This window comes from Perna viridis, chromosome 7 (genome assembly GCF_037379345.1).
Source record: "Perna viridis isolate PV_CMFRI_1.1 ecotype Kerala chromosome 7, ASM3737934v1, whole genome shotgun sequence".
Taxonomy (NCBI): domain Eukaryota; kingdom Metazoa; phylum Mollusca; class Bivalvia; order Mytilida; family Mytilidae; genus Perna; species Perna viridis.
Window position 1 is genome coordinate 5,252,883 of NC_142451.1, and position 66,222 is coordinate 5,319,104.

Sequence of the window (66,222 nt, forward strand, 5' to 3'; positions counted from 1 at the left end):
AACAGAAAGAGTAATCAAGGAACCATGATTCTAGCGGAAATTAAAAGAATGTAGTCCAGGGACAGAGACCATACATGGAAAACAGTCACACACAACAAAAAACATAAAATAACTAAAATAATACATACAAAGTAACAAAAGCAAATGACTCCACTTAAAATAAGGAGCGTAGACCAGGTACACCAATCGGGTAAGCGCCCTTTGTTTTCCTAGAAACACATGCCGTTGTCCTCATAAAAATCAAGTCTGGGGTAGGCGAAAGAGGAAATGAAAACTATGACACGTTGAACAAATCAGTTTTCTTGGTGTAGATTGATCCACGAGTTCACAATGACGACCACAAAACTTCTGTATTGATGACTTTATTCTTGTAGAAACATAACTCTGTTCCAAAAGCCTAACTGTAAGAAGTCTAGCGCGATACAAAAAGTATGAGTAGTTACGGCAAGCTCTAGCATAACATGTGAGTTGTGATATGAAAACTCCATACGCAAGTGATGCAGAGATGTTGCCACAGATGAAAGGAAAGCTGACAATTTTGAATAAAAAGTCATCACGTTTGTCGTAAAGTTTGGTCAAACGTTTCGTTCGATCTATTGTAGTTTTCAAGGTAAAAGGATGAAAACTGCTAAAATCATTATTTTTCGCCTTTCAAAGGCAATTACTCTAATAATGAGTCTTCCAACATGTTTGATTCCCAAAGACTATTGTAGTCCTTATCATAAGGGTAATTTCAGCAATTAAACGTTTCTTTCTATCTATCAGAGTTTTCAAAATATTGGCTGAAAGAGTAAAAAAAATGTCACCTTCAAGGGCAATACCTTTATCAAGGAGTTGTCTGACAACTTTGATCTAATGAAGACTTTTGTAGGCAATATCATAATGATCACTTGATGATTTTTGAATGCAATAAAGTTAAAAAAAAGCAAAAACAACCCCCCCCAAAAAAAACCAAAAAAAAAAAAAAAAAAAAAAAAAAAAAAAAAAAAACACAACAAGAGCTAGAATTCCAACAAGGCTTAATGATAATGAGTTTACACGAACATTTGACCACTGATAGTTCGCATCAAGCTAAGCATCTATGTATGATTTTGGTTACTTTATGTTCTTTGTTGTGTATGTCTGTTTTCCATGTCTGGTCTTTGTCCCTGGATTACATTCTTTGAAAAAAATACAAAGATTATATATTTATCGTGACATCATACTAGAAAAAAAAAAACTGTAAGCAATTCTTTCTAAATCTATACCCACACTGACCAAAAAATGACCAAATACACAGAAATACAAATTGTAGACTAAGTACAGAACCCCTCTTACCCCCAAAAAGTGTATTGGGGATTAAAAGAGTCAATCAAATTCTGCTATTTTTTTTTATCATTGTTGGGTCAATGTCTCTTTGACATACTATCAATATTCATTCTTGTTATGTTCAATAGTGCTATGCTTTTGAAATGTTTAAGGTTGAGTGAATATCCTCAGTGGCTTCATGGTTTATTGCTAATGATAGAAATATTGAATAAATTTAGTAAGATATTGTGCAAATCTGTAATCTGTATATAGAAATCTCTTAAAAGCTCAACTAATCACTGTATCTCCAAACATCTTATAATTTCTTGTAATGTGTGCGGTGAAATCTGAAAATTGACCAATACCGCATATTGAAAATGTTAAGAAGCTCAGAAAACAGGCAGTAGGTCACCTAGAAAGCTGGAAAGAGGAAAGGAGAGACACGGTCCAAGTCATCATGCTCAAGTCATACCCAAAAATCTATTTATTTTTTGTTATGGGTGCTGAGAAATCGATGGTAAAAAAATTCCTCATACCGGATATGTAAAACATCCAAGTCGCTCAGAAAACAGTAAGAATATGACCTAGAAAACAGGAACGACGATACACGGTACAAGTCATCATACTAAAAATCTAATCATTTCTTTTAATAGGTGCTGAGAAATCAGTGACGGAAAATTGTCCAATACATCACATGTAAAAACTCTAAGTCGCTCCGAAAACAGGAAGTATATGACCTAGAAAGCTGGAAAGGGATGACACGGTACAAGTCACCATGCCTAAACCATATACCAAATATCTAATCACCCCCGTCAGCCGAGAAATCTGTAATATTTATTAGGAATGGAATGACCGACGGACACCCACATCACTATCCAAACCCACTTTTCAAGTGGCTAGTATAAAATGATACTCGTATGTTAACATCATACAAAGCTTCAATTCTTAATTATTAACACAAGTTGAATCGATATTAATGATAACGCGTGACCATTATACACTTCAGTAATAATCGAATATTTACATGAATCGGTTTTATTCGGTTTTATTCATAATTGAGACTGAACTTTATATACATATCACAACATTAGTGAATTATCCTAAGATGAGGCCAAAAGTGATAACGAATGCATGATGCAGAGTTTGAAATCAGAAACTGTCTGACATATCAAATTGGAAACAAAGCCACGAAAAGGGTTTTGCATAATATGATAACATCGATACGCAATAAATATTTTATATTTTTATCATATGTTTTCTTAGTATTTGCTTCTAAACGAACAGATCTTACTGACAGTATCAATCTTTGAAACCAAGATTGTTATGTTAAAATTCCATTTGTAACTAACAACCTTTACTCGTTTTATAAATTCATAATCACATAATACTCAGTATGACATTCAAACGTTTGTTTATTTAATTCACCGATTAAGGATTATTTTTTACTGTAACATATTCTTGTTGTTCAAACTGGTTTATCATGATTAATTTGTGGTATATCTATAGTTATTTCCTTTGGCTCCATGGCCCATATTTGAGTTTCACCTCTAACAAAACAAGCAAATACAACCATTGCGAATACACTAACCGCAGAACACACGTAAAAAACATTCCTCCACTCAGCTGCAGTGTCCTATCGAACAGAAATATCATTGGTAATAAATCGAATATACATCATCTAGAATAATACTCCTTTGATCAATTAATTATCCAATTCATTGTGCTTATTGCTGTATATGCCGGTAGTGGAAAATTTGTAATGCTTATGGAATATGGTGAACTATGTACGTGTTGATATTGCAAATTTTCCTATTTAAAGAATTAAATTTAAGGCGGTAGCTACTAGTAAATTTCGACCATGAACAATTGTATGGAAGTATTTGTAACTTCAAAACATAAATGATAAAATGAGTACTGATTACATTGGGTGTCAGCATGCCACCCACAATAGGAGCTGCCATCCCTGATACTGTACCACAGGTATTCATCAGACCATATATGAAGCCTGCAAAGCTGTAGTTTAAAAGAAAGACAATCAAATTGAATTTATCAGCATCTACAACATTTGTTTGTGACACAATTTCTTCATAAGATCTCAATCTTCTCTTTTTTCGAATGAGACCTTTACCAAGTATTTTTACTTTTTTGTTTGCTTTTGTTGAAATAACTAAAAAAAAATTTTTAAGTTACAAAAACAAGCTTAAGAATAACTAATAACTACCTTTGTTTCATGAACATATTAATTTCATATTAAACATCAATTAAAAATTTACACAAATGTGATTAACATTCTATGACCGTAACATTCCTTGTATATGTAAAATTTAAAGATAATATTTGTGAGAAAATGTTACATGCGTATAAAGCGTGACATTTTATATACAAGTGGCGAGACGAATACATCGACATAAGTAAAAGCTCAGGAATACCACTTCTTAGTGTAAAACTGTTTTTCCTGTCTGGTCTTTGTTCCTGGATTATATTCTCTTGATTTCCATCAGAACCTTAGTTCCTTTGATCACTTTTTTGTAGACAAATTACAATAAATTGTTCGAGAAAAGTTAATTGATTGGTCACATTAAAAATGATTATCACTCAAGACAAATTGTCTATACGCAACCCAATATATAAAGACTTACTTAGAACCAAAATCAACATGACTGAGTGCATAACCAGCCATATGGAATCCAGAAAACATTATGGTTAATGATAAAAAGGCAACCGATATAGTCCTATGGTCACATGATATGAACCCAGTTCCTAGAATGAATGCTATCGAACCAAGAAAGCCTAAAAATACAAATTCAATTTAAAATTTATCTAATAGACAATATTATACATTTTAAATTATCGTGAATCTTACAATAAGAAGGAACTGTTAACCCTTCCGGGGCACACGCGTTTTTTTGGTTAGGTTCTGGCCAGTTCGTTGATGTTTGTATCTCAATTTCTGCCCATTGATGTCCCTCTTTAACGTTTCTTTTTCAAGCAAACTTTTTTTCCCGTTGTTTATATCATTATAGTGGATGTCCAAGAAAATGAAATAAGTTTTTCGTTCAAATGTCACAGTGACAAGAATCCATCATGACTTTCTAAGCGATGCATAAAAAAAAAACCCCATCCCATTGTTAAATGTTAAAGTAAATTTGCTACGTGCCAGATTTGGCTAATGTAAGTTAAAAAATGAAATGAAAAAAATATACAATAGAATAGGAACCTGATTGATACTAAATAACTGCTTTAAAAATCTGGTATAACCCATAAGACAACAGCTATACATACCAAGCGTAGAAAGTAACCGTCGAGTGCAAGCTGCTGTCAGATATTTTTTCTTCAAAATGTAGTCGGCTATTCGACTCAAAACAAACCCTGATATTGCCTTACTGGCAAAGGGCAAAGACGATAACGCACCATTCTGCAATAAATTGTTTGAGATGATACAATTACATAATATATACCACAGGACTATCACTGGGTAACAAAATGTACCAGGAGAATCGATATCACAAACTTCTAAAATCATTCAACAACTAATTTCTCCACAATAAAACTTCTATAGAAAGTAATAGCACTTGCAGTTTCTTCATGTATTCAACGGGCCATAGTTTTCCTTTCCTCGTTTGTCTACTCCGGACTTGATTACTCTTTCATTAAAAATTGCATTGCTGACCCCGTTTTTTGTACGGAAATATAGTCTATAAAGCGTATTCTTCTAAAAAATCTTATGTTTTTCAACTTCTCTAACATATTATTCGTAAAAGATATGATTTAAAATTTATGTCTGTCTAACTTTCCCAATTAATCAATCTTTACTACTAATTGCATACCGAATAAAAATTGAAGTAATTTTTGCACTGCATCGAATCTTGTTATTTAGTTTTAAACGTTACTACTCCAAATCGGCCACTGGGCTTGTAGTGATCGACTCATAATGTTGAAAATTTTAAAGGTATTGTCATTCTTAAATATGCTCTAAACCTTGATTCAGTAGCTGCGAGCAATTATAAAGTGGAAATCTCACTAAGTTAACTTAGTTATCAACCCTACAAAAATATATAAATATGCAGGATTACCAACATAATCTTTTTAGTTTTTTTTTTAACAAAGTAACGAAAGTAAATATGAGCAACTCGAACTTCACAGAAAAATGTGAACATGGACCAAGTGCAACGGTAGGGTAAGCGTCCTCTGCTTTTCTAGTAACAAAAGTTACTCATAAAAATATACTTCGTGTCCAATTTAACGAGATTAAGTCAACAAAATGTATTTACTTTAAAGATTTTTCAAAGTAATCATTAAAAAATCAGACTTCGAACAGAAATGTTTTATCAAAATCATCAATTAAACTTTTTTGGGAGTTTGATCGACAAATGTTCGATTAACAAAAATAATCAATCGATCATCATTAGATTTGTGACCGATAATTGATTGATGATTAGTTTGTTCGATTAATTATGTCGGGTTTTGAGCAGTCGCCTTCGATACCTGTTAGCTGATACGATACATGTTTACCATTTATGATCTAACCATGCGTTTCTTAGCATAATACATTTGTTTACAATATGTTGTTACTTGATCAATTTTCGAAAAAAAAACTCTTTTTGACATAAAAATGCATGTTTCTTATTACAATTAAGTGTGTAACACATTTATAAGCGGATGCAAAGAGGGCGGGCCATATTCCCCCTTATGTGATTCCTCCCCTGACATAATATGGTTATCCAACACTATATTCCAACTTGTTGAATTTCTTATCATTACATTTTTTGATTCTTTTTTTGCACCAATTATTTTTTAGGAGTTACTGTTCTTTATTTCTAGTGACATCTTACTAAAACCGTAAGCTCCACTCCATGGATAAAATTGCTTTGATTTGCGGAGCACTACAACTTTTACAAATGAGAGATGCATTTCTTCTGTCTAAACACGAGGTTGTGTTATTACTGTGGAGCGTTAGTCACCGAGCAGCTCCGATTGTGCAAGTTGACCGACTTAATCATAATATCTAAAATACATTTTATAGCAATGCTTACACTTTTGATGTCGAATTTTAAGACTGTCCTCATGTAGGTTGGAATACTAGTTGATATAGTGTAATATGTCCAGTTGTAACCAAAATGTCCAATCATACACGCAATCACAGGTGGTGATCGAATAATCTCTGTCCATGGAATAGAAGTTGGCTGAGGGAAAAATCATATTGGCATTTTATAAAGTAAATGAGAAACTACATATATGTAAAAATCTAAGCTTTACAGTACAAGCTAAAAATATTTTACTCATTTGCAATGGTGTGTGACGCAACAGAAAATGGTTATCATTCCAAATCACCTGGTGCCACTCGCAGTATATTGTGGGAGTTCATAATGCAAATGCTTTAGTTCGTGTAATGTCTTGTCTCTTTATCTTCTGTTTTATATGAAATTGTGTTTTTAAAATACATTGTGTGTGGACTTTGGTCTCGCTCTTGGACTTTTAATCAATCGATAAATCTGAATTGTCCGTCTATTTTAGATTCGTAAGTATTGTTTGCTAATATTTACTAACGTATTTCATTTGGTTTGGAAATAATACCAATATGATAGATAACAATTAACAAGTACTAATTTAAAAAAAAGATAGCCGATAGCCTTACTTCTAACTTCCTACATTTCTTTCATAAAAATAATACTTGGCACGCAATTTTTTAGGTTCAGATAAAGTTTTTTTTTCGAACGCAATTCCAAATTTTCTATACAGATATTTCAAACGCCACTAAGTTATCAGTATTTGGCCAATCGGGAAAAAGAACTTCGATCAGGTGACTTGCGTTTCCATAGATCGAGTAATCAAAGGAATCAAGATTATAGCGGTAATCAAAGGAATGTAATCCAGGGACAAAGACCAGACATGGAAAACAGACATACACAACAAAGGACATAAAGTAACTAAATCATACATACAAAGTAAAAAAAAGCAAATGAGCAACTCGGACAAAATTGGGAGCATGGACCAGGTGCACCGGTAGGGTAAGCGTCCTCTGCTTTTCTAGAAACACCCGCCGAGTTGCTCATAAAAAGTCAAGTCCGGGGTAGACAAACGAGGAAAGGAAAACTATGACCCGTTGAATAAATCAGTTTTCATGGTGCAGATAGATACACCATATCGATCCACGAGTTCATGATGACGACCATAAAACTTCTGTAGTAATGACTTCAACCTTGTAGCAACATAACCCTGTTCCAGCTCGATACAAAAAGTCTGTGTAGTTTCAGCAAACTCTGGCATAACGTATGAGTTGTGATATGAACACTCCATACGCAGGTGCTGAAGGGATGTTGCCACAGATGAAAGGAAAGTTGACAATTTTGAATGAAAAGTCATTACGTTTGTCGTAAAGTTTGGTCAATAGTTTTCCTTTACCACCGATTTCTAAGTGTAGGTCAAGATATGAGGCTGACTTCACAGTGTCTGTAGTATCCTTTATCTCAAGTTCTTTGGGGTAGATGCGATGCATCAAATCCCCGAAATTAGGATTGTTTAAAGATAATACGTCATCTATATTGCGGACACTGAGATTAAAGGATCTAGACAAACGACATTTTTTCTTTCGGATCAGATCAGCTATAAAGTCAGCCACAAAAGAGTGAAGGAAAAGGTCAGCGAATAAAAAGAAGCACAATTTGTTCCCATTGGAATGTCGACCGTTTGTTGAAAAACGCGTCAACCACACTGGACAAATATGTTGTCGATTAAAAATTCCAGCATTTTGTAAACATCTTCCTCTGTATATTTGGAAGATGATTTGGAATTATTTCTTACAAAGTATGAGGAATCTCTACCAAGAACTATACATTTGTATCTAGGTGTACCATCTTTTTTTTTGAAAAACAACGATGTATAATGTTTTTAAGTCGGGATTTTAACTGAGTATGGGATATAGAAGTAAACAGTGTTGAAAAATCATAGGTTTTAATGCTATTATATTCAGATAATAGTCTTGAACTGATTGTCTCCAAAAGATCTTTCGAATTTTTCAGGATCCAAATTGAATTAATATCACTACGGGAGTAACAAGTATTGTGGTAGGACTGTAGACCCTCTTTGAAAGTTGTGAGTATAGAAGTTAAAAGTTTTGAAAGAGGTTTGGTGGTACATTTTGCAGATCCAGCTATGAAACGTGGTTTGTATGGATTTTTGTGGAGTTTAGGAATCTAGTACATAGACGGTAAATCATAACCATCGTCCTTGGTAGAGAGACAAAAAGAGGATAGCACAGATTTATGGTTTTCCACAATCTCTTCTTTGGAGAGTGTGGTAGCAGTAAAGGTCTTATCACTGCTATTATTTTCTACGTCTAACTCTGATAATAAACATTGGATGTAAATCGTTTTGCAGACAATAAAATGTTGTTTCGGGCTTTGTCTGCTGGTACGACGACATATTTGTCATGTATAGTAATGGAAGTAAAACGTTTTGCAGACAAACACAATGTTGTTTTGGGCTTTGTCTGCTGGTACGACAACATATTTGTCATGTATAGTAGACAATGTTTTTGCTACATCGGGTCTTTGAAAACCGATGTAGCCCTGGCACTCATTGTCCTACTTAAAACTTTCATTCGTTTCAAAATTACTGCCTTTAACCACTCTGACAGAGAATCAATGTCTTCTTGTTCTCGTTTTATCCATTTTCTTGCTTAGTCCTCGACGGCATCCATTAGAACTTTAAAGTTATAATTCCAATTTATGGAGCGTGGTTCACGGTACTTGGGACCTTTAGAATGGATATTACGCAGAGATTCGTTTTCGATAATGGTTAAATCTCCCGTAACGACGTGACCAGAAGGACCATATTTGAATGGAGAGTTTTTGCAAGAACAGTCAGGTGGTTTAGCCTTGAAGTCCTCAATCTCGAGGTTCTGCAATAGCCTTTTATGATTGAAAACTTTGGATGGAATGGGTGAAGTATAGGAATATGAAATCAATATGAAATAATTGGTATGGATTTGTCTTTGAAATATGGGTGAATTTTGTTGGTAACGTTTTTGTGATGGAGGATGTTAGCCAAATTAATTGCATCTATACCTTCGTTGACAAAGAGTAGTGGAAGAAATTGTCGTTTTTCTTCATCTTGACTTTTCACAAAAACTGGTTTAAAGAGTCTGTGGATGATGTTGGGTCAGAAACAGGAGTGTCAAGACTTGTTTTGTAAAGGGAGTGTAGTAAAGTGGGAGGTATAGAATAAAGTTTGTATCTAATGTGATGAAGTCCAAGCGGTTTTTGTATGAAAGGAAGATGACCATCTATGGAGACATCGTGTAACTTAGGTGACGTATAGAGGCGATGGCCATGACTCCTTACCCGTCTTGGACTTTTGTCAAATAAAGTCATTACATTTATGCTATTGTTACAAACTTTCATAGAGAGGATTGAATGATCTTGTTGATTAAAGTGTTGATAAACTATCAGTAATTTTGTGGTGTTAATTCCCGAACGATGACCGCACATTGTTTTGTTTAATCGTTCTTGCGTTTCTCCGACATGTACTAAAACACATAAGTTGCATTCTAATCCATATATTAAGTTTGTTGATTTGCAACCTAAGTCATGGTGACTTCTTTTATGGAAGGTTTTTTTGTAAGGGAACTGGAGAAGTAAGAGTCGGTTTTAAAAATGTTGCATGTTTTGCAATTTTTAATACCACATTTTGATATGGTACAATGTGGTTCGTTATCGTTGCAGTCAAATATATCATTTAAAGTGATGGAACATGGTTTGATAATTGTCAAATAGAATTTTTGTACTAGAATAGATGGTCTTCAGACTGAAAGTGTGATTGGGTACTTTTAGTTGAATTGGTCGGGGCACTTTCCATACCAGATGTGCGTGTGCTAAGATTCCCATCTGGGGACACCACATTCTTACATGACAACAGAGTTTCCGATCTTCTGTCAGATTCGGACTTTTATACTGGGCGACGTCCGAACCAGTTTTTCCTTCATTCCTCTTGTTAAAACCATTAATTAAAAAAAATGTATTACTGGGTTGATAATACCCTCGGGGACAACATTCACTATCTGAGATATCGACAGAGCGTCCTTATGGCCAAAGGGTAAAAAGCGAAGCTATACCTACTGCGTCGGAAAAAAATCCCCTTTTATCGTATTTTATTCAAATAAATGCTTAAGGGTACCGTTTGTTTTATATATATTAGATTTACCTTTATACGATTGTAGTATTTATTCATTTCTAACCAAATGATTGTTTGTAGAAATTATTTAATGAAAAATAGAAAACTTGAGTTAGTACTCTATCAGTTCAAAATAATTAAAACAAATTATCACAATAGTTAATTTGTTTATATAACTTCACTGTCACTTGTAAACCAATTATCAAATTTTAAACATAATATCTGTGTGGATGTCTATTATTGCGTGTGAATGAAATCCGAAGCTGATAATATGAGACTGCTAATGTGTTAACGTGTATAACAGCACATCCTACATGAATCATTAAATATAGCAGCAAAGCAACAGCGTTACGTCTTAGAATGAACTAAAGAGTGTGAGTAATTCACTTCCACAGAATAACCCACTTTCCAACCTAATGATCAAATGGTATAAACGAACGGTATACCTGTTTCAAGATTCTTTCTAGAAAAACAGAGGACGCTTACCTTACCGGTGCACCTGGTCCATGCTCCTAGTTTTTAGTGGAGTCCAAGTTGCTCATTTGCTTTTGTTACTTTGTATGTATGATTTTATGTTCTTTGTTGTGTATGTCTGTTTTCCATGTCGGGTCTTTGTCCCTGGATTGTATTCTTTTGATTACCGCTATAACCTTGGTTTCCTTGATAACTCATCCTAACAGAGCAATATAGTTACGTCTGAGAATGAACTAAAGAGTGTGATTAATTCTCCTCACAGAATACCCCCACTTCCCAACCTAGTGATCAAATGGTATAAACGAACAAGAATTTGAAGAACGGTATACCTGTTTCAAGTTTCTAACAAAATATTAATGTTCTTTATTTTCAATCATGCTTTTATGTTTTTTTTATATACTACAAACTTTTTATGGCAAATTATATATCAAATATCTGAGAGTTACGGAAAGGAGAAGGGGCGAATAAGGCTTTCCTTGGCCTAAAATACGCCAGAAAATTAATCATAAAGTGTTGAAATATGATTTTTTAGATTTTAATCAATCGCAAATAAGACATAAAGACTTTTGATAATTCTTGTATTAAAAGAACAAAAGATTTACTTGAAGTTTACTTGAACTCAGACATTCTGTCAAATCGTACTTTTGTTGTCACTTTTCAATACTTTTGGCAAAGGAAAGATGTCCACACCAAAGAAATAACTTCATACTAAGTGAATACATTCATTATTACATAGTCTTTTGTATAAAATTGTTTCTTTGGTCCTGTACGTAAATATGTGCAAAAAACTACATTTTTTCAATTAGCTGCAGTTTTTGTTAATGACATATAATTGTGGCACCATTGTGATGTCATTATGATGGAAATATTTTTTTTCTGTTGTTATTTTGTTACAACACGGTGCAAGTCTTCATGCAAAAGTAATAAAGCACACATTTTAGCATTGCCTCAAATGGAAGCTGGAAAATATATGTTACATGAACGTGTAACAGACGGACGGACAATGTGATTGAAATATAACCCCACTAAAATGAGCTTGGGTATAACTTGTTTTATAACAAAATAATGATTACGTGTATAATGCACTTTATTTTCAAGACAAAATTTAAAAATACGTCGGCCAAAATCAAAACACAGTATAACGTACCCTTTTGCTCGTATCGAAGTCAGTATTTTCAGAAATATACTTCAATTCTCTTTGGGTAATCCAAGGATGATCTGCAGGTGTATCACGTACAAGTAGGAACCAAATTACAACCCAAATCGCCGTGGCTCCCCCTAGGTTATAACAGTCAAAGTAATTATTCTAAGTACAAAAAAATACCCATCGTGTATATATTGCAAACTTGTGTATTTTGTACTCATATTTATACTGGGAATAACCCCTCATCAGCAGCATAACTTTCCAACGTTACAAAGACATTTTTAGTGCGTATTTTGTTTTAACTTGTATATCCTTTCAAATAACGACAAGTTATCGACAGTGTATGAAGTGACCTCTGGAGGAGGAACAGCATGAATGTTAACACTGAATAATAATAGTCTTGGCGGTATAGAAAAATATTCATTGCGATTATCGAACTGAGAATTAAATTCATTGCAATGCTGAATTTAATAAACGATAAAAAAACCCATATTCTCTTTCAGATTGTTTTTAGCTATCAGGAATGAGGATTTTTCTTCGATAAATATCGTAATTGTATAATTTGCCTCACAGAATTAACAAACTATTTCCTGGTTTTGGTCTTACCTGTCAAATAAAATATTGAAGCCCATCCATTATCAAAACCATGCTCACAGAGATAACCAGATGATGTAAATGATACAACTGTACCAACAACAGATCCTGAAATCGGGAATAAAAACTTGTTATAATTTCAAAACTAAGAAAAAGTTCAGAAGGTGTTTCAACAATTTATCTAGCATAAATGGACACCAGTAAACTGGTTACAAGTCATTCAGTATCATATATGACACAAGAAATGTATGTGATCGAACTCCCTGATATCGCCAATCTTAACTGTTGTGAACAACTCCCACAATAATAAGTAAATCACGTGCTATTAGTAGGATACATGCAATTAGTAAACTTTTTAAATTTATTCTTAGATATATAATTAAATTCATAAAATTAAAAGAAAGATTTCTCTTATATATGTTCATTATAGTGCAAATACTCAGATCTGTGAACCTTATAAATCCATTTGTAGTATTTACAAACAAAACATTTCAAACCAACCAAATTTGGCTAATTTATGATTAATAATACAAACAGTCGTTGTGTTACAGACAAGTGTTTATCTTGAAAGATTTAACATACAAACCAGTGAATGAAAGTGTAAATAAGCTGCTTCTTTCATATCTTGGTGCCCATCGTCCTAAAACAGACTGGAGGGAGGGAAAAGTCACGCCCTATACAAATTGTAAAGTTAAAAAAAAGATAAAAAAGACAAAAACAACCACTTTGCTTACGTTTCGTACTAATGAAAAAAATCAAGAAAAAATGACAATACCAACTTTATCATTAAAACGTTAAGATAGTCATGTTAAATGATCTATATCGTTTGACAGATAGACATTTGTATAAAACAAATCTCGTTGATTTATCAATCAAGAATAACACAAATATTGCTCATCATCAGATAACCAAAACCTGTTTTAAAAATTATTCTTCATCGTACTTACTGAAGCCATACCCAAGGCAACTCTAATAGCATATACTGCAATAACTGATGTTCTAGCACATAAAGGTGTAAAAAGTGTGCATAGACTGGAAATAGACATTGCGATACCAAAAACACGCCGCCCTCCAATTCTATCGGATAGCCAACCACCCAACACTTGGGTGCAAATGTAACCATAGAAAAAACATGCCAGGGCTACCGACTGTGTTCTTTTATCCCATTCAAATTCTGGTTGCTAGAAAATATAATGATTTGTTAAGATTATTCACAAGAATCTTTAGCGTTATTCTTATATTTTAATTTTTAACCAATAAAGAAATTAAGTAGTAAACACGTATTGGTAGATGATACCTATCATTAAATAGAGTACAGAAAATGTACGTTTGATTGGGTTTGCATTTTTCTATTGATTTTGTTAAAAAAATGTCTAGTATAAGTAGAGATCACCTTGGCAACAACGACGTAATCACTTAAGGTCAATAATCATTTCAATGCAAAAAATCTTTTTCATACAACGTAAATATGATGATCTATTGTAGTGCACACATCATTCTGCAATTATGTTGGATTTAAAATATGCATACATGTATTAGATTTATGGAAACCACTCTATATCAGCCAACTTATGGTGAAACTAAGGAAACTTTGTTGTATTTCCTAATACACAGTGATGTTGTACAAATATCGAGCAATATTTTATATTGCTTAGCTTGCCGCGTGGTATAAGGCGCTGGACTTTGCACGGTGTTGCCACTGCCGTACAAGTTCGAGTCCCGCGGAGGGAACAACCAAAAATTTGCTTTGCAAATTTGACAGTTCTAACATCAGACCCTAACATCCTTACGCTGTCTTCTCTGTCTTCTCTGTATCAGTTATGAATTGTTGGAGTAATGTAAAAAATAGACGTCACATTCTGAGATGAATGTATCACTCGGTTAATGAAAGCTGTGTTTTTATATAGCCTAGTAGGTTGAGTGGTCTAGAGCGTTGTAGTGCAGGCGGTGTTACTTTAGACGTCAGAGCTGAGAAGGGGTTCGAATCCCACTGTACGACCAAAATGTGAATAGCATTTTTGCATCCTTGCATCGATTTCAAGAGTTCGGATGTACCATAGACGTGTATACCTCTAAGAATGTGACGACTCTATTTTCTACACTGCTCCATCGGATCAAATTGATACAGGAAAGATAAGCCTAGAAGGATCTGAAAACTTCCCAACGATGTTAGAACTGTCAAATTTGCCAAGCAAATTTTTTATCGCTCCCTCCGCGGGAGTCGAACTCGTACCGCTGTGACATTTATTGCAAAATCGCCTGCAGAAAGTTCAGTGCCCTAGACCACTCGGCCAGCTGGTACGAGACCACAATTATCTGCCCTTAGCTTTTCGTTGTATACGAATATAGTTCCTATAATAATAGGGGATTTTTAAACAAAATTTTAGAAACACTTCCTTTCAGAATTTCTGATACTTTTTGTGCTCAAATGGAAGAGGAATAATGAAATTATTTTAGTAGATGTGTTGAAATGAGAAATTTGACATTTAGGTTCTGATTTGGTGAGGTAAAAAAAGGTCAAGTTTGTGACATCCGGAAGCCATTTTGGGTCATTTTGTAGGGTATCTCTGTGTTTATGCATAAAATTTGAAAAAATAATGGTAAAGGATCAAATTAACTATACATGTCACAACAAATCAATATGATAATTTGATCCGATGGAGCGGTGTAGAAAATGTGTCGTTACATTTTAAGACGTATGTATAATGCTTATTTGTTGTGACATGTATCGTTAATTTGATCCTTTATCCTACATAACAAAACCACCAAACATTTGCATCGTAAATTTGACAGTTCTAACATCGTTTGGAATTTTTCAGACCCTTATATATAGGTGTAAAGGATTGCACGACGATACCGATAAAGATGTTGATACACTATTACAACACATATAATGAGAAAAAATTGTGGTCAACAAATGACCTTCTTCAGTGCCTTATAAAAACTGAGTGTGCAAGAAAGTAATTGACCCTTGTTAACTGTCGATAATGTGTGAAATATAATCAGAGAACATAAAGAAAATCACGTACACTTGGCCGAAAGCGCTTACAGTTATTTAGTCATAAAATTTTCCGATTCTATTATTTTCAACAGTACCAAAAACATTTTGATTTCTGCTTTAAATTAATAGTAAGTAATATATGGAATTTTCGAGATTTTGCTGCACTTATAGAAAAGTGACAGATGACATAGTAAGACTACTCACGTAGTTACTTGTAGTTTCAGTCTGTGATAGAGCTGCACAATTTCTAGTCGAAATGTTCTGGTATATATTTGTGGCATTGCTTGGTTCAACCATACAGACGATTGCAAGACTAAAATTACCACGCATTGCACTAACTAGAGCTATCCCAAAAAAACCAACGTAGGCCAGTATCCACCTCTGAGAGCATAATACCGGCACATCTGTTAACCAAAATTAGAGCCTTTAATGGTAAATCACATTGATACATAGACACACCGAATTTTTTGGTCAGATACCTATATGTTATATATTTATTGTTTATGTTGACAATGACAGATCCAAATGTACGAAGCTATGAAACCTTTTTTCCGGCAAAAAAAATTAAATAAATAAAAAAATAAATAAATAAATAAATAAAAAAAGATTCATGTACAAGACAGGCGACCTGAAAATAATTACCATCAAATATTTTGTTCAAAACTACTGTTTTCATAAGTTTGAATTGAGGTAAAGTTAAGTTTGAGTTAAATCCATTATCCTTCTAGAACTTTACATTTAGACAATAGAACTAAATTTACAGAAAACCTTAATGTTTAAGAGATAGCCATACTTCTTAACGCATTCTATTTTCTTGGTGATTACAAAAGTAATAAAGTGCTTGTCCAGGAAGAAAATTTCACAAAAAATAATTTTATAATAAATTTAGATAGGGATACTATTATATCTCAGCAAGATCACTGCGTTAAAATAAAAGCGAGATTCGTGTGAAGAAAGTTGTAGTTTTTCTGACTGTAAATATTAGACGAATAAGTTTGACATATACAATTTTGATAAATAAGATCACACTCATATGCACATATATAGTTTAAACATAAAATTGAAAATTATAAGTTTAATAATTATTTCCAATTTCAATACGCTTTACTCTTGTTTCAATGAGTAACTTCTATTCAACAGGAAGATCTAAACAAGAAGTATTCAAAACCAAAAACAAATATCGAAACCTAAAGCCAAATCCAGACCAAGAAGTTCTACAATGAGTAATACATGGAAGGAAGCCTCAGTGTGCTAAAAGATCGACATAATTTGTGAACAATCTGAAATGAATTTACTCGGGGACTTTTGGGTCGAGGCCAACAACAGTTGTATTGGCCCAATGTTTCTAAATTAAAAAAAATATCGATCATATACATATTGCATATTTCGGTACGTTGTACACGTAGTTCAAATGAAATCTGGGTAGGACATCAGACGTTAAAGAAACACGGAAGTGTTAATAGAATTGTTAAAACCATTGCAACTATATTAACTTTCATTTAAATGTGATTTAAAAGTTTAAATTGGCAACCAATCTGACTCAGTAGCAAAGATATTAAAAATAATATAAAAATAAATATAATAAAAAATATATATGAAAGCCTAGAGCAGAAATATTTGTGCAAAATCGTTTAGAAGCGTCGTCAAACAAGTTTATATAGCAGTAAATCATGAAATATTGAAAAGATGCTAACCTTTCTTTGATGTCACTATTTTATTGCTGTTGTCCACCATACCTAAACTTAGGGAAAATACTAATGACTTTAGAGGAAAGTTTCCTCGTATGAACAAAAATGAAATGACTTTATGAGAACATAAAATTCAACTTATTGGGGGTCATATGTCGTCTATATTTTTGTACTTTAGGGGGATGTTAACAACAGTGGCATTATATACGACGCAATGCACCACAAATTGGTCCATTAATGTTTGTTTGAACGGAAGTGTACGAAAACATTAATTGCTTTACAAATAAATAAATTATTACTAACTTTGAAGTCTTTATTTATAGTTTTATCTAAAGACCCGTGACATGTTAAACTATTTAGAACATGTTAAACCGTTAAACATAACACACAAATAAATATATTTTATGTTAATAATATATAGGAATGGACATATTAACGGTTTAGAACACGATTTTCGTGTAATTTATTTATGAAATAAAGAAGATATAGGGCGGTCAGCAAATTGTAATGTTATCACTAAAGCCATTTTACCCGAAATCTTTTAGATAACCAATACTGCACACGCGGTCAATCGGAAGTGACAGCACATTATCTAGTTCACTGTAATAAGTATGCAGCCATTCAAGAAACGAATCTATTTTTTTTCCTTTGATCTCCATATTCTATTAACATCTAAAATCTTGCATCATGGGTGAGATGCTCTAACTTTAGACCAAAACATACAGCATTTTACAAATGTGAAAAAGTAAATAAAGATGGTACAAGATTTATTAACACCTAAATACAACCATTGTACCTAAAATGCATTTCAATCTTCTGTTTCTTTTTTTCCATATATCATATTCTATATAAAAGCATATTTTTCCAAAAAAAAAAAAAAAAAAAAAAAAAAAACCTGTGCGAGTGCCAAAGTACTACGTTAATTCAGTACGTCCTTGCTGTAAGGAGACGGAATTTGTATACGATCTACTTGTTTCCGAAGCCTTGCCGTATAATTATTGTATTGTTTATATAATTATTGTAATTGTATTATTACTGAATAAAATATGTTTAAACTAAAGCCATGTCTCTGGACAGGCCGGTCTATTTACCGAGCAAAAAGATTAGAAATTAAGATTAAAGAATCAATCACCTCCTAAAATGCAAGACAAATAAATTTAAGACACTCAAGGGTAAGATTTCAAGTTCCCTAACGAAACTCTTACATTTTCTTGATTCTTTCTCTAATTTTTGAAAAATCATTAAATGTTTTATTGTAGCGTCGTAATTGTCCGGGTATTAAATCACGTCGTTGCTTTGGAACATATCTTAACTTTCAGTTGCTTATTTTGTTCAGCAGAGCTGTCCGTCTTCTGGTTTTATTCTGATTACAGTTTAATATTCGCTTTCTAAACAATACATCATATTGTAGATATTCTAAGAAAGGATCTTAAATCCATGTATATTGGAAACAACTTTATTTACCGAGCGTCGAGTTTTTGTTGATTCAGCGAGCAAAACAAAATTGCCAAAATAGAGTGTGCCGCCCCAAAAAGTAGTCGTAGCAAAATTGTAATAATATACTGAAACACAAAATTAAGTATGCAAATAAAGAAATTTGTTTACATTTATACCCAGTTCATACTTAAAAATTCGCCTAGGACAGAACCCGGTCATTTAATTCAGGTTACTTCTTCCCATTCACACTTTTTATCCTAGCTGTCCCATTTTTAGATTTTCCCTTTCCCAAAAAATAAAAATACAATGTACCATATATATATATGGTCATTGATGCATGCTGTGTGTCTTAAAAAGTGTACATTGTTGATACAATTCTAATTTGGATTCAACGGATGATTTGAAACGACTTTCGATCACAAAAAATACTGAGAAAATTCAATTTCACGTAAAAAAAATCATTAAAATGACGTCATGGAACGTTACAAATCCTTGACAACAACTTTACTTTTACACCGCCTTAATGTTCACTTCAGCGTCTGAGACAACTAACCATGATTCGACTCACATAAACTCCAACTAAATTTGAGTTTGAGGGGTAATTTTATCCAGGGGTCGCCCCGAATCGAGTCCTTCACATTACTTAAAAATATCCAGAATAATTAATTCGGGTCAAACAGCGGTTATTAAACATATGAAAATATTTGATAAAAAGGAGAGTGTGCCTTGAAATTGATCTAGATTTAAACAAAAGGGTAAACAGTAATGATGATAAAAACATCAAATATAGATATGAAACAATTATTAAATAAAGAAATATAATTTGGACAATCTTAAAACAATGTTAAACAAGTCGCTTCCTTAATAATGCACGTTTGTAATAGATTTTATAATATAATCCAATATTTTACGAACAGACTTTTATTTTTCAACAATCAAGACACGATTGGTTTTCAGTTTCTTACTGATACTATTTCTTCAAAAAAGGATTGAAAATATAAACCACATGTACATCCTGCAGACGAGTAACATATTTGAACTGAAAAAAAAAATACATTGTCATTCAGTTTATGAAACGAAATTGAAATTTGAATCACAAATACACTCGATTATTCAACTGCCATTTCCCAATATTCCGTTTGAAAATAAAACAATGACAATTCGTCTTCCTTTCATAGAACACATACGGATTAAGTAAGCCAAGATACCAATTTCCTTGAAAACTGCACATAACAGTTGATCCCAAAGATCTTTATTTTCTTCCAGTAATTTTGTACATATCAGTTCGAAATGTGATGCTAAGCAACATTTTCTTATTTCAAACGTCATTCTCTAATATGAATAACGTCTTTTTTGTGCTGTCTGTTCAAATCAAATATTCTACTATAATACGAGCGTGTTTAATTATGGTTATTTGTTACTCTATAATAGGACTTAATACAAAAGATAGTTTTAACTAGTTAACTAGATTTGATATGTTGAGAAGAATTTTTGTCGTATTAACAATGTTATTATCTATATTCATAATGTTTTTAACTGTTGCTTAAAGTTTTAATCAGCAAGCTTTGTCGAAATAGTTACATAATCTCTAATTTTATTTGATATATAAGTATAGTAAACATGTTTTTATGTTTATTGTTTATAATGGCAGAAAAAGTCTTCCAGCAACATTTTTTTAAATGTCCACATTGCAAAAAAAGAAACATGTCGGAAAATGTACCGTTTGTTCATTTCTTATTGGTTGTACCTAAAATCACCTGAAAGGGGCCCGATATTATAAAAACCAATCCTTCAATTCCAAATTCCAGGGTTTTTTACATTCTTAAAGTTTGGTCAAAGGGTAAGAGGCGATATAGGGGCTCATTGGCCTAAAATACATCTGAAAATTAATCATAAAGTGTTGAAAGAATTAATTGTAAATTTGAAGACTTGAATCCATCGCAAAAAGAAAAACACAACAAGGATTTCTAAACATTCTTGCATTTAAAGACAAAGGAATTGCTTGAAAGAGTAATCAAGGGAACCAAGGTTATAGCGGTAATCAAAAGAATGTAATCCATGGACAAAGACCAGACATGGAAAACAGACATACAAAACAAAGAACATAGAGTAACTAAAATCATACATACATAGTAACAAAAGCAAATGAGCAACTCGGACTCCACCAAAAACTGGGAGCATGGACCAGGTGCACCGGTAGAATAAGCGTCCTTTGCTTTTCTAGAAACACCCGCCGATATAGGTCAGCAAGTATAGGAGCACAATTTGTTCCCATTGGAATGCCGACCGTTTGTTGAAAAACGCGTCCACCATACCGGACACATATGTTGTCGATTAAAAATTCCAGCATTTTGTAAACATCTTCTTCTGTATATTTGGAAGATGATTTGAATTTTTTCTTACAAAGTATGACGAATCTCTACCAAGAACTATATATTTGTATCTAGGTGTACCATCTTTTCTGGAAAAAACAACGATGTATAATTTGTAATAGAAGTATACAGTGTTGAAAAATCATAGGTCTTAATGCTATTATATTCTGATAATAGTCTTGAACTGATTGTCTCCAAAAGATCTTTCGAATTTTTCAGGATCCACATTGAATTAATACCACTACGGGGGTAACAAGTGTTTTGTAGGACTGCAAATCCTCTTTGACAACTGTGAGTATAAAAGTCAAAGGTTTTGAAAGAGGTTTGGTGGTACATTTTGCAGATCCAGCTATGTAGTTTACCAAAATTCAGATATTCTGTCAATATCGTACTTTTTTGTCACTGTTTTGGTCATATTTTGGGCATGTAAATGGTGTCCACACCCAAAAAACAACTCCATATTTAGTGAATGCATTCATGATTGCAAAATTTAATTGAAAATATATAGTAAACATTTTAACGCAATATTCTAACTCTAATGCCCCTACACCAATAAGCTGTAATTTGAAAAAAAAACCCGATTGATAATTGGAAATTTTGTCAATAAAATCATGGCTCGATTCAATGCTAGATTCCCAAAGACAACAAGAAGACAAAAGCTTAACTAAAATATCTCTAAATGCCTTATGTCAACGCAGGTTAAATCTTTCAGTAGGTAAACTATAACAAAAACAACTTTCTGTCAATACAGTTTTAATATGAGCAACTCCATGGTTTTAATCTGAATGTCTCGAATGATGAAGAGCCAAGAGATTAATACCTAGAACACACCAAAAATTACTTGAATAAATGTAGTACAGACCATAAGTAAGATATACTTAAAAATATTAAGATGAGCAAATTTCCAGATGCACCAATAGGGTTGGACAATAAGTCGATAATAATATCATCACGATTATGAACTTTGTAAAACTATGTATGATTATGTCTCTATCAGAACCTTTTCAATAAACAAAATACAGAATATTCTTTGAAATGAATTTGCGTTTTTAACATTGTTTCGGACTGCATTTTAGTGCTTATGCAAAAAATATTAAATTATCCTAGGGAAGTGCTGCTTAATTAGCAAATACACTAGGCCGCGGTAGATATCTCTTTTATGTGTTTCTTGAAACATAATATTGCATGGATAGTGCTGACATAATATCGTTTTATATGTTTTACATTTCTCTGTACAAAAATATGAATTTTCCATTTTCTATTTTTATTAAACAAAAACGAACGAAAGATAGAAGTGATAATAAATGATCAACAGTTCGAGAAACACACATGTAAAACACTGCTAATACCAAATTAGTAGCATGAATTATGTCGAATAGCAATAATTAGGTCCACTTCTCAGTAAAGACATCAATTTGCACAGTGGTTCATTCATTACTAGAGGCCTGCCTCATCAAATACAATTATTGCAAGTGATACCTATTGTATTTTGACAAAAAAAAAAACATGTTTACTTTTCCTTACATGTTTGCGCATAAGTTATCTCTACTTTATACTTTTTTTACTATATGTTGATTTTTTTAAAATTAGAATGATATAACTACTAACAAGTCAATACATAAAACTAAGACATTTTAATTTTTAAAAGTGATGACTTTTCAAGAAGGTTGTTTAAATATAACATTTCTAAGTTTTATTTGGAATATTGAACTGTTGTTTTGGTAAAATGTGAGATGAAACTTAGAGATCGGTCATTATTGCTCGACGAACTTTCCTTTTGCTCTTGAAAACGCGTTCCTTTTTAAAATCATAAAAATGTTAGATTTCAAGAATTTTTATATCAATTCTAATAATATTTCTTAACACTAGTACCTTCATAATAAAAATGTGAAGGTTTAAAGTATCTTACAGCTTCTGAGATTACATTTCGTCTCATTCTTGACTTTTTTATTTTTTTTTTCACAATCAAATATATTATTGTCAACTATCGCCATTTCAGCTTGAACTTGGAACGATTGTTCAAAGTATTACTTTCCTTTTGGTAGAAATCATATGATTTTTATAAGTCATCATGCCCTCCAAGGAAAGGTTCCAAAGTGAGCTTCCTTCTTGGTGGCGTCAATGCTAAAACATCTGATTTCTTCAGGAAAAACCTTTTTTTCAAAAGTGCTTTAAATGTTGAACTAAACTGCTTATTTACGGCACAGTATATGATGAAATTGAGTGTTGTATGTAATAGTAACAAAAAGTCAGTCAACTCTCGTATAGCGCGTGTCAAATACGAAGCTTCATGGTATCCCATCTTCAAAACTGTAGACAAAATAGAGTCTGGGAAGACACATAGTACAAAACATGCAATTACTACTAAAACACAAACACTTATTCTTTGTTTTCCATGTCTCAAGTGACATTTTTTCAAAGATTTTAATATAAGTATGCTGAAAGTTATAACTATCAAAATCGGTAATATAGACCGAAGGGAATGGTGAAGCCAGACGTAGTACGGTGCAAACCGACCTTTGTTCCAAAAGTCTGAGACAATCAGGTTGTATTCTGTTACATTCTCAACGATGTCAACCGATATTTGGTATTTCATCATGTACGGAACTGACACTGAGAACGAGGCTATTACTATCAGAATTGATACAACAATAGCTTTTTTCGTGGTCCAGATTGTTTTTGCGCAGTGAGGTCTACATGCGGCGGTGTAACGTTCGGCCCCAATAGCTACCGTCATCCATGCGCCTGAAGTTGCTGTTGCATTGAACAGATAGTGAGATACTGGATAAAGTTCTGCATAAATCACATTCCCCTTGATGTTTGATACTTCCATTTTTAGTACTGAGACAAAGTACAGAAAATCATTGACAATTTTAATGGAGTCTGTTACAGCTAAGGCGATCAACATCATGCTGGTAGGGCTTCGCATTTGCTTTGTAGATAATATGAGTATTCCTATGATATTTGCTGGAATGCCTATAAAACAAACCAGAGGATAGAGGACCAGCCCAGTTAATCTACGCATTAAAACATAAATTGCAAAAAATTCCACCTCCAGTGTTGTATTGTAAGCAGTTAAATTACTCAAAGACTCCACTGAATTGTTCTGCATCATCTCTATAATATGCAACAGTATCAATATTGTAGAAAATAACAGAAAACAACTCTGTAGAACTCTTTCAACATCTCAAGACTTCAATAGTTTATCTGAAAAGGAAAAAGAAAATAGAGGAATTTGACTATTTAGGAATAAAAACTTTGAATTAAAACTACTCATATTTTTTCTAAAAAAAAAAACCGCTTCAGTTGCCTAAGTGTCATTTATATTCAGCTTGTTAGATGTATAACACTCACCACTGCTCCTTCATTTATGTTTACGTATTATTCAAGAAATTTCATTTTATACGAACCAAGTGCTAATTTTATGATATTTTAAGAATTCAAATGACAGTTTTTCAGTTTCGAAAAAAGGCTAACTATTTATGGAGTAGAAGATTGAAAAGTGGAAAGTATTATAAGGAATCAAATATCCACCTACGTATGGAGTGTTCATATCACAACTCATATATTATACCAGAGCTTGCCGAAACTACGCAGACTTTTTGTATCGCGCTAGAATTCTAACAAATAAGCTTCTGGAACAGGGTTATGTTGCTACAAGATTGAAGTCATCACTACAGTAGTTTAATGGTCGTCATCATGAACTCGTGGATCGTTATGGTGTATCCATCTGCACCATGAAAACTGATTTATTCAACGTGTCATAGTTTTCCTTTCCTCCTTTGTCTACCCCGCATTTGACTTTTTATGAGCAACTCGGCGGGTGTTTCTAGAAAAGCAGAGGACTCTTACCCTACAGGTGCACCTGGTCCATGCTCCCAGTTTTTAGTGGAGTCCGAGCTCATTTACTTTTGAAACTTTGTATGTATGATCTTATTTACTTTTTGTTCTTTGTTGTGTATGTCTGTTTTCCATGTCTGATCTTTGTTCCTGGATTGCATTCTTCTGATTACCGCTATAATTTGTGTTCCCTCGATTACTCTTTGACTAAAAAGAGCAATAATAGTTTCATAAAAAAATTCTTGATGCACAAATCTCAAGAACACTGTTAGTAAACTAGAAAGGGTATCTTTCATCCGATTGATAATCAAATGTGTATGTAAGCTCAAAAGATACAAAAGTCACAAAATTTGGTACACAAGAGTATTCAGGGGAACCACGATTCTAGCGGAAATTAAAAGGATGTAATCCAGGAAAAAACAAGGCATGGAAAACAGACACACACAACAAAGAACATTGACTAACCAAAATAATACATACAAAGTAAAACAAAGTAAATGAGCAACTCAGACTCCCCAAACAGTGTAAGCATGGACCAGGTGCACCGGTAGGGTAAGCGTCCACTGCTTTTCTAGAAACCCCCGCCGAGTGTCCAGGGTAGACGGAAGAGCAAAGAAATATATGTCAAGTTGAACAAATCGGTTTTGATGGTGCAGATGGATGCACCTTAACGATCCACGAGTTCATGATGACGACCATAAAACGTCTGTAGTGATGATTACAATCTAGTAGCTGCATAACCCAGTTCCAGAAGCCTATTTTTAGTGCGATACCAAAAGTCTTCGTAGTTACGGCAAGCTCTGGCATAACGTATGAGTTGAGATATGAAAACTCCATTCGCAGGTGCTGAAGGGATGTTGCCACAGATGAAAAGAAAATTGACTATATGGAATGAAAAGCTATAGCGTGTGTCGTATAGTTTTGTCAATAATTTCCTTTACCATCGATCTCTAAGTGTTTATCAAAAAATGAAGCTGGCAATAAATTTCAAAATAAGTTGTCCAACAATTTTCATCTGTAGTATCCTTCATCTCAAGTTCTTTGGGGTAGGTTTTAATGCTATTCTGATAATAATCTTGAATTGAGGGTTTCCAGAAGATCTTTTGAATTTTTCATGATCCACATTGAATTTATAACACTGCGGGACTAACAAGTGACGTGGTAGGGCTGGAGACACTCTTTGTCAGCTATGAGTATAGAAGTTAAAAGTTTTGAATGCGGTTTTGATGTACATTTTGAAGATCGGCTGTATAGTGTAGTTTGTATGGATTCTTGTGGAGTTTAGGAATCCACTACATAAACGGTAGATCACAATCAATTTTGGAAGAGAGACCAAAAGAGGATAGCATAGATTAATGGTCGTCCACTTTCTTTTCTTTGGAGAATGTGGTAGCAGTATAGGTCTCATTACTGCTATCGTTTTCTACATGCGGACAATGTTTGTTTTGTGCTTAGTCTGCTGTTACCACAATATATTTGTCATGTATATTAGACAATGTTTTTGCTACATCGGGGTCTTTGAAAACTGATGTACATTGACACTCATTGACCTACTTAGAACTTTTATACGTTTTAAAATAAAAAAAATCACAGCCTTTAACACCTATGACGGTGAATCAATGTCTTCTTGTTCTCACGTTATCCATATTATTGCGTAGGCCTCCACGGCATCTGTAAGAACTTTAAAGTTATACTTCTAATTTATGGAGGGGGGTTAACAGTATCGTAATTCGATAATGTTAAAATCTCCCGTAATGACGTGACCGGAAGGGCCATATTTGAATGGAGAGTTTTTGCAAGAACGGTACTTTCAAATTGGGATATATTCATCGCTGTGGATTCAATACCATGTATGAAATAAATGTTTGTCCTTGGACAATAGATATTGTGCTGTACAACAAATCTAAGTTAATATATAAAAATAGATGTAATCTAGCAAGACAAAAAAAAGAAGGATAATAACTTTGATTGATTGTAAGTACTTGTGGCAAACAACAGTAGTATTCATTTCATGTTTGTCTTTTGGCGTAACCATATAAAAAGAATAAAATTTGTGTCCATTCCATGCACGATTCAAGTAAATTCGATAACATGAAAATATATTGTAATCAACAGTTTGCTTCCAGCAGTTTTCTTTGTCTTAATATACTTTCTTTATAAACTACAAAAGTACAGAGAAAATATAAAGACATTGATTTTGTTTCATAAATTCATGTCTTTGCAATTGCACATATTGAAATAAACCTGGAAGTACGACCTTCATTAAAATTATTGTTAGAGATTGAGCTAAATTTCTGTATATATCGATATCCTGTGAGGATTGTCGACGCATTTGCATTTGAGTGGCAATAAACAATAAAAATGTAAAAAAAAAATTGTCTTTCTTTTTTTTCATACTGCTACTAGTCACTAACATTATGTGAGATACACAGTGTAAAAACACGATCTTTTCTGGGAATGCTTAGCCATCTCCCGGACTTAATTTGCAGGCGATGGTACTCGCATCTAAATTAAAAAAAAGCTTTGCATCAAATAACTAGGTAAATGTTTGGACTAAACAAAAACATGTTTGAAATGAATCAACAATCAAATAAGTGGAGGGGAAATCATTGACATCATCAACATTAAAAAACAAAAAGATCAAAACGAACAACATAAAATAATAGAAAGGTTCACAAAAACAAACAGAACGAACCGCACAAATACCAGTCATATTATTAACAATCAACAACAGAATTTATCAGACAGCTGAATCCAACACTTAAATGCCTTGTAAGAACAATAACAACATCAAGGATATTGACGTCTCTGAATTTTATCTAAAGCAGGGAACTGTTTTATCTTATTGTTAATTATCCTCTATGATTAGTCATATTGGTCATATGAAATTAATAAATCTTATACCCTGGTGGAAAAATGACGATAGAGGAATATTATTTTCAACTTCTATGTATTAGTTTTGAAACCGCCGAATTCGTTCCTTTTAACATTGCATCTACTAAAACTGTGTGTAAACAACTATTTCAGATCTTACAAATATCGTGCTGTGAACAAAACCGAATAGTGTAAGGCAATTTATGGTAACATCTGTGCATTAATGGACCGATATGGTATGCAAATTTCACTATAATTGAACATTTCAATCAACTGTCAGCGATTTATCTGCCCTACATGGGAAAATGTAAAATTGTATCAACCAAATGAATTTACAAGCGTGACATACACCATGAGAATGTGAATTTTGTGACAGATAGAACTGCACATCTAACATGGAATCGAAATATGCAATAAACTTTAATAAGAAAACTACTAACATCCCTGTAGTTAGTCGTTCCAACGCCTCCAATAAAGTTATTAAAGTGTGCATGTCTTGATGTACGCATTCTAAAAAAGCTCAAATCACGCTCCCTTTGTTGCTCTTTCCTCTTTGTAAACATTTAGTACCCGGCTCAGCGTTGGTAGATGGTCTGAAACAGAAAACAACGTCTGTCTTCATAAATTAGTGTTTGTTTAAATTTGATTTTTTTTCCGGAAGTTTGGTTCACCAGAGGCAGGTAAAGATCCTGAAAGCACTTATACCAAACTTTCAAGGTTATCGATCCCAAATAAGGTTCATTTAAGTCATGAATTGAAGGTCAGGGGTCCAAAGAAGGGTTACCATGCGAAAAAATGAGAATTTAAAAAATGTTTTGGCCACAATTTGTCCTCATCCGGAAGTGATCATTTCGAGGGGTTGACATTGTATGAATGGCGAGAGACATCAACTATCAGTAGAATCCATGCAAAATAAAACACTACGGAAAATATGCCGACGAGACTGGCCAGGAAATGGGTCATACCCTTCAAAATCGGACTTTTTGTGGCCACAGTCAACTCATAACCTCTTGTTTAGATCTCAAGTCAATATTTTCTTTTATAAAACTATATAAATTAGCTTCATTGTAAAGGATATGCAATCGCTTTGCAGATGAAAACAAATTGTGATTTCCTTAGCAGCCGAAAGAAACACACACACATACACACACAGCCATAACCCAAAAATGAAGGACGGATATATCGGATCATAGCATGGCAAGAGTTTACATTCAGATAATTAGCATTTGAATCATATAGTGATGCTAATCAGATAGTTTTGGGGAAAATCGTTGGAAAATACAAAAAACCCCAATAATATATATTGCAAATTTCGATAAGTGGAGCAACAACTCATCAGCAATATGTTATCAATTTCATATTTATACCTCACTAGGGACCAACCATTAAGTAACATTGATGCTTCACCAATTCTATAGGCAGGATGAAATTTTAACGCCTAAATGACCAATAAATAACGATGAAACAAACTTTTAACAACAATAAATCCCCTGATAAAACAAATGTTCATTAACTAGAAATTACAATTGCCTACGAAAAAACTGCAAAGCAAATCGATATCAACAATATTGGATGTGTTTTTTTTTCTACCACCAATTCTTACTTATGAAGCTTATTTAGTTAGAGGTGTAGCAATTAATGTTGTTGACCTATGAAATAACGAACCTTAAACCAACGTCCTTTGTATACATAAGGGGATTGTCAATGTTTATTTTATTTCAATTACTTTTAGAATTAATATTTATTGATTTATCAAATCATGTTGATCATACTGATAATGTTTCTGCAAAATGTATTATTTTCTTTTAAATGGGAGGACATATTTTAAAACTTAGTGCATTTTTTTAGTTTTCACTTGAGAATGATCTTGCACAGATTTAAAAAAAATAGTTGTGAATAAAATACACTTTCATGTTTGCAAAGAATATTATAGGACATTTACATTATTGTCCTTTTAACAAAATTGTGAGAAAATTACGTTAAATATACATCCATACTTCAGATGATAATTAACGATTAAGTGTAATTAGTATACTGTAAATAAACAATACAATTTCATTATCAGAAAAGAAAGTCTTGCTTTCACAAACTGAAGATCAGACAGAAATATCTTAACATCATTGAATATCAGAAAAGAATATGGCACTATCATAAAGTATCAAAAAGGAAGATCTCACTATCACAGACTATAAACATGACAGGAAGATCTCACTACCATAGACTGTAGATCAGAAAGAAATATCGCAACACCATAGACTATCAGACTGGAAAACCTCACCCTCATTAAGTATCAGAAAGGAATATTTCACTGTCACAAACTATCAGAAAGGAGTATCTCAAAATCATGGATCATGGAATATCAGAAAAGAAGATCTCACTATCACAGACTTTAGATAAAAAACGAATACCTCCATAACATACCGGAAGGACTATCTCACTTTCATGGAAGAGAAAACCTCAACATCATAGACTATCAAAAAGAAATCAATATCATAGACTTTATCAATATTCAGAAAGAATCATTTGAATGTCATGGAATAATGGTCAAGGAAAGAAAATAGAAACACAAAAATAAAACCAAAAAAAAAAACATATAATACAGAATACATGCTCCAAATGAAACACAAGAAAAAAAACATGAACAAATAAAAATGCTAAGAAAATGGAGACATCAATAAAATTAAAGATTCGGGAATCCTTGACCAACATACAAAATTCAGAAACCAGGGAACTTGTAACATGACTCGATTTTTATGGACAATCAGCGCTCTTACCAAGTGACTTGATGTCGAAAAATTCTTTAAACATATAGATTAATTTTTCTTTTGTGGTTCAAATAGGCAAACAAAATAAATTTTAAGTGCAACCTTCATTACAATCAACCCTACAATGTATAATTTCAAACTATAAGTTACAGTCAATTTACAGTCAAAGTATGCTATTTCATTTCACATATAGATATATTGACGATGCTCTTTCCGTGAATAATCCTTAATTTGGAGAATGGCTTCAGTTTATTCATCCACCAAAACTAGAAAAAGACTACCGACACAGCTTCCTGAGCGTCACTTTAATACCTTCACTTCGAAGTTTTCGACAGTAGTCATCTCAGTGCAAAAATATACGACAAACTTCTTTTAACGATCAAAAACGATTTTGATTTTCAAAAATGTAAACTTCCCTTTTTTGCAGTGATATACTAGCTTCCCCTGGTGTTTATAAATCTCAGTTGTTAAGGTATGTCAGATCTAGTAGCGACTATTCTGACTTTCTAAGATGCCTTAAAGACACGCTTTTAGACCAAGGTAATAAGACAAAAATGTCTCATACGCTGCCTAAAAAGTTTTATTTCCGATATCCATGTCTTTTCGAAAAATATTCTTTTCTGACAAACAGATTATATATGATGGATTTTCATAATGTCTACAAATTAATTTTCTGCAGTTCTGCAGTTTTTTCCTGTCTCGATTTTTTAATAATCATATGAACTAGATGTTTTGTCTTCGAATGGTTAGCCTGTTGTGATCATTTGCATATTTTTAGGGTATATCTAAACTGGTATATTTGTAATTTCTGGGGACAGTCGGACTCCGGTGTGGAAAACATTCGTGAACATATGACTCTTAATGTGCCCATTTTCAGTTTCATTTTTTATTCTTGGCCCCTTATGCTCCACGACCATTCCTTTATTTCGTTATTGTTGTTACAGTATGTATCATAACAATTGTTTGTCTGTCGGTCATTCTTATGTTAAACTACCTGGTTTCTTGTCGGCCAATGCATGATTACTTACAATAAAAGTGGAAATGGCAATATGTCAATATACACAATAGAATAAGATATAAGTGAAAAGATATTCACAATATATTTGAAAACTAACTTCTACAGTACCAAACACAGATAAAAATATGTTATTTTCTGCTTTTAAATAAAATAATTATCTTTCATGAACACCTTATCCAAGCGTGCTAATTTTCACTGGAAAGCGCACGTGTTCTGTCTCAAACCGTGATTGAGGTAAGGAAATCTCACAAATTTAGTGAGAAAACGAAAAAACTCAAATGAGAAATGAAATCCAACAGGAGCTAAGCGAGATAACCCCTAGAAATTTTAAATATTGTAGAAAATTATATAGTATCTTAAACAGATGAGCAATAATGAAATGTGTGACTGGAAATTAATGGGGGAGAAATGTCATGGCTTTTTTTAATATCAAAAGTTAAAAGGAAAGAGGAAACGAAATAGCGTTCAGCATCCGAACTCGGAAGAAAACAACTAAAAAAACTGCGTGATTTCCTCTTACCTTATACATGTATTAGTGCGTTAAAAAATGAAAACACTTTCACATTACATTGAGGTTTCGTTTTTCCCCAATTGATACTTTTATTTTAAAAAAACCACTTTCCACGAGATCAAACTTTATGTTTAATACATCTACGTATCATCGCCATCTGAACTAATATTTAAAAAGATTGTATGATGATTTAAAGGTTTATTATTACTTACGTTTACGTGCTACTGTTTGTTTTTAAGTAGAACTGTATTGCTATATGATTTATAAAAAACGATGTTTTTTTTCAAACATCACAAGACGAATACATATAGTCTTATTTTTAACCGCTTATTTTGTGCCTTTATTCATAAACTGAAACAGTAGTTTGTTGTGTTTGTTGTGATGTAAATCTGAATGACATAAATTGTAAATTACGAAGATGGCCTCATTGGTGCAATGTTATAAAGAAAATGTTGTAAAACGCCATTAAATATCTGTACGCAGGTGCGATTTTGTTTTCATTTAATGTGTCTAGCACGTGTCAGTAGGCATGAAATGGAAAATAAGAAAAGGAACTTCTAAAAAATGTTCCGCTTACCATTAAAAAGATATAGTAATATAAAGATAAAACAAGTCTTATTGTAATTATAATAATAAAATGTTGAAAAAAGGCGCTGAATATCTTTCATGTTTCTTAATAAAAGTTCCTCGGGGTGTTATCGCATTTAATGAAGACATAACTCATCATCAAATAGCTTGTTTTCATTGTCTTACTGTATTATAGCTTCCTGGCTTAATGATCATTTAAAATAAATAAATAAATTAATTAAATAAAAATGAAAAAGAATAATAAGATATTCAAATAATTAATTCACGTGAAATGTGCTTAATTTTGTCTCACGACAACACAATGCCCCATTCATTTCCATTTCGCATGAGAGACGGAATGAATAATCAAAAGCTAAACATGGGCAATCAGTCGCGTATCATGGGTAACAGTTGAGAAAATTACGGTAGCTGATTGGTCAATTCGCTGGTTTTGTTAAAATGTGGAATTCAGCGCCGTTCTATGCTGTTTGAAACATGCATGGATGACTGGAACATTCTGTCGGGAATTCTAATGACGAAAATTTACGTACATAGAAAAAGAAACGGATATGTACCAGTGTAAAAACTTCATACAAAATAGTAAATACCTTCAGAGATCACCAAAAGGCCTTCAATAAGTTTAAAAAATCCATGCATGAACGGCCCCGACATCAATAGTAATGTATGTGATCAAATTTTTACAAATTTCCCCAAAAGTGCAAACATTAGAAAAGGTTTAAAAAATCTAGTTGCTGATGAATTCTAATTGTTCGTTAAAATAATAGCAGAATTTAGTCATTGTATCAATCAAATACATATGCAACCTTAGACTAACTGATGTGAACACTGGCTTCTAAATATACATGTAAACACTGTACCTATATATATACATAAACGTGTATATTGATCAGAATGAGCATGGTAAATCTTTTTATGCATACTTGTATTAATAATAATTATTTTATTTTGCACAAAACCGGCGTAGGTGTGGTATCTTTAAAATTACACAACAAGATGCATGTAAGCAGTTGTTTTAAGTACCATTATCTAAAACATCACCCTTATTTCATATCAAAAGACTCGTAGCTACCATTCAGGTTTATAACATAATAGAACACCTGACACGACCAAGAGCATCTCAAGATATATGAGAAAAAAAAGCTTATTCTAGATTTAAAAAACTTACGTGAATACCGGGAACACATTAAAAAATATTTGCAGAAAAAAAAAACCAAAAAAACAATGAAACAATATATGAATATAAGATTTGCCATCTTCATTCATCACATCATCTGCTCTTCCAGCTTTCTTTTCAGTAGCATTTTTTAATAACTCATATTCATTTAAAAAGACAATTTTTACAGGACAAAAAATGCATCCTTGTTTATTTTTACCCGAAATAAATTCTCACTTTATTGATGAAACAAAGGGAAATAAATTTGCTATCCGTTAACATGCAAATCTATTCGCAAATCAATTTGTAAATCAAATTACTCACCCAAGTGGTACCGACCAAGTGCAAATTTACATACATGCAATAAATTTTGCAAATGTGCTAATTTGGTCACGATAAAGGTCTGAAAATTGAGAATCTAACGCCTCTGAGGAGATAAGACAGAGAAATTTTAGACATTCGCGGGTGATATATAAAGTTATTTAACCAGACTCTACAGAGTTTGAGAACTGTCAGATTTCTGTTATTTGCTTTTCCTAGTGGTGGTCGAGTCTATTTTTTTCAAATTTAGTATAAATTTTGGGATAGTTACATAAATTTATTACCATTTGTTTGTTACTATTCCTTTGTATTTACAAGACATCATAAAAAGTTTTATTTGAAACAAATCTCACCTAGCAAAAAAAAAAACAGGAATATATTTTTCTCAAAAGTTGAGTAGGATTTAACTTTTTACCTTTAACATGTACGGAAGCATCCGTACCCACGTTTGTCTCCGTTTTTTTTAACATCCATATATTTCGATTGAGGATAACTTATTTTGAATTGAATTATTTTACAAACAAATAGGGTTATTCCCCTTTTCCTTGAAAGGTTTGTGATTATACTGATGACTATTTTTGATGGTGTACTCCGGCTAAAGCCTTGGTTCATCATTGTATAATGTTTTTTAGATATTGTTGGGTAAATCTACGAATGATTTCAACTTGGTTGGTACCAGATTTTATGGTAGACGCTTAAAAAATTGTATGTAACTTATAGTTTGAGTTTTTGCTCATTGCAAGATATGTTCTGTTTTCTTTATGTTTTCTGGGCTTTTTTTCTCATCTTGAGCCAATAAATACATTTTTCTTCTATCTTTTTTTGGTTTGTTTTCCTGCACAACAGTTTCATAAAACCCCAATTCAGATTTGTTTGTCGTCAAATGTGGAACCTGTACAATCGCCATGATAGCAAATATATATATATAAATATATTTCATACGTTTACGTATTTAATACATAGTAATCAAAGTAAATGTTCATAGAGCGCTGATCATGTTTTACTTTTACGAAAAATTATGTAAAAATGATGAGTGTCTTTGATGTAAACAAAATATTCAGTTTTGATGTTAATTACAAGGGATAGCGTGGACTATTTATGGTGTAATAGATTATTCTTATCTTCCCATCAGATATAAAAATGGTATGAAACGGTGGAAACTAATTGGACACGTTTGCTGCATACATGAATCACTCGTGAAATCTAACGGTCTTGAAAGTATTACGAAGTATTCCAACATGTTGCATATAAACTGATGAGCTAAAATGATAATGTCGACATAACAGTAAGTACTTTAAAAATGGGAACTCCTGTATCATGTTTGAATGAATATAACTGTCTTGTAGCTCGAAAACTAATAAAGCAATATACACACCACACCAATTGATAGTTTCATGGTGAAACTAATGAATGGAATAGACGCACCATATTAATTGATAGATTATGATGAAACTAATGAAAGGAATAGACACACCATACAAATTGATAGGATTATGATGAAAACTTATGTAGTAAATAGACACATCATATCAATTGATAGGTTATGATGAAACTAATGAAAGGAATAGACACACCATATCAATTGATAGATTATGATGAAACTAATGAAAGGAATAGACACACCATACAAAATGATAGGATTATGATGAAAACTTATGTAGTAAATAGACACATCATATCAATTGATAGGTTATGATGAAACTAATGAAAGGAATAGACACACCATATCAATTGATAGATTATGATGAAACTAATGAAAGGAATAGACACACCATACAAAATGATAGGATTATGATGAAAACTTATGTAGTAAATAGACACATCATATCAATTGATAGGTTATGATGAAACTAATGGAGGGAATAGACATGACATACCATATCAACTGATAGATTCATGATCAGAGTAATGAAGTAAATAGACACATCATATCTATTGATAGGTTCATGATGAGACTTATGACGTAAATAGACACACCATATCAATTGATAGATTAATGATGAGAGTAATGAAGGGAATAAAAACACCATATCCATTAATAGATTAATGATGAGAGTAATGAAGGGAATAAAAACACCATATCCATTGATAGATTAATGATGAGAGTAATGAAGGGAATAAAAACACCATATCCATTGATAGGTTAATGATGAGAGTAATGAAGGGAATAAAAACACCATATCCATTGATAGGTTAATGATGAGAATAATGAAGGGAATAAAAACACCATATCCATTGATAGATTAATGATGAGAGTAATGAGGGGAATAAAAACACCATATCAATTGATAGATTAATGATGAGAGTAATGAAGGGAATAGACATTAATATTTTGATATTTCATCATTGTTGCCAGATTATTACCGGATTATAATCACTTGCAATATGGTGGGTGACGCTAACAGAGCAACAAATGTTTACCATTACGGGGCACCTGATGTCACTCACGTTTTTTTTGTTGTAGTTCATGATGCTAGTGATTTTGTTTTTTTTTATGTCTTGTGTTTTGTTTTGTTTTGTTTTGTTTTTTTTATTTTATTCGGGTTCGTTACATTGTGTAATAAGTCTTTTTTACATGTGATCACGTTTAGGCCATGTTTTTTTTTATTTTGACATATTAGAATCAACCCAATGCTGACGCTTCGGTTTTTTTCACCGATATTCATGATGAAATATAACGAAAGAAATAGCCACACCATATCAATTTATAAATTCGTGATGAAAGCAAATGAATGAAAACAGACACATCATATCGATAAAATTATAAAAGACACCGTAAAACGTCTGAAACATATGTTCACGTACCGCATAAAAGAGTGTATGGTATTATGAAGGATAATAACAAAATTACCGAAATGATAAACTCTAAGCAAGAGTCGAACGGAATATTCAAAAGGAAAGTTCGTATGAAAAATGACAATATCAGGGTAAAAACCGGAAAGTTTGAAACCATGTCAGCTAAAGTCCACCAAATGTATTTTCAATGAGCGACGAGGAAACCTTCACGTCATAGAACAGGCTGCAGATGCCCCCAAAACAACATTAAACATACCTGCCCCTATATACTCCAGCAATATAATGGTAAGCTGAAATTGAAAAGAGTAATTAAGGGGACCAAGATTCTTGCAGAAATGAAAAGAATGTCATCAAGGGACAAAGACCAGACATTACAAACACAAAATAACACATACAAAGTAACAAAAGTAAATGAGCAACTCAAACTCCCTAAAAACTAGGAGCATGGACGAGGTGCACTGGTAGGGTAAGCGTCATCTGCTTTTCTATAAACACCGAAACAAAACAATACACACAGAGGCCAGAATACTAACTGAACGTTTTAGCTTACCCACGTAAACGACTTATTGGTATATTATTTTTTAAATGTTAAATAGATAACTGAACCTGGATTTATGTGCTGTAATGTCATAGGCGTATGAAACAATGACGTCACAAGTTATCGTTCCTGCGTATTTATAAAATATTTCTAATAGTACACGTAAAGTTATGATGTTAACAAGTGTTTTATTTATCCGAAAATACAACAAATTTAATACCTAGTATTCTGTCAAAAGTTGTTAGTTATTTTCTCTGTGTTTATTACTAAGACTCAGAATTTTTTTTACCAGTGAAACCAAATTTCCTTGGTTTGAAATTTTGTTGGAAAATGTAGATTTAATTAGACTTGTTTAGAGTTGAACAGCATTTTCAATCATATAGAGGAAAGTAGTCATCGTATACAAATATAAATACTCAGCTGAAAGACCCTGCAAGAACATAAGCATGATGCCATCAAAGCAGAATTATATTATTTGAAGTTTGAAAAACAAAACTCGTCAGAAGTTGATATCGCACAGCAAACAAAAACCCAGACAACGACAACGTATGCCTTATCTATCAAATTTGAAATCATTCCATCCATAATTGCGACGAAATTAGGAAGGATGAATTATGGACGGAAGACGGGTGGACAAGGTGGTGCTTATTGCCATCCAGTCATTGGTATATATAATTGTAATTATTGTATTTTTTCTCCCCGTGAGTGTCCATGATCTTTACTTATCTCATGTATATGATAAGTTGTTATGCTTAGTTCAACTCCTACAAGGACTGAAAATGTGGATTTAAATAACCTATCAGTGGAATGTAAATCTTATATTTTCATGGAAAATGACTATTTCGAGAAGCTTAACTTCAATTTTGAAAAACTTAAATTTCAATACTCTACTTAAACAAAACCAGCTTTATATCTATGCAATTTTCCGTGTGTAATGTATTGTTTAACAAAAGGCTTAACTTATAATGTTCTAGAACTATAAAAATTTCTTTTCAGGTATGAGCTTGATGTTTATATTTTTGTATTTCACTGGTCTGGTAATATATCATACCTTGATGGATTATGTAAATTATGTGAATATATATATATAGGACTCCATTAATAGCATGTATCACCTGACATATAATGGGATAATAATAGTTTCTATTCTAGGAAATTTATAATAGGAGTACTAGGTGTAAAAATATGATGAAAGGGAACATGTAATATGATTGAAAACAACACAAATTCAACTTTCTTCAAATTTTATTTGAAGCTTTTTTTTTTAATCTTAACAAATTTAACATCAAGGAATGTTAAAAATAACAAGAGACATTCAAAACATCAATTATATTAGATCACATACACAGTTGGCGCCACGCTCTTTCCTTGTGATGTATGAAATAATGATTCTTGGAAACTCAATGTAGAGACTATCAAAACAATTCACACCTTATAAAAATGGATGATGACACCAACTTCGTATTCATTTATTGACGCAAGGTCTACTCAGAAGGGAAAAAAATCTGCAGGTCTTGAATTAACCAATTAACAAGGAAAGAATTCACCCAGTCATCAAGTATATTAGTTTATTTTGATTTCCATGAACCAAAACTTCAAGAAGTAGGCGTAGTTTAATTTCAGCTGCGTGAAAAAAGAAAATTTACTTAAATTTCTGAACTTAATGATTTAATATGATATAATACAATTTCGTATATATATATTCTGAGACGTGAGATATATATATATATATATATATATATATAGCGTCTCAGAATGTGACGACTCTATTCGTTACACTGCTCCATCGGATCAAATTGATACAGGGATTATAACGTAAACTTATAGAAGGGTCTGAAAAATTCCCAACGATGTTAGAACTGTCAAATTTGCGAAGCAAATTTTTGGTCGTTCCCTCCGCGGAACTCGAACTCGTACCGCTGTGACATCTATGGCAACACCGCCTGCACTAAGTCCAGCGCCCTAGACCACTTGGCCAGCTAGGCTATATAAAAATATAGCTTTCGCTGGCCGGGTCATTCCTCCTGGTAGGATTAATCTAGAGCTGTAACTTAGTACACGATGTATGGTAGTATGGGACAGTTCATCTAGGTGTTATTATGTAGGATAGAGGATCAAATTAATGATGCATGTCACAACAAATCAATATTATAAAACGTCTCAGAATGTGACGACTCTATTCGCTACACTGCTCCATCGGATCAAATTGATACAGGGGAGATAACGTAAACTTATAAAAGGGTCTGAAAAATTCCCAACGATATATATATATATTTAATATCTAATTTCATTTTTTCATTTAATGGTTTTGAAATATGATGCGTTTTGAATAAAAGATTAAATCGGGCTTAACAGATCATACTGAAACTTTCCGCACAGCATAAGTTTTCACCCAAAAGTTTTCACTGTTGGTGTTAAAAATATGAATGATATATACATATGTTTCAATAACCAACACTTATAACTGGTTTAGAGAGACACTTCTATACTTTGTTCACGTTATAGCCTAATGAAAATGACTAGTGTAAAATGATTATAAATAAATAGGACGTAGATGAGGAAAAAACAGATAGTATAAATGAAGTATGTTTTCCAAACTCTTGTGCACTCTGGTAATTCAACTTCAACCCTCTAACAATGGCTCCTATCAATCCACACACACACATACATACAATAGCGCGTACACTCAAAGATATATATCTTAATATAATTATGTAAGTTTAAAATATCACAGCTGAACGACAAAGAAAACATTGTGTCCAAAGTGCGTTCACAAGGACGGCACTTTTATACATTGTCAGTAATGGTACCACTTATTTTCAGATGCATATGAACATTGTAACCAAAGTACCATTTCTCAAATGTCACATACTTGTATCGTCAATGATGGTTGAAATTATATGACACTCTTGCGCATCATCAATAGCGGCTTTATTGGTTATACCGCGCACTTTTACATCGTCATTGATGACACCATAGATAAGACAACACTATTATGCAGATTTCTTGCATTGAGACTCTACCATTTCAAATATTTAGACTCAAATATTGCACATATTGTGACTCTTGAGTAGCACCAAAAATGTATAGAAATACCAATATAGTATCTCAAATGATGCCAAATCTCTCCAAATGTTTTCTTATAATCAACGTCCGACATCCATTAAGAACTCTCTGAATATTGTTCGTATCAACTGCGCATGTGTAATAATATTCACAACTATGATGCTGGTGCCAGTCCTTTTCCTGTTTCGTTGACCGATGTTGAAGATTTATCTCCCCTTTGACAACTTTCTGAAAGAATGAAAGAGAGGATTTTTAATTTCATGTCTTGTTACCTTTTTAGCGATAATAATTTGTAAAGCCTTAAAAATTTCTATTGTATTGTAAACTTAATGTTTATAAAGTGTAAGCAGATGCTTTTTTAAGTCCGTATGGTATTTAATTCAGTTCAATAATAACATCTCACTTATGAAGGACTTTGACAAAAGTTTAAATTGAATTTTAATTTTAACCAAGGAAAAGTAAATTGCTTGGTTTACGCACCATAAACAAATGTTTGATGTAAACCGCAGTTTTGGTAACATCCGGGTGAAAGTCTGGGCGAGAATTGCTGCGTCCTTTCTTTTTTTTCTCTTCTGTTGTTGCAAAGGAGTCAAGAAACTCATTTTTCTCATTGTCTGAAAAGAAAATATAAATATAAATATAACTTTCAGTTTATATTACATGTTTTAAGTGAGAATAAAATAATCATTAATATAATAACGTTATAAGCGGCTTTACTGCGTAATAAAATCTCCTAGTCCTTCTGAGGATAATAAAAGTTAAAATGAACTATCATTTAATGATTCTGAACTAGTTTTACTTCAAATAAAGTTAATTCTATATCTCTGAGCAATACAATTGTCGCTTCGTTTAGTATATCTAGGTTTATGGAGGAGTCAGCTATAAAGATTTTTATCCACAGCTTTGTAGAATGTCAGTTATGAGTATAGAAAGAGTAGAAAGAGGCAGTGTTAACATCTAACAGACTATTTTAAGTACTCACTTGAAGCATGGAATGAGTCGAAGTCGGGAAATATGTGTGGGTATTTCTTCACTAGGTCTGCTATGCATCTTCCTTTAGAAACTTTTTCTGCCAGTACATCAATCTTGTTCAAGAAAAGCAGCACTGATACATTCCTTAAAAATCTGAAAAAAGGAAAGTCTATACGGGTTATTGACTTGACTAGTGTAGGTTTATAACAGGTATCATACAGACCATTTTAGAAAAAAATAGTGAAATAGTGTCACCACAATTAATTCCTTTGAAGTCTTAGTAGGAACGGTTTTCTTTAGACATATATATGAGATTACTTTGTACTGATGGCTACACTAAACATTTATTTACCTATTTTTCCAGACTTGTTCAAAGATTTCTAATGCTTCTAGTAGTCGATTTTTTGTTGGATCTTCTCTCAGTGTTGTATCAAAGCTACCACAATCAACCATGAATAATATTACAGCAACGCTATCAAAGACTTGTATCCACTTCTTCCGTTCCCCTTGCTGACCACCGACGTCAAACACGCTGCAGAGAAAAAAAAGAGCATATTTATCTTCCATCATTGTTAGCTCAATGTATGTTATTTTAAAATATATTCTAATGACGAAAATCGTTCATATATCTATGATTACCGACTAAACTGTTGGATTAATTTTAACAGCTGCTCTGATGTCTAATTAACCGGTCTGTTGATATGTTGGATTTATATTCGACAAAATTGAAGTGACATAAAAATTACAGCACCTGTTACGGACTTACCTAAACCGGACTTGGTTACCGCCATCAGGAACATTGAATTCAATGTTCTGTATGGCAGTAGTCATCACTCGACATCGAAGAATATCCTGATCCGAAGGTACATAGTCTTCACTGTAGACAGCATCAACTTTGTCGAGAAAACTGAAATCAAAGACAAATGGTTACACAAGAATTCTCATTTTGTGTAAAATTTCATGTGAATAACCTAAAAAAAAGTTGGTAAAAATCTCATAATATTCGCCCCATAATAGACGATTTAAAACTTCGCATTTTAAGGACTGATTTGCGTTTCTCAACACCAAGTTTGGATAACCTTGACCATTAACTTAAAAACAACATAATGAAAATAGATACTGTTGCCCTTCATAAAACTTAAAGCATAAACAATCGTTTATAATAAAAAATAAACTTTTTGACATGAAAACATGGGAAAAAAGGCCAATAATTTACAAAATTACATGCAACAAACAGCAAATTATGGTGTTTTCGTGCAAGTTAATGGTTTAAGTGTTAACATTCTAATATATTACGCAATTAATACATATAATTCAACATAATATCACAGATTACAGAGTACAATGACCGCACATAACCTAAATCATTCGTAAACAGAAATTAAAAAAGTTTGTAGTTTTACAACTTTCTAAAAACTATACTCACTATTGCGCACAATCAATTAACTGGAATTCGTTGGATCTGGTATAGCACTCCTGGACACCTTGATCTGACCACAACTGTCGAACATGGACTGCAAACTCTTTTGTATGTTGAATCATTGGGTTTCCTGCTTCCTCCAATATGAACTCAAGACTCTTCCAACTTTGTTTATCGTGCAGGGAGATACCCAGTTGTTGCATTGCTAAGACTAAAACCTAAGACACAAAGAAAGACACTGTATTACTAGCAACTGACAGAAACAAAGTATATTTTGCCCTGGTACCAACGGATTCTCTATTGTTTACCTTGCTAATCATTTGATTATGTTCTCATTACCGAAAAAATCCAAAAACATTAAATTTATAACTATGTTTCATATGCAGTATCTAATCTAGTAAGTACATAAATTTGAATAGCAAAACAAAATGAAAAATAGATACCTACCACAATCGATTCCTTTATGTTGCGTTTTATGTCTGCGATCTTCTCCAATCTCTCTCTATAAACGACAAAAGAAATATTTTGTCATTAGGGAAAAATGATAACATACACATGTAGCGAATGTCAAGAATCCTACACGTGAGAAAATATAAAAAGATTTAGCACGTACGAATCAGCCTTAAAACGAACGAGCACTAGCTTATCAAACCTCAGTAGGCGTAGCAAGTATCTGCTACTTATATACTGATAAGCCGATTCGACTTACTGTAATTAAGATGCAAATTTGTAATCTCTTGAGACCCATGCCAGGATTATAACTTTGTGTAGTCCCCTGAAGACGGCATTTGTTGGGTTCTTGTGATTTGGTTTTCATGTCACTAAACAAAACAAGGCCTTCATCAGTTTTATTCACATGTTTACCGACTTAATTAAACAGTTTTTTTGTTTCTATAATCGTATTACTTTAAATAAAGGTGTATGAAACATTATAGGAACTAATTCATAGTTATTTCATCATAAACATAATACGATAAAAGTGGTTTATTCTAAAGTCATCTAATTACATATTTTTACACAAATAAATGGTATTTGCAAACATGTTGTCCATTATTTACTTTTACTGTTGAAAACATACATGGTTTCACGATGTCAGCTAATTTATATCTTCCTTATTTTGGGTGTGTACTTACCGTCAATCAAATATCTGTAACTATGTCTTACAAATTAATTGATATACATCTGACACTTTGACAAGGCACAATTGAATTTTGTTTTCTTATTTTGATAGATGCATGTACATATTGTTAACAAATTACTTACTGCATATCGAAGCCGTTTATATGTATAATTCTCATCTGTTTTGTGATGGTACTCTTCCCTGATTCACCGGTACCTGAAAAATTGAGAAGCATGTGTTAATATTAAATAATATTGTCTACGGTATTATTTTTTGAAATCTCATAATCATTTATTTTTATGAACGACAGGCCATAGATCAGAGGTCAAACGTCAACAATTGACAAAGAGCTTGCAACTGCACTAAAATTAGAATGAACAAAGGCAGCTAAGTTGGTAAATTAAACAGATGGTAGTGGTGAATGTCTGAGATCATCTACCACTGTCCCAATATGATGTGCAATATAATATTCTGCGAGGGACAATATTCGCCAGTATTCATGCAATAACCCTTTTATTATATAGTAATAAAGATTTCAGTTAACATCATACTAATTTGTTGAAAATAATGCATTTGACAACGTTGTATGTGTTTTATTGCACTAGTTCAAATATGATGCATAATAAATATATGAACTAGTGCAATATGAATTTATGAATGTTTGATAAATTGTAGTAAAATTGAAAGGAATGCATTTTTGTTTGTATTATTTGAAAGAAAAAATGGAATCACAATAACTGTCACCAGACACAGAAATATGTTGACCCATATGAAGAGGTCATTGCCATTTTTTATAACAACCTGTCAACATATCCCGTTCAGCCATTTTTTTAGCAGACGACAACAGTGCAATAAATTTAAAAACGTATTCGGAACGTCTCCGAATTTTTCCGGATACGAATGAAAGTTTGCGTGCAAATACCGGGATATATTGCATGCTATATAATAAATGTACATACATTTAGACCTATCTCTTACTTCTGTACTTTAATGAACTTTGCTTAGTAAGTACTTTTAAACTGAACAGACAATATGTAATAATTGAAAAAAGCACACTTAGTACACATTTGGGGATTTTTTAAATCCTTATTACATGTAATGTTTTAAGAACTTATCGATTGGTATGAACAATATATAGTTTACATATACTCAGAATGTTTGTTTTGTCACCTTTGAATTTTCTATAAATTGTGTTAATATTGTCAACTTGTCGTAAATTAAATTTACATAAATCACCGGTCATTTAAAATTTAAAGCGTATCTTTATCTCACGAACGTGTAAAAGTACGTTATCTCTATCAAAACAAGTCCTTGACTTGGAAATCAAGAAAATTCATTTGTGCTGTTTTATTGTACTGGGAACATATCATATTATTTTGACGTCACAATATGACGTATGAAGGCATTCTGTTTTAATAACAGATAGGTTGTTTACGGTTTTGTTTTCATTATAATGGTATGATTTTGTTTGAATAAACCCAACTAACGGGCTCTGGGGGACAACCTGGTACCTTTAGTACAAATGATATCTAGGTGACACAGTACAAATTCGACAATTTCAACATATTGACTGAAGTGACGTTTCAGCTTACTCGACTTTGGATGAGAAAATAATGTAACATCTTGTCAAGTTAATAGAAAAATTGATTACATGTAATTGTAGCATTAAGATATCTAATGTACTTTTACAATATGTTATTTACTGCAGGAAATAATAAGATAGAGAACAAAGAATTACAAATGTTGAAGTAGCTACATGTAGTAGACAAAATAAATAGAATCTATACTATGACAAAGGGAAAAAAAGATCGTTTATTTCTTTCATTACAACGTATAAGATCCAGCCTTTATCACAAGAAACACCCACTGAACCACAAGCTTTTACAAGAGAATGACACAAATAATTCCTAACTAAATACATGACATCGTAAAAGACAAAATATAATGATAAATTCAGGCGGTTTAGAAGGTCCAATAAGCAGTTTTCTACAAGCAAAGGAATATACACAGTTTTTTTTTCAAAATGTTTTTACATTGTACATACTTATTAGTTAAGTTCATTTTCAATGCCAGTTATTTCCTTTATAACACCCCCTTTATATTTGCATTTCAACCAGAGATCCAGTTGTTGACCACAGATTCAAGTGGTATATATGAGAGTTCAGCACTTTACCCGTTATCGGAGGTCTTAAACAGTTAAAGAAATAGAGACTATAAATGGAAAAAGAGCACTATATATAGTAACAAGGCCTCATCGAAGATCAGCAGGTGATAATAAGACTTTGAAATATTGTACTGTTATAAAGTAATTTTCGTCCTTCGTAATAAAAGCAAAAGTGATGTTTTGTTTTGCTAGTGTCGTCTTTTAAAATTTAAATTTCAACAGAAAAAATACATATGTCTTACCTAATAACAAAATTTTCAGCTTTTTTAGTTCTTGTTTATGATGTTCTTTGAGTATTCTCGTAACTTCTTTATCTCTTTGTCTCGCCCGCTTTGCTTCTTCAGGGTTGATGTAATGTCTAAAGTGTTCATCACAACTTCGACCAAAACAAGACATAATCTCCATTGTCTTTGTAAACGTCTTTGAACTAGTGTCTACCATAAATCAACACGTTAATCTACTATCACAAAAGTTAATTTTAAGCGATAGACAGTTTCGGTCTTCCTCGGGTCAGTGAGTTAATTCTGTAACGATAGAATAAAGAATGTAAAAAACGAACGACAGAAGATATATTAATATATAACACTTATATAACTTCTATGGGAAGCACATAGAATTGATCGGTCAAGTAAAAACAATTTAATGTAAGTATCTAGGTAATCAATTCAGACACTTCTTGGCACCAGAGTAGATTGATTAATCCTGTAAACAAACTCGATTCGACCGGTATTCGATGCATTCATTAAATTCAACGACAAACCACTGTCTTACTGCCCATAGTATTCTCATCTGTTCATCAAAATATATTTACGTTTTTCGTTGCTGAATAATTTGGATTTTTTGTGAGGTTAAAGTTAAGAGTTAAAGTCATAACTGAAAGCCACAGTCAAAGTTACTGAGTACATGGATTCTGGATGAACATGTATAGTACGGTTTAAGTGGTGGTAGGGTTACTTCGTTCTGGCATTGTTTAGTAAAATTTTCAACATTTATTCAAGACTTTACAAATGAGTTCAAATTTCAAGTGTATGCTTCAGGGTACCGCATTAAAAATTGGTCACTTCTGAATTTTAGCTTGGACAAAATTAAAAGTATAGTATTATTGCGTAAAGTTTCCATATGGGCTTAGTTATTGGTCCAAGGCTAGCCATACTGGACAAAGGCGTAGCCGAAGTCCAATATTGCAAGCCGATGACCAATAACTCTGCCAATATGGAAAACTTTTCACAATTATACCTTAATTGACTAACTAGTCCAATACGTCATCTAGGCCAATATGGATTTTATCAGGCCAATATGACATATTGGACGGGTAAAAGCCGTATTGGACGGATAAGTCCCGTATTAGGGCACTTTTGTTCTTTGTATTGTATTGGCAGTTTTGGTCATATTTAGGCTAATATTCGAACGTTTGTCAATAAAAGGTTTTATTCGAATCAAGATATCGCTTATTTCGGTCTTTCATTTCACAAATTGACCATCATGTCAATCAATCGTATATTGATCACTAAATTATATACCTGCAGTTTTGATAGAAAAGGAAACTTTTATTTGGTTGAAAACCGGACCCAGGTCTGCCATTTGTTTACTTTATCTGTACAATTTATACAAGTTTTAGTTGAACATGCCAGTTTAAAATTTTCCAAATAAAGACCGGGTACTTAAACCCTACAAGTATTTGTTTAGACGATACTAAACATAATCGAGACAAAATCGAAACTGTCCTAAATCAAATATGTTATGCAAGCCCAATGTAACTAGAAACTAATGCAAACACGAAGAATGTTTCTAAATAAAGACGCATTATGTATGTTTTTGATTTTGATAATGACCGACCTGTATCGACTACAGGAAAGCGGGGTTAACGCTGACCACGAAACTTTCAAGTCGACCTTCAGCAGTCAAGGACACTATCATTAATTTAGATCATGATGTACATGTATTTTACTTATAACCTTTCCATTAACAAAATAAAAACCGTAAAGGGAAAATAATTATGTAACTTTTCAGCACGTTATAAATATTATTTTGAAAGGTTTGTCAATCATCTCAGTCAGCTGACGTGAGTTACTTGAAATCGGTTTGTTTCAGTCCATGATAAAAATAGCCTTAAATATGCATGTACGATTTATAATATTTGAAACAAATCTATGTATTTTAGTCCCGCCATCGAAAATAGGTCAACACAGAGAATAACTAACGATACAAGTTAATCATCATATACTTCCATCAAATACGAGAAGAAAATAAGGTTAGGACCACGGCCATCTTATTTTCCGTGCAATGTTTGTTATAGTCACACTAATATACATCTATAATACTCATTGTTTCCAGGATTGGACTATTAAATATATTTTTAATGTATCATGTATGATTTGTTGTCCATTTACACCGCGGTTATGACGTCATAGACAAAAATACAAAAAAAAAAAAAAAAAAAAAAAAACTATACATATTTACTAATCAGAATTGCTAGTTGCCTATTCTTAGTTCAGTCTCGTTTAGGTATTATTTGCAATGGGGTATATTTTTATCTTAAGTGGCTTGTGTGGTGTAATCTCTATCATCAATATGTTTGGTCTTTTGGGAAGGGTACGTATACTCTAGACAACTAACCAGTCGCAAACAATTGAAGTATAATAGAATGCAAGAGTATGCATTGAACTCCAGACAACAAACCTTAAAGTCAATCAAGAAATTGGGAAAAAAAATCACTGCCACGAACGTTTGATAAACAAAAAAAACAATGTTTGATCTGTTGGTTTTTTTTGTATCTATGTAGTACTGTTTGAAGTAATACAGCAATATTAGGAATTCTATTGGTAGTATTTTAACGCTGGTAGTGAGTTTTATTCTGTGATGCACTTAAGTTAGGTCCGAAAAACAATCTAATTTATATCGACTTACTATTTTAGAGCAAAAAAGTTGATAAATAATACTACTTTAAACTGCAAAAATGCTGTTCAATATGTTGGTTGTTATTTTTGTACATTGACATTTATTCTACTTGGAAACAGCTGTCTTCATGACAAGCTAATATACAAATACATCACGAGATAAATTTAGATACAGTGTAACACAAATCCTAGCAATAATCATTTCATATCTAATTCACTCCTACTATTACAAAAGTATGTTTAACACAGTTCGTAATTATCAAAAAAACTTATTACGAAATACAAACTAAACACACAATGTTTTCATTCGTCTGTAACAACGTTTGTAGATGCAAAACTTCGATGAAAGGGTATTAAGGTAGTAAAAAAAACCAGTCGATAACGACATGATGAAATACAAGAAGAAAAGAAATGGTATGTTTCCTAATACACTAGTATAGTAATACATGAAATTTCAGTTGTTTCATCTTATTAAGTATAGTACTTTGACAACATACCTAACTGCATCGCAACAACTCAAAGATTTACGATACACGACTTTTTGTACAGAGTGGAATTAATAATATAAATTATTTTGGAAAAAAAAAAATAAAAATACTAAATGCACAGCATAAGACCTTCTCTTTAAAGTTCCATTTCGGCTTGCCCGAACGCCTTTGTGAAGCAGCCCCTTATTATTTTTTCATTTTTTTAGGTCCGAACGCCTATGTGAAGTGGCCCCTACTTTGTTTACTTTTTGATGGTGTAAACGAAAAAGAAACCTAACAGAAAGCCTCATACGTACACTGTTAACTCTCAAAGAAACAAAAAACGTTTTCATCAGACCAAAATTACTATTAGTTTTTTAATTAATTGGTAATAATATGCAAGTTGTACTTACATTAATGAGCGTTGTATTAATTTAAAAGTCCAAAATCCCATCACAAAAAATAGTAACTTCACGTAAATAAATGCTTACCTTTAAAAGGTAATTGTATTAATATATTCCAAATTTATATGTAATATCATCATCGAACAGATTGCTATTAGAAAATGAATTAAAATTTCATACTATCATATTATATTTCTAGTTTAAGATAGCTCTGCGCATGTGTACAGGTGAAATACTTTTGGTTCGTTTTTCATTCTGCGATATGATTGTACTGTAAAAGTTAAGTAGCAAATGATCAGTCTTTACAATAGGTGAATACAGGGCAAAGACATGATTAAAGTAAAGCTGGCCAAGAAATTTATTTCATCGATTTTTTCCACTACAATTGAAGATGTATATTCTTTTTTTTTAATTAGGTATTACGAACAGTGGGAACAGGTGAAAGATAAAAACAGAATTACAGTTTATTTTCGCCAATGCAATTACTATTTCTAAAACCAGGTAAAATCAGCTAAGTCTGCAGTAAAATTTTCTTAGGAACAAAGATCGTGACTGTTAAATTCTAAAAGTGCAACAAAGTGATATTCGATTAGAGCTAAAAATGATAATGGTTATTTAGGACCAAACTGAATTCACGGGCATTGTTCTGCAAAACTCTAGAGCTTCCGTGAGTAAAGCATTATTCAGGCATTATTCTTTAGAACAGTTAATGTTTACTAATGGATCTCTCAAAAAGCGAAAACACGTGGAGAAATAAATGGTTTGATTGAAAAGCAAGCATGTTTTCCAATTGGACTCGACTCTAAAATGTGTTTCTAATAATCAAGAGCAGACAGAGATTAACTTGTAATATGTCGGAGCTTATATATAGATATTATCATAAACTGTACTGTTTACAACCACTTGTTTTTTGTTATTTAATACAGTCTTTCTATCTGATTAACACAGTTTATCATCAGTCCACATTACAATGGTAAACGTTACCATGTATATACATAGCCACCATTAAGGAAACACTTGATTTTTGTAAACATGACGTTCTGATAATTTTATCTTAAGGTGATAACCAACGAGTGACTTAGTATTAGTGCAGAAAGGTAAAGGTACAACATTCGACTACGGACCAGTGACAAAGTAATATTCCCCTCCCAATAGTTTTTTTTCTCCTTTTGATTTTATACACTAACGCAACATGTTTAATGTTTTAAGGAAAAGCTACTACTTTAAGTCAACCTTTTGTAAACTGTAGTTATTACTAGACTGTAAACACATTCGTTCATCGAACCCTCTTGGGAATAATTGTAAGCAAAGTTGAATACCATCTGTGCTCCTAGAATAGCCAAGGAAATGAAGGTAAAGAACTTAACATAAAAAGCCTTATGTGCATACTTTTTTATAAATCTATCCAAATCAAAAATATACTTTTCAATTATGGAAAGTCGTTTTAGACATTTAAAATGTTGTATAGCGAAGTCGATGGTTAGAACGGGTAAGTAATCAAGGAAACCAAGTTACAGCGGATCAAAGGAATGTAATCCAGGGAAAAAGACCAAGCATGGAAAACAGACATACACAACAAAGACATAAAGTAACTAAAATCATACATACAAAGTAACAAAAGCAAATGAGCAACTCGGACTCCACTAAAAACTTGGAGCATGGACCAGGTGCATCGGTAGAGTAAGCGTCCTCTGCTTTCTTGAAACTGGTGCAACGTTAGACGTGCTTTATTTTCTAAGTCAACACATAAAGATAAAGTAAATGGAAACTGAAACAAGCTTCCTTTTTTGAGTTCATTGATTGATGTCAAGGAAAAGGATGATAAAATAATAATAGAGACCAGTTTTCTTCATAAATACATAACCAAAAGCTGAGTAAAAAGGACAACCTTAATTCTGAATGAAAATAGAAGAAATGCCGCGAAAACGTTTTACGTGAGAGGTATCTCATTGTTTCTATTGTATATTTCTGCAGTCAACTTAAGTTAGGATAACTTAATTTTGTTTTCGCTTTACACATGCATGCCATCTTTGAACTGTCAAAATATAGTTCAGTTAGATTGCTTGTACTTATGAGAGATTTTGTCTTTTCTACTGAATTGTAAAGTAAGAAGTCATGAGACCTAAATAATTCCGTTAAATCAACATATTTTTTCGTTATTGTTTTCTTCACATGTACTTGAATTATGTGCAAATCCTTTTGTCAATTTTCTGATTTTACAATTAACTATTAACCACAGATTGGTTGTCGCTCCCCTAACATTTGTCTCTAGTACTACATACATCAACCCTGTTGGTAACCCACAGAACATCTCGATGGTACAGGTTTAACATTTATACGTTATTCTTGGTTGTTTATGGTATAAGTAGGACTCCTTCGTATCCTCGGTGATATACAATTAGTGTAAATGAACTAAATCAAACGAATGAAAATTGAACCGCAACAATTACTGTTACTACTTAAAACGAATTTATGTCCTTTCTAATTAGATGTATAAACAATCCTTTTATAACCAATAGAAAAGAAGGTCAAGCAACAAGGTATGTTTGTTTTCCTCTATAATCTTCCTGTTGTACTACGGAGAGGATCCATTCCGGATTATTACACTCAGAGTAACACATCACCAAGTATACAAAATGGCGGTATTTTACTGACTTATTGAAATCTCTTTCAATACGGATATTTCCTTTCTCAATTCGAATAAAATTGACATTTTTTTTTTCGAAATAATTGTAAGAGCACCAAGAAAGTTACATTATACCTGGTATATACATTGTTTTTCTTTTATATAAAATCATGTTATATGAAAGGCATTTTGTAAGTGAATTTGGTAACTTCATAACAAGACAGCGGAAATTACAATCGCTTCTTAACTTAAGTGAGTAAAACTTTGAAACATGATAATAACAGCATTGTAACTACTTTTATTAAATAAATGATGTCCTTGAATATTGACAAAAGATGAAAAGAAGATTCAAGTTCATAACGATATTTATTAGCTCTAAGAACAAACGGGGATAATGCACAAGTTTTTCCAACTTACGTGGTCTACTTCCCATCAGTGCAGTTTTACACAATATCTTTAATATACACGCAAAAGTACACAACAATTGAACAATAATTTTGAATAGATATTTTATCTTATCAATGGTGAACAAAACGAGACATGTGATTCAAACTGGACAAAAGTCGACATATCTCTTTAAAATTCCACAATATGGCATTCTACATAAAATTCCATCAAACTATCGAATAGCTGTGACAGAAGTTGGAGAAAAACTGTACCCAGTTGGGCATTTACACCTCATTTTCTAGTTCCAATAAATGCAAGACGAGAGCAAACTATTCACACTCAAGTGTTTCAATGTTCATTGTACATCCAGTCCAGGGAACCTCAAGATCTATCACCAGTATCGGAAATATCACAAATAACTTTATTTTTCAGATTAACTAATAGCTGACTGTTATAATGACGATTGAATTTTATAAACCTAGAATTAAGGATCGTTGCTTTTTTTCATTACTTTAAAAAAAAATGTCATTTTCCTTTAAATCCTATACTTTTCAAGAAACTTTTTTAAGCTTCAGCCACGTGCTCTCACATACCCTTTCAACTTCACTGATGCATCAGATAACGTCCAATATTGATACTTTCTGATCTACAAAATGTATTCCAGCATAAATGAATCTTTGTCCAAATACCAGGTGGGTGTGATAAGAATATTAGTATTTGCAGAGAAAAAAAGTGAACGGACAAACGATAGAACAATTATCACTATAAACCTCTCTTTTCAAAGGAGGTTTAAAAAGTGTTGAATTTGCTAGAAAGTGTTTTTGTTTGCACTGAATATGCCCCTGATTATCGGGTAAAGTTGCTGCTATTGATCTATGTGTAGACTTATATTACGAGCTGTGTTACTTAAGACGAGATGTACGGAATGGCTTATAGTCTACTAAATCAAGTGTAAGAGTATGGTCATGAATTTATGCTTTTAAGTACCATTCTGTGTAAGAATCCGGCGGCAATGGGTGGCACATCATTTTCCCCAATTTAGTCATTTTTGCCTAAAATATATTAAGTACATCTAGAAAACAACCAAAAACCTAGTTTAAGTTTATCCTGAAGCATCTGTAACGTAGATATTTTTGACTGCTTATATATGGAAAGAGTGCGGGAAAATTTTCCCGCCATTTCTCCATAGTGCATTTCAACTGAATTTGACCTATCAATGTCTTAAAAGGGCAAATAGTACAAACGCTTTGATGGTTATTTCTGGTGGTTATCAGGTATGATTGATTGGTTAATGCAATAAAATCTATGCGTTTTTTCCTTCATGTGCCACACCTTATATACATTTTGCCCGATTCTTAGATGGAGAAGTACTTAATTCTGAAATATAACATTCTACATAACAATAAGCGCTGCATTTGTATTCAATGATTTGGTCTTTGAAATGGATTACAATCCATTTTAACAGAAGTTTTAACGTAAAGTCAAGGGAAACTACAAAGCAATATACAAATTTACAAATTTAAAGAAAAAATATAAAGTAAAGGATAGGGAGAAAACAACACTTAACGATTTCAAAGGGTATCAAGGCAACCAGCATTTGAACAGTAATCAAAAGTATATAACCCAAGGGCAACAACTAGACAGAGAGACACCCACGAAAAACATGAAATAACAAAAGAAACAAAATTAAAAAGAAACAAAAGTTAACCCACTAGATACTGGAAGTATGGACCAGGTATACCAGTTGGATAAGCGTCCTTTGCTTTTATTTTGAAACACCGAGTGAATTGCTCGTAAAATGTTACGTCCGCGGTAGACGATAAAGGGCAGGAAATATGACACGGTGATAAAATCTGTTCTCATAGTGCTTATGAATACACCATAATAATCAGCAGTGAAATTTAATATAAAATATAGACAAAAACACTATAAGTTGACGCGTAGCATATTTTTCGTCAGGATAACCGGAGCATAGACCAGGTGAACAATTTGGGTAAGGGTTCACTGCTAGACGCTTGTCCCTGATAATCTTTGTAACATAGAAACATAAACATGGTATAAACAATTCCTCGTACTTTCGGCAAGCTCTTTAATAATGTATGGTTTGAGAGATGAAAATGTCAGAGTATGCTGTAAAAGTATTTCCTCTATAACATATATTAATTCTATGGTTTCTTTGTCTGCATGGATATTTCTTTTTTGTTACCACGACTTAGTTTGGAGTGTGTTATCGTGACTTAGTTTGGAGTGTGTTACCGTGACTTAGTCTTGTATAGAGTGTGTTATCGTGACTTAGTCTGCAGTTTATTACCATGACTTAGTCTGGAGTTTATTACCATGAAATAGTCTGGAGTGTGTTACTGTGACTTAGTCTGGAGTGTGTTACTGTGACTTAGTCTGCAGTGTGTCACCATGACTTAGTCTTGACTTTATTACCATGAAATAGTCTGGAGTGTGTTACTGTGACTTAGTCTGGAGTGTGTTACTGTGACTTAGTCTGGAATGTGTTACTGTGACTTAGTCTGGAGTGTGTTACTGTGACTTAGTCTGGAATGTGTTACTGTGACTTAGTCTGGAGTGTGTTACTGTGACTTAGTCTGGAATGTGTTACTGTGACTTAGTCTGGAGTGTGTTACTGTGACTTAGTCTGGAGTGTGTTACTGTGACTTAGTCAGCAGTTTGTTACCGTGATTTAGTCTTGAGTGTGTCACCGTGACTTAGTCAGCAGTTTGTTACAGTGACTTAGTCTGGAGTGTGTCACCATGACTTAGTCTGGAGTTTATTACCATGAATTAGTCTGGAGTGTGTTACCATGACTTAGTCAGCAGTTTGTCATCATGACTTATTCTGGAGTTTGTTATCATGACTTAGTCTGATCAGGAGTTGGTTACCCATGATTCAGTCTGGAGTTTGTTACCATAAATTAGTCTTGAGTTTGTTACCATGACTTACTTTGGGGTGTGTCACCATGAATTAGTCTGGAGTTGGTTACCATGACTTAGTCTGGGGTTTGTTATCATGACTTAGTCTGATCAGGAGTTGGTTACCCGTGATTTAATTTTGAGTTTGTTACCGTGACTTAGTCTGAGTATGTCACCATGAATTAGTCGTGAGTTTGTTACCGTGAATTAATCTGATATTTGCATGTCTGATGATTTTGGTAATGATCGTTAGGAACGAGTATCTATTAAAATCATGTCTTCATGTTCCATTTATATGTAAAAAAAAGTCATAATCTGTGTTTTAATACTGAAAATACATTAGCAAAACAAGATATTTGTTTGTTCCTAACAATGTTTTTACTGGTTTCCTGTGGTAGAACAATGTCTTGTTTGCCGTGTATTTTCTATTTCTGAATGAATCAGGTTTCCGTATTATTGTTTACAAAACTACAAAAGGAAAATGCACTCATTTTAATGTTTCACGAACATATTGATTATTTAATCAATATCACTTGTTTTATAAAATGATTGATATTATCAACTTAAACCTACTTCCTTCTAGACCAATGAAGAGTGCTTGCCAGTCGAGAGAAAGATATTATTTTTATAATCGTTAATAACGTTATGGACCTTAAATACATTACATAACCCTAAGATTTAAAAAAAAGTATGAAAAGTTTGCTTGTTTACGATATCAATAACCATGTATAATCAACAATAGAAACACACACGTGTTAAATGTTAAAAAAAAATAGTCCAAACGAAACTATTCTTACGCATTGTGTAAGACAAGAGAGACATTAACTGAAAGTGGACACAGTCGACAGGTATTCATCTTTACTTTCCAAAGACTATGCATTTCGAACTGAGGTTATTAAAAATAATTTTAAAAACAATCTTAAAATATTGCACTTTTTAAAATGATGAATGCAAATGGTTTTACTGTTAGCATAAAGTTTCGTTTATATCGAAAATTGTATCTAGATTGGAGGGGGGTCGGAATTATCTTTTTTTTATTGTCTCCAATTTTATACTTTCATTATCTATTTTAAACGTATATTTTTGTTGTTTTTTTTTTTCATCTTCGTTATTTAATTTTCAACGTCTGTTCCTTTCTTTAACTTTTTTCTGCTGAGTATCAATGCTTTACCAATTATCCTTTACTTTTGGACCAGTTTTGGATATTGTTTACAGCAAGTTAGAAAGAGGTATATGCTCAGCTTGCACCACTGGCACCAGACGAAAGGATAACATTCATGCGTCATTTTATAGTTTTGCTCAGAACACCGTTTGATACTGCAAAATAATGTGTGGACCAACTCATATCAACTAAAATACTGAATGGTGGAAACCTCAACATTTTAGGCCAGTGGAGGATTAACAATTTTGGTATCAAGGTTTGCTTGATACGGTACCTATCAGTGCCTGCCTGCACGTGTAAATAGGTCACCTACTGCATCGAAGACAGCTTGTTGCAGAGATCGTAGGCTGGGCACGCCTCCATACCATTTAAAGAACGACAGACACTGTGCCATGTTGTATATCCTCTCATGACATATTTGTTCGATCTCGACATGATTTACTGAACAATGAGAGGGTGTCATTGTTCTGATCTACCAGTATAGACACACATGTAAATTGTCAATAATTATATATAATTTTAAATATGATTTTTAAAGCTCTTTAACAGTTAATGATTGTAAATGGTGACATGTGTACATGTATATAAATTATACCGATTAGTGTATATTATAATCGTGTCCATCAACAAAGATTTATTGGATTCAAAGTCACTTTTGAATATAAGAGAACAAACTTCTAAAAATTAGCTATCACGTTCCAAGAAACGTTTCCTATTTTGTAATTTTTTTATACATCCTTTTACAGAAAAAAAAACAAAATATATTTAATAACCAATAACCAAATGATATCATTATAGAAACATTATATTTCAACGTGAACATTAGTTTCTTAGAAACCATTTCAATGCAAAACTTATTTTTATTCACACACCAAAGACACTACCAGGTCATCTCGTAACATTGAAATGAAACAAGGAGAAGAAATATAACGTAAAATCTACGAAACAGTATAATTCAAAAGAGAAGCAACAGGAGAGTGAAATTTAATTTCAGACTGAAAGAACGAAACATAGATTATGATGTTCTTAATAAGCTCATGGCGGAGACCTTAGACTGTTCTTAAAATGTAGCAGTGAAATTTGTCATCAGGTTGTTGTTCATAGTTGCTAGCAGCTATTTTTATTCATTTTTTTCTCGTTTTATCCATGTCCTTGGACTGCGATGTCACTGAATTGTCTTATGTTTTTCATCATATTTTGACTATGGACTTTCTACACCCAGACCATATCTTTGCTGGTGTTAATTTTTACAAGGCTGTCTGAAATGTTGAGAGATTGTTTTGTCAGTTAAGAAAACTGTTTTACGTGTAATGTTCATGTCAGATATTTTTTGATTTACAATACGTATTTAAAACTAATTTGCATACTAACACTGATAAATATGGTATAAACAAATGCCTCACTCATGTCCACCTTTGGTTCAACTTTCTATTTGATTAAGTGCGTTCTAGGCGTGAACTTTTGACACATTGTTTTGGTAGATTAAAAAAAACTTAGAAAGTATATCAATGAGTGTGTAATAACTAATTCAAACAAAAGTATCATATGATCAACATTCGTCAATGTTTATAATTTTTTATTTATGATTTGTTTTGTTGTGTTATACATTGAACGACTGTACATGCAAATGTATTGACTTAAATTAAACACGTTTTTATATCAACCTTATTACTTTATTTGAGAGATATTCTTTACGTTTCTAAACAGGCACTTTTATTTCTGTGACAATTAAGTGCGGCATCTTCTTATCTAACATTGAAAAATAAATGTTAAAAGAAAAGAATACTTTGTAAAGATATATAATTAAAACAACTGCTTTATACAAACGCCTCAGAATGTCAGAATTCGCTACACTGCTCCATCGGATCAAATTGATGCAAAAAGATAATTTAAGCATATAAGGGTCTCAAAAATTATACAGTTACATTAAGGTGGACTTTTTCGCACACCAAGTTACCCCCGTCAAATTTTTTAAAACTTAAAATTAAAAGTTGAAATTTGGTGCATATATTGTTTAAATGTAGTTAAGCATTTATACATAGACAGATGTAATATATGTAATGGTGAATAGGTGTCATTTAAATGAAGAATGGTATCCGGAACGTTTCAGTCCCCTGCCGTATTAGGTTCTCTCCACAGCATCAGATGGTTAATTTTCAAAATACCTCATTTCGCACGAACTTTTGGAACTAAAATTGCGAGAGAATGAATCGAAAAGGGTCTTATTTTTACCCTTTCACCCTGTGGTAGTGTCTTAATACCAGATACGATGAAGCAGTATAGCGAATAGAGTAGTCAAATTCTGAGACGTGTTTGTACAATATTGATTTGTTGTGACATGCATCATTGATTTGATCCTCTACTCTACATAATAACGCCTAGATGAACTGTCCTGTACTACCATACACTAAGTTACATCCCTGGATTAATCCTACGAGGAGGAATGGCCCGGCCAGCGAAGGCTATATTTTATATAGCCTAGCTGGCCGAGTGGTCTAGGGCGCTGGACTTTGTGCAGGCGGTGTTGCCATAGATGTCACTCAAATTTAATTTTATAAACTCGATCCACCTTTTGCAAGTAAACTGTAACTTCTTTTCAAATGAATGATTAAAAAAATGTCTATTTTGAGATCAATTATATATTATGTAAGCCCCGTGCAGGTCCGGGTGTTAAAAGAATAGGGCTGCAGCAGCGCTAAGCTTGTCGTATAAGGCGACTAAATAGTGCTCAGAAACCTAGCCAGGGGCTACAGCGCTCTGCCCACAGAGCAACTGGGATGTGTGCCCCAGGCGGTGGAATGGGGTACCCCTGGCGTGTTACATGCTGGGGTTGTCAGGCTATAATACGGAAAACCTGACTGCCAATCATAGTGGTGCACCGTGTTGGGAAAAATGCCACGTTCCTCGCACGTTAAAGAACCTTACTGTGGTATTCTCCCGGAGTAGGAACCATAGGGCTCCGCCACAGGAGGCTATATTGCCCGACCCTACCCACCTCTCTCAATTTCCAGTGGCAATCAAAATTTGTCGACCCTATTGTCTTTGTGTCCCATCCCTTTTTCATTTCATCATCGTTTCATGTTCATTTTATCATCAATTTCATGTTCATCGTCTGAATATAGCTGAAATATTGCTGCTCGGACGTTAAACCCCAACAAACAAACAAATTTCATTTCGAGAAAAAAAACCAACAGACGTGTTTGTTGTACCGACAACCATACACCTTATAGGACAAAGCCCTCAGTACAGATGATCGTTTTGATTTCTAGGTCACTATGTCAATTATAACAAAAAGCGTCATATATGACATAGATTTGAAGGTAACATTACCACAAATCTTGTCCTGTACGTGTCTTTATAAATGGTTGAAGAGCCACCGAGGTAGTCTACAACTAAAATTTTTATCACACACACACACACACACACACACACACACACACATTCCGTATATGTATGTAAAAGAGGGACATTTAATGTTTGAATTATCCTATATGGTTTTACGGCTGATGTTGCTTTATGATTGAGACCACCCTGAAATTCGTATATAAATATTCTTGACACAATATGAAAAGGATAACTACAATTCATGAAGATTAATTAAAGGCATTTAGTACATGTGTCTTATATTAACTTTGACTGAAAAAGTACATATGTATAAGCATGGTATCATCTGCACTATATTAGTACTGCACATATAAATCGTAAACAACGACATTTCAGATCTAATGTATCATTTCCCTGACACACAGGTATTTTCTATAATAAAATAAAGACAAACGAATTTTCGAATGACTTAAAATTGTGGTCAGTTAAAAATACATTTATTTTCTTTTACAGGAAAACAGACTTTGCTTTAAGAAATACAATCGCCTTTGTCTCAACACAGAAGAACACAGAACTATGTAGGGAGGGTTGGGGAGGCGACACATCGACAAGAAAAGAACACTATGATATAGTAATGTTTGAAATATAATCATAAAAGTTAAAAATATAAAATGACTTGAAATGTACATAATCTATAACAACTGTTCTTTTTAGGTTGTATCCACAAAAACTGAGCGATGTATATAATTTATCGTTGAATGCAATATTAATACTGCAGATACAATAATATAATAATGTTTGATTATTTTTAAGCATTTTTTCCCAATTTCAAAATAGATCTGCTTCATAAAGCCGCTATTCGTTTAATGTTATGCAGCGGCTGAAAGTTTCGTATATCTCCTCAACGTGTGTCTTCGAGCAAAATGTTGAGAGAAAGTTGTTACAGTTTCGGTCCTATCTTTATTATATTAAAGGGGAAAGTGTCTAAGTATAGAAAATAAACCTTTGTCAGAAAAATTTGAACTCGAATTTTAAAGAACGGATAAAAAATCTAAACCGTCAGGGATAAAAAAGTATCATTAAGTAAAAAAAACCAAAACAACACTGTCATGAATAAAAATAACTACGTCAAAAATTAAATTTGAAAAAAAAAAGTGAAAAGTTACTACAAAAGCAGCAATGGTATAATTTCTTGACAAGATATTTGTCACCTTAGAAGGCAAACGTTAACAGCAAACTATCGATTGGCATTACTAAGGGCACTTTTGTGCCCCTCTCCTAGCTGATCTGTTTCTTTATACGTATGTATAAGAGTTTCTTCCAAATCTTGTGAAAGATAAGAAGGATAAATAAACTAGATTCTTTAATTTCAAATATCGACATAATGACGATATTCTCTCCATTAATATCGTCATCTCCAATAACAATCATGAACTCTGAAATTGGCCTCAGTTTATTTATCATCCAGAACTAGAAAGTTTGTTTGTTTGTTTGTTTGTTGGGGTTTAACGTCCGAGCAGCAATATTTCAGCTATATTCAGACAATGAACATGAAATGGATGATAAAATGAACATGATATGATAAAAAAAGGATGGGTCACAAGGATAATAGGGTCGACAAATTTTGATTGCCACTGGAAAAAGGGGGGATGGGTACGGACGGGCAATTTAGCCTACTGTGGCGGAGCGCAAAGGTTCCTACTCCTATCGAATACCACAGCAGGGTTCTTTAACGTGCGAGGAACGTGGCATCTTTCCCAACACGGTGCACCACTGTGGTTTGCGGTCAGGTTTTCTGTATTATAGCCTGACAACCCCAGCATGTAACACGCCAGGGGTACCCCATTCCACCACCTGGGGCACACATCCCAGTTGCTCTGTGGGCAGAGCGCGTAGCCCCCGGCTAGCACTATTTAGTCGCCTTATACGACAAGCTTAGCGCTGCTGCAGGTCTATTCTTTTAACACCCGGACCTGCACGGGGCAGAACTAGAAAGTAAAAATACTACTAGCACAACTATCTCTGCGTCATTTTTTATCCTTTTCCTCGAATAGACGTTCTCTCAGAACAAAATAATTAGAATAATTATTTTGTAAAAAAAAGTAAATTTTAAAATTTTGAATATGCAGTAGTATACTACTTTCCCCGGGATGTTTATTTCGCAGTTGTGAAGGTATGTCAGTTGTCACTATTCTTAATTCTTACCACCGTTACCTGAAATACGATTCGTTTGACTAATTCTTACCCCTGTTACCTGATAGACGGTTGGTTTGACTAATTCTTACCGCAGTTACATGAGAGACGGTTCGTTTGACTAACGTTATAAACATAATTACGTCTCATACATTGCCCGAAATAGTTTAAATTTCGATTTCCATAACTTATTCATAAATGTTCTCTTTCTGACAATACGTTTATAGATCATGGATTTTTCAAAATATCGTCACTATATTTTCGAACTGTTTTGTTTACTGATTTGATAAACTGTGTCGTGCTACATGTTTGTATTGCAATATACCAAAAATAATTCCCCGAAAAGAAAGAGGGAGATTTAGTGTCCTATAAAACAGTTTAACCCACCATTTTACCGAAAATGTCTGTACCAAGTCAGGACTATAGCGGCTATTCGAATTTTCAGGTTTTTGCAATATGTATATGTTACATGCACATTTTTTCTTTTGACTATTGCAAAGAGTTTGCCGGTTAGTTACGTAAGTTTTTTATTACCTTTTATTTGCTATAAATATTTTCCCAGTAAGAACAAGTAACAAGACATACATGATAATTATATTTTAAGAGGGAAAACAGGCTTAGACAAATCACTTATAGTTTATTTCCTTGTTTCTTTTATAACTCACTCGATCATCATTTTGAGATCAAACGATTTCATTTTTAGAGTCAAACTGATCGATGAAATGAAATTAGCCGTACCATACATTTTCTGAACTCTTCGGTTAATGATGCATCGTATACTACTACTATGATGGTAATTTTTACCATATCTAATTTCAATAAGAACGATTGTTACACCAAACGATGTGGTATTAATCGTAACATTATATGTTTAATCTTAAGCAAATTAACTATCTTTGTTAGAAAGTATTCAATAAACCATTTACATATTGGAAAATGAAATAGACAAATACGCCACAATAAAAGGTTATAGACGTGCCTTAGTTTTCTTTTCCTCTTTTGTTTACCACGGACTTTTCATTAGCAACTCGGCTGGTTTTTCTAGAAATGCAAAGGATGCTTACCCTTCCAATGCACCTGTTCCATGCACCCAGTTTTTAGTGGAGTCTGAGTTGTTCATTTACTTTTGTTCTTTTTACGTATTATTTTTATCAACTTATATTCTTTGTTGTGTGTGTCTGCTTTACTGTATGGTCTTCTTTTCTCTGGATAACATTCTTTTGATTTCCGCTTTAATCTTTGCTCCCTTGATTATTCTTTCAAACACACAAAAATAGAAAGATCATAGTACAGTGCACTATAAACTCATACCACAAAAATCGTTGCACATTTGATATATTCGTGTAACCTTGCTCTACCTTTAAAAAGTAAATCATATGATATGGCAGTGATATCCAAGAAAAAAATTATTGATTTACTTTTATTATTCTTTTGTTTTCAGTTGAAGGACGACACAAAAGGAAAAAACTAAATGACTTTGTAAGGAACATTTTATCATGATACCTTGCTAGTTCTGTCAGGGTCACACATCAACTTTGCCTCATTGGATACATCCATGCCAGCTAAAAAATATATATACACTGATTTAGTGTTTTATATAATCTTCAAAGCTTTTATTCGAACTTTTTTATGATTTTAAAAATTTTGTTTTATATTTGATTCATTCGTATTCAAATTCTTCCTCTTCAGCTGGCATGGCCGGAAGGGCATGTGACCATACATTGTAACTTGCTTGGTCATATGAATCACTATAATAGGGTCTTACACGAGTCTCTATTGAAGATCTGGGATTTATTCCACGAGTGTAAGAAATTTCGTCTTTTGACGAGTGGAGCGCAGCGGAACGATTTGAAGAGGCGTCAGATCTTCAATTGATGACGAATGTAAAAACGTATTTCTAACGTTATGGTTTCGTTACGGTGTATCCATTTACATCATGAAAACTTACTTGTTCAATATGTCATAGTTTTCCTTTTATCTTTCGTCTACCTTGGACTTTGCTTTTTATGTTTCTAGAAAAAACAGAGGACGATTACCCTACCGGTGCACCTGGTCAATGCTTCCAGTTTTTTAGCGGAGTCCAGGTTGCTCATTTACCTTTGTTATATTCTATGTATTGATTTGGTTATTTTATGTTCCTTTTTGTGTATGTATGTTTTACATGTCTGGTTTTTGTCCCTGGATTACGGAATCGGAAGAACAGTATTTTTTCTATTAAAAATTTAAATCATACAAACATACTTTGAGAGCGCTGAAATTACTCAGACATTTCGTTTCCTCTGAAACATTTTGAGTGTCAGTTTTTCGCAAGCTTTATTAAAATAATATACCAAGTTCAAGATGAAATGTTTTGGTGATTATTCATATATAGTTGATATTGTCCCATGTTGATATTTTTTGTGATTTATCTATTTCGGATAATTTTCCTACCATTGACGCATTCTTTACTATATTTACATCATGATAATTTGATAAATTTAATGATATCACGGAGTGTGACATATTTTTGTTGGAATCCCTTCGTAACTTGTGTCGGGAAGCTGTAGGAGCTGCATTTCTTGCTAGACTATTAACGAATTATACTCATTTGCAATATGACGGGTGCTTCTGGCGGAGCAGGACTTTCTTACTCTCCCGGAACACCTGATTTCATTACCGGTTGTTTTTCATGGGAGTTCATTTTCCTAGTGCTTTAGTTTTTGTGCTTCGTCTTGTTTTCTTTATCGTCAGTTTTGGTATGTATACAGAGAATGGTTATTTGTCCAGGAGACAACAACCTCACCGGGATTAAAAATATTGTCTATTTTATTCGGTTTTCTACTTTTTTGTATGTCGATGGTCTATTTTTGTTTGTTACCGTTTTCACGTTCAGTCAAAGTACTTGGATTTTGACGTATTTTAATTGTCCAATTGTTGACGCTTTAAAATATTTTTTTCCGATATTTGGCGTCCGATATCATCGCCGATAATAATTATTAAATATATTAAAACATCTTCATCCTAGAAACTAATCAATAAATTTAAACTTAAGAAATCTATCCTGCAAAAGAATGCGTTTGAAATTTGATAATAGTAAACTTATTAGAATTGAACCACATATTTTAAGGTAACTCTCAATAACTTTTAGTGATGTAGTAGTGAAAAAAAATAACCTTATGAACAACACTACAAAGGATTAAATTAAGTCATGACTCTAAAAAAATAACTGTCCTTAAAATTTTGAAGTTTTTGGCTATATTTTGATAACTTTTGCTTACATGGAAAATTTTCAATAGCTCGGATGTTTTTTGTTTTGTTTGTTCAATTTCTTACATTGAATATTTTTCATGCAAAAGGGAATTTCAGGAAACCAGGATTCGAACGGTTATTAAAACGAGAGTAATCTTACAGGGTGAAGACTAGATATGTAAAATAGATACACATAACAAAGAACTTGTTAGTAACAAAATAATAAGCATATACAAACAAAAAAATATTTGCAACTCAGACTTCACTTGACTTGGAGCATGGACCAAGGGCACTGGTAG

At 32.8% G+C, this 66,222-nt stretch overlaps 2 protein-coding genes across 3 annotated transcripts; both read right to left on the reverse strand.

Moving 5' to 3' along the window:
- Nucleotides 1–2,752: 2,752 nt before the first annotated feature.
- Nucleotides 2,753–24,001, reverse strand: LOC148611063 (sialin-like). The gene is made up of 11 exons (XM_088595209.1): nucleotides 23,686–24,001; nucleotides 15,876–16,075; nucleotides 13,618–13,851; nucleotides 13,257–13,344; nucleotides 12,683–12,778; nucleotides 12,080–12,210; nucleotides 6,321–6,470; nucleotides 4,570–4,702; nucleotides 3,927–4,077; nucleotides 3,210–3,300; nucleotides 2,753–2,920 (listed from the first exon to the last, which is right to left on the reverse strand). The coding sequence occupies exons 1-11, from the start codon at nucleotides 23,999–24,001 to the stop codon at nucleotides 2,753–2,755; spliced, it is 1,758 nt and encodes a 585-aa protein (XP_088451335.1).
- Nucleotides 24,002–38,799: 14,798 nt separating this feature from the next.
- On the reverse strand, nucleotides 38,800–50,308 carry LOC148611064 (guanine nucleotide-binding protein G(s) subunit alpha-like). Of its 2 annotated transcripts, none has more exons than XM_088591166.1 (10): nucleotides 50,170–50,308; nucleotides 46,557–46,838; nucleotides 44,294–44,366; nucleotides 43,478–43,532; nucleotides 43,037–43,248; nucleotides 42,377–42,517; nucleotides 41,963–42,142; nucleotides 41,621–41,763; nucleotides 41,119–41,252; nucleotides 38,800–40,866 (listed from the first exon to the last, which is right to left on the reverse strand). In XM_088591166.1, exons 2-10 carry the CDS (start codon nucleotides 46,753–46,755, stop codon nucleotides 40,681–40,683), a joined length of 1,323 nt encoding a protein of 440 aa, XP_088447292.1. In that variant the 5' UTR covers nucleotides 46,756–46,838; nucleotides 50,170–50,308; the 3' UTR covers nucleotides 38,800–40,680. The 2 variants fall into 2 exon arrangements, with proteins under 2 accessions (XP_088447292.1, XP_088447293.1); XM_088591167.1 differs by having other exon boundaries at nucleotides 50,092–50,231.
- Between the last annotated feature and the right edge of the window lie 15,914 nt (nucleotides 50,309–66,222).

Excerpts from the sequence above, each read along its gene's own strand:
- LOC148611063 (XM_088595209.1), bottom strand. The coding sequence starts at position 24,001 with ATGGAAGTATCAAACATCAAGGGGAATGTGATTTATGCAGAACTTTAT. Across the intron at positions 12,779-13,256 it reads ATTTACACTTTCATTCACTG|GATCTGTTGTTGGTACAGTT; the intron begins GTTTGTATGTTA and ends TCCCGATTTCAG. Across the intron at positions 4,078-4,569 it reads ACGGTTACTTTCTACGCTTG|GCTTTCTTGGTTCGATAGCA; the intron begins GTATGTATAGCT and ends TTGTATTTTTAG.
- LOC148611064 (XM_088591166.1), bottom strand. The coding sequence starts at position 46,755 with ATGGTAGACACTAGTTCAAAGACGTTTACAAAGACAATGGAGATTATG. Across the intron at positions 44,367-46,556 it reads GCTGAAAATTTTGTTATTAG|GTACCGGTGAATCAGGGAAG; the intron begins GTAAGACATATG and ends TCAATTTTTCAG. Across the intron at positions 42,518-43,036 it reads TTAATTGATTGTGCGCAATA|TTTTCTCGACAAAGTTGATG; the intron begins GTGAGTATAGTT and ends CTTTGATTTCAG.